This window comes from Panulirus ornatus, chromosome 71, assembly GCF_036320965.1.
Source record: "Panulirus ornatus isolate Po-2019 chromosome 71, ASM3632096v1, whole genome shotgun sequence".
Classification (NCBI taxonomy): domain Eukaryota; kingdom Metazoa; phylum Arthropoda; class Malacostraca; order Decapoda; family Palinuridae; genus Panulirus; species Panulirus ornatus.
In genome coordinates this window covers 7,195,825-7,267,913 of record NC_092294.1, presented here as the reverse complement: position 1 = coordinate 7,267,913, position 72,089 = coordinate 7,195,825, and the positions used below count along the sequence as shown (strand labels likewise).

General features: G+C 41.6%; 1 protein-coding gene across 2 annotated transcripts; it reads left to right on the top strand.

The window, feature by feature from the left end:
• The first annotated feature begins 62,333 nt into the window (after positions 1 to 62,333).
• Positions 62,334 to 69,517, top strand: LOC139747984 (ionotropic receptor 21a-like). Of its 2 annotated transcripts, XM_071660505.1 has the most exons (5): positions 62,334 to 63,759; positions 64,914 to 65,164; positions 66,448 to 66,643; positions 66,832 to 66,975; positions 67,592 to 69,517. In XM_071660505.1, the coding sequence occupies exons 1-5, from the start codon at positions 62,677 to 62,679 to the stop codon at positions 67,775 to 67,777; spliced, it is 1,860 nt and encodes a 619-aa protein (XP_071516606.1). In that variant the 5' UTR covers positions 62,334 to 62,676; the 3' UTR covers positions 67,778 to 69,517. The 2 variants fall into 2 exon arrangements, with proteins under 2 accessions (XP_071516606.1, XP_071516607.1); XM_071660506.1 differs by lacking the exon at positions 66,832 to 66,975.
• Positions 69,518 to 72,089: the final 2,572 nt, after the last annotated feature.

Below are 72,089 nucleotides of genomic sequence, written 5' to 3'. Positions count from 1 at the left end.
TGGGAGGCAAGTTGTTAGAAGCAGTGAAAAGTTTTTATCAAGGATGTAAGGCATGTGTACGTGTAGGAAGAGAGGAAAGTGATTGGTTCTCAGTGAATGTAGGTTTGCGGCAGGGGTGTGTGATGTCTCCATGGTTGTTTAATTTGTTTATGGATGGGGTTGTTAGGGAGGTGAATGCAAGAGTTTTGGAAAGAGGGGCAAGTATGAAGTCTGTTGGGGATGAGAGAGCTTGGGAAGTGAGTCAGTTGTTGTTCGCTGATGATACAGCGCTGGTGGCTGATTCATGTGAGAAACTGCAGAAGCTGGTGACTGAGTTTGGTAAAGTGTGTGAAAGAAGAAAGTTAAGAGTAAATGTGAATAAGAGCAAGGTTATTAGGTACAGTAGGGTTGAGGGTCAAGTCAATTGGGAGGTGAGTTTGAATGGAGAAAAACTGGAGGAAGTGAAGTGTTTTAGATATCTGGGAGTGGATCTGGCAGCGGATGGAACCATGGAAGCGGAAGTGGATCATAGGGTGGGGGAGGGGGCGAAAATTCTGGGAGCCTTGAAGAATGTGTGGAAGTCGAGAACATTATCTCGGAAAGCAAAAATGGGTATGTTTGAAGGAATAGTGGTTCCAACAATGTTGTATGATTGCGAGGCGTGGGCTATGGATAGAGTTGTGCGCAGGAGGATGGATGTGCTGGAAATGAGATGTTTGAGGACAATGTGTGGTGTGAGGTGGTTTGATCGAGTAAGTAACGTAAGGGTAAGAGAGATGTGTGGAAATAAAAAGAGCGTGGTTGAGAGAGCAGAAGAGGGTGTTTTGAAATGGTTTGGGCACATGGAGAGAATGAGTGAGGAAAGATTGACCAAGAGAATATATGTGTCGGAGGTGGAGGGAACGAGGAGAAGAGGGAGACCAAATTGGAGGTGGAAAGATGGAGTGAAAAAGATTTTGTGTGATCGGGGCCTGAACATGCTTTGTCGCTGTCTCCCGCGCTTGCGAGGTAGCGCAAGGAAACAGACGAAAGAAATGGCCCAACCCACCCCCATACACATGTATATACATACACGTCCACACACGCAAATATACATACCTATACATCTCAATGTGCACATATATATACACACACAGACACATACATATATACCCATGCACACAATTCACACTGTCCCATTGCCACCTCGCCACACATGGAATACCATTCCCCTCCCCCCTCATGTGTGCAGGGTAGCGCTAGGAAAAGACAACAAAGGCCCCATTCGTTCACACTCAGTCTCTAGCTGTCATGCAATAATGCCCGAAACCACAGCTCCCTTTCCACATCCAGGCCCCACACAACTTTCCATGGTTTAAGCCAAACGCTTCACATGCCCTGATTCAATCCACTGACAGCACGTCAACCCCGGTATACCACATTGATCCAATTCACTCTATTCCTCGCCCGCCTTTTTTTCCTCCTGCATGTTCAGGCCCCGATCACTCAAAATCTTTTTCACTCCATCTTTCCACCTCCAATTTGGTCTCCCACTTCTCCTCGTTCCCTCCACCTCCGACACATATATCCTCTTGGTCAATCTTTCCTCACTCATTCTCTCCATGTGACCAAACCATTTCAAAACACCCTCTTCTGCTCTGTCAGCCACACTCTTTTTATTTCCACACATCTCTCTTACCCTTACATTACTTACTCGATCAAACCACCTCACACCACACATTGTCCTCAAACATCTCATTTCCAGCACATCCACCATTCTGCGCACAACTCTATCCATAGCCCACGCCTCGCAACCATACAACATTGTTGGAACACTAGAACCACTATTCCTTCAAACATACCCATTTTTGCTTTCCGAGATAATGTTCTCGACTTCCACACATTCTTCAAGGCTCCCAGGATTTTCACCCCCTCCCCCACCCTATGATTCACTTCCGCTTCCATGGTTCCATCCGCTGCCAGATCCACTCCCAGATATCTAAAACACTTTACTTCCTCCAGTTTTTCTCCATTCAAACTTACCTCCCAATTGACTTGACCCTCAACCCTACTGTACCTAATAACCTTGCTCTTATTCACATTTACTCTTAACTTTCTTCTTTCACACACTTTACCAAACTCAGTCACCAGCTTCTGCAGTTTCTCACATGAATCAGCCACCAGCGCTGTATCATCAGCGAACAACAACTGACTCACTTCCCAAGCTCTCTCATCCACAACAGACTTCATACTTGCCCCTCTTTCCAAAACTCTTGCATTCACCTCCCTAACAACCCCATCCATAAACAAATTAAACAACCATGGAGACATCACACACCCCTGCCGCAATCCTATATTTATATATGTATATATATATATATATATATATATATATATATATATATATATATATATATATATATATATTTTTTATTTTTTATTATACTTTGTCGCTGTCTCCCGCGTTTGCGAGGTAGCGCAAGGAAACAGACGAAAGAAATGGCCCAACCCCCCCTATACACATGTATATACATACGTCCACACACGCAAAATATACATACCTACACAGCTTTCCATGGCTTACCCCAGACGCTTCACATGCCTTGATTCAATCCACTGACAGCACGTCAACCCCGGTATACCACCTCGCTCCAATTCACTCTATTCCTTGCCGTCCTTTCACCCTCCTGCATGTTCAGGCCCCGATCACACAAAATCTTTTTCACTCCATCTTTCCTCCTCCAATTTGGTCTCCCTCTTCTCCTTGTTCCCTCCACCTCCGACACATATATCCTCTTGGTCAATCTTTCCTCACTCATCCTCTCCATGTGCCCAAACCACTTCAAAACACCCTCTTCTGCTCTCTCAACCACGCTCTTTTTATTTCCACACATCTCTCTCACCCTTACGTTACTCACTCGATCAAACCACCTCACACCACACATTGTCCTCAAACATCTCATTTCCAGCACATCCATCCTCCTGCGCACAACTCTATCCATAGCCCACGCCTCGCAACCATACAACATTGTTGGAACCACTATTCCTTCAAACATACCCATTTTTGCTTTCCGAGATAATGTTCTCGACTTCCACACATTCTTCAAGGCCCCCAGAATTTTCGCCCCCTCCCCCACCCTATGATCCACTTCCGCTTCCATGGTTCCATCCGCTGCCAGATCCACTCCCAGATATCTAAAACACTTCACTTCCTCCAGTTTTTCTCCATTCAAACTCACCTCCCAATTGACTTGACCCTCAACCCTACTGTACCTAATAACCTTGCTCTTATTCACATTTACTCTTAACTTTCTTCTTCCACACACTTTACCAAACTCAGTCACCAGCTTCTGCAGTTTCTCACATGAATCAGCCACCATCGCTGTATCATCAGCGAACAACAACTGACTCACTTCCCAAGCTCTCTCATCCCCAACAGACTTCATACTTGCCCCTCTTTCCAAAACTCTTGCATTTACCTCCCTAACAACCCCATCCATATATATATATATATATATTATCCCTGGGGATAAGGGAGAAAGAATACATCCCATGTATTCCCTGCATGTCATAGAAGGCGACTAAAAGGGGATGGAGTGGGGGGCTGGAAATCCTCCCGTTTTTTTTTTTTTTTTCAATTTTCCGAAAGAAAGAACAGAGAAAGGGGCCAGGTGAGGATATTCCTTCAAAGGCCCAGTCCTCTGTTCTTAACGCCACCTCTCTAACACGGGAAATGGCGAATAGTTTGAAAGAAAAAGAAAGAAAAACAATATATATATATATATATATATATATATATATATATATATATATATATATATATATATATATATATATATATATATATATATATAATATATATATATATATATATATATATATATATATATATATATATATATATATATATATATATATATATATATATATATATATATATATTTGGGAGATGTTTGCATCAAAATATGGCAGTTTTGAATGTGCAGTGTTAACCGAAGTCCCATCTAAATTGAGTAATCAGGACCCAGGCAAGTGCTGCCTCATAGCTTCAGGTCACACAGGCAAATAATTTGAATAATTTAGAAATGGCCTATCTTTATTTGTCTTAAATATGCTTTGGGAAATTATAACCATACTCATATTGTTCTGTACATATAATGATTTTACCACAAAGCTCAATATTAGGGAAAATAGTCAGAGACAGCACAAGGAAACAGATAAATCACGTTTTTTTTACAAGGAATTTTAGCTTCATTCTTTGGTCAAGTTCCTCGGTAATTCTTTTATGTATCCACTGCAAATTTGGGTTCGAGTATCACATTCTGCATTCTCGTAAAGATCTTTTTTTGATATTAGCATTATTTGTTAAGATGTTCCTGAAACTCTTTTGTTTGTTCCTGTAATTGATTGAGTAACATTCCAGTTAATTGAATGAAATGTTGCTCATTGATGATTAATCTGACTGAACAGTATTTAATCTACTTTGTTTTGCACTGTTCTTGTAGTATTTTAATATGATTGTTAAACCATGCAACTATACATACATATTTTTTTTGCTGTGTAATTATCATATGCTTTGTTATGGCATTTCTTTGATTAATGATGTGACATTGAAAAAGAAAAATTTTCCTAAGCAAAGTTTTTTTTACTTAACTATAGATTGCAGTTTTTGCTAGATAGGGAGCTGATTCAATGAAATCTAAGGGAGTAATTTTTTTGTCATTAGGCTTCTTGGAAATCTTACTATAATTCATATGATTAAAGGCTACTTCTGTATTAATAATCCTTTAAGAAGATGTTGAGCAATGCTGTTGCCAAGTCGGTCAGCACCTTGTTTCTCACCATTGTCAGCATTATTTGATTATTGTGAGTAGATTTAAGAATTTGAAAGAAAAGGTCAAACTATCAGACCTATGCAGTTTTGATGTAACTGAAATCAGACAACATTTTGAGTCTAAATATGTTTGGTCAGTTTTAAACATCCTGGCACATGGCAGTACACTAGCAACTGGTGATACAGCTGGGATGTAAAGGTTGACATACTATAGTGGATCTGGTAATTCAGCTTGACATGCTACACTGGATGTGGTAATTCAGCTTGACATGCTACACTGGCATCTGGTGATACAGTTGAACATGCTATACTAGCATCTGGTGATACAACTTGATATGCTACACTGGCATCTGGTGGTAAAGCTGGACGTACTACTTTAACATCTGGTAATACAGCTTGACGCACTACACTGGCATCCGGTGATAAAGTTGAACATGTTACACTAGCATCTGGTGATATAGCTTGACATGCTACACTAGCATCTGGTGATACAGCTTGACATGCTACACTGGCATCTGGTGATACAGCTAGACATGCTACACTGGCATCTGGTGATAAAGTTGAACATGTTATACAAGCATTTGGTGGTACAGAGTGACATACTATACTAGGCATTGATGATACAGTTTAACATATACTGGCATGATACAACTAGTACATGCTACACTGGAATATGATGTTGCAACTAGATATGCTATGCTGGCAAATGATTGATTTAGCTTGATATGCTTCATTGGTATCTGGTGATGCAGTTTGACATGCTACAGTTGCAGCTAGTGCCAGAGGTAGACATGCTGCACTGGGACCTGGTGATAAAACTAGATTTACTGTACCTAGTGATACTGATGGACATATAGATTTGTTCTTTTAATTAGACAGTTTATAGTACTCCCACATTCCAGAGTCTGTCACAAAGTTATGTACACCACATTGAAATTGTTTATTGTGGCTGATGGAGGGTCTGGGAATGGTAGAGATAAAAAATTGACAGGATATAAAATTATGGGATAGATGTTTTTTTAGAACATTCAGATTGTATACTAAGGTCTGTGGAAGACCTAAGAATGGAGAAAATTACGTTGGAACTCTGAAAACTTGTCAAGTACAACTACGGAAAAGTTATGTATACTTTTACCCGAAAATTTCAGACTGGCTCAAGACTGGAAGTAACTCAAAATAGTATGGCAGCTGGTTCAGAATAGAAAAAATAGATACACCATTTTTTTTATAGGACATTTCCTCGGCCTTTCTTCAATTGGAAAAATGTTTATTTCCAATTCGTGAATATTTTCTTTGCTACATAATTTTTTCAGTTAAGATTTCCATCCGTCGAAGTGTATATTATTATTATTATTATTATTATTATTATTATTATTATTATTATTATTATTATCCTGCAGTTGTTGTGAGGAATAATACAGAAAAGGTTTATGCCTTTTTACGTTCTGCAGTTAATGATACAGTTCTCATGATGATGCCTCTATAAATGTAGGCTTAGTAGATGATTTTGATATTATAAAGGTTCTTTGTCTCATTCAGTCCTAATCTAGGACTTTGTTTCAGGTAGATTCATTAGTTCCAGATAAGTAGAATACTTTACATTTATGTTTAATGAAATGCATTTTCTTTGCGCAGTAGTTAGATTCTGTGACACGAACATCAAACTTTCCTCTTCAGGGCTTAATTGTTTTTGCAATTTTGGACAAAATATATAATATTCCAGATAGATTTACTGCTGTCAAAAGATCAGGCAGCCATTATTTTCAGTTAGGTGCTAAACTAATTTAGTATATTTACAAAATGCACCTTTGATGGATGAGTTCAACATATGCTGGAGTATATCTTTATATTCAGTAAGGATATTTTTGAAACTTGTGACTTGTCAAGCTGGGCATGTTATCTCAGGTTCCACAGTTTGTAGATTTTACTGGTCTGATGGAATTTCTATCCCAATAATTTTGCTGGTAACTTTCTTGGTAAGGGAACACTTGAATTGCATCATCATTGCATCAGGACAGGTACTCTAGCTTGTAATATAACAAAAAAATATGGAAGCATAGGGATACTCTTAAAGAGTGTGTATTTCTCAAGGATCATTTGCTTATTACTCCAGTTCATTTTGTAATTATTGTAATTACTATTGGATTAGATATGCAAGATTCAATACATGTTGCCTTAATCTAGAAAAAAAAATCATTTTTAGGTAGTCTGGATAAGATTATAAGGATTTTTATGGCAATTCTACTTCCATGTTTTAGAAGAATGGAAGACTGTCTTTCAGTTTTGATTACTAACTGAATTATGAATATTGAGTTGTTTAACATATTATAATCTTAGAAATAATTGAAAATATTATTGTGCCTCTTGCCATGTCTGTTCTTATTTCAGGAAAAAGTACCATACTCTGTCAAGATAGAGCGTTGTCTTATTCTTTGTTTAAGCTTCGTACTTTTTTTTTATTCACCGTTTCTTGAGAATTATTTGAAGGGTGTAGTTGAAATTTGATTCATTTTATATGTATAGTCTTACTTTATTCATAAGTGAATGCTTCGTAAACTTGAAGTTTATTTAAGCCCTCCCTAGCTGTAATTCTCGAATAAAGTTGTATCTTTTCCAGGGCTGGTTGATTGCAGCACTCATACTTTTGTTTTATACATCACATGTGGGGTATGTGGATGATTAGCATTATCAGTAACAGAGTATTACAGATTAATGACCTTAGTCCTGTTCTGTATGTAGATATTGATCAAGAAGAATATTGATTGCTAGCTAAGCTTGATAGTATTATGAAATAAATGACTCATTGTTTTATGAACTATTGTGGAGACCAAAATGAACGAATAGGACTGTAGTTTTTCTTCATTATCTTCAGTATTGCTAATCTATACATATGCTCTGCAGTTTTTTACTGCCTTCAGGTTACCTTTTGGAATGAAGGGCTTATGTAAGACCCCATGCTTGGTGTCCAGTTTTTAGGAATTAATCGTCATTGATAAAAAAATAATGCATCACCTCTTCAAATATTTGTTTTCATAAGCTTTATGTGCAAATACATGCAACACCTTCATAAGCATTATGCTAAAATCGGTTTGTGTCATATAAGGTATAAACTAAGATCATCTCATGTTTAAGTTCTCTGGGTTAGGTTTACATGACCATCATGCTTTCATTTACATTTCTGTGCACTTATGTCATTGAACCAAAATATTACAAATCCAATTTACAGAAGTGGTAATTTCAGTTGAGAGAGATGAAAGTTTACACTGTGGTGAGATATTTAGTGTCCACCTCCTTGTGTTGATAACTATTTTGCTCTTTGATTAGCCTGTGTCTTCAGAACCTTCATTGAATACAGAAAATTGGTTTTGATTAGAAATATATATTCCTGCACGCTGACAAAAGGTTCAAAACATGTATATATCTGCCTCCCATTCTTCATGGTAATTATTCACATCCTTCCTTTATGTTTCTTGAAATGAGTGATAGTTTGTTGGTTCTGGACTGTAATTTTTGTTGTTATTAGGACAGGAGACAGAGGGTATACTAATGACAAACCCTTTTCCCCTCTCATTTGTAGTTGGGTGGTCATTGTAAGATAGCTTGTTTTGTGATAGATATTGTATTAGGGTGGTTATGACTTCTATTTTTTCTCTTTTTTTTGGGGGGGGGGGATCCTGCTGACCAAATGGACAGGAAGGAAGAGCTTAATTCTTTCAGACCTTGTGTTAGTCTTCTCTAATCAAAACCAATTTTTTACGCAGCAAGTTAGACACATGTGGTGATGTGGATCTCCTTAATGCATAAGGAACTGAGGGGTCCTCTAGTTCTTTAACACGCTTTTATTTTCCAGACCCACATTATCTGCATGCAGGAATCCTTTTGAGTGTTAATATAAAATCACTTGCTGGCAAGGAATAAGGTTCTTGTATTACTTGTGTTGAAATTGTATTGCTTTTTGTATCCTGTATTTTTATCCAGTAATTATTCAGGAGATATAACGTCTGTCACTCAAATGAAAACTGGACTGATTCTTTTCCTTTTAAAGGTAAAAACTGTATCTTCTGTGATTCTGTTATGATTGTACAGATCACAATAAATTTAAGTACTTTCTAGATAGATAGTCATTATTACTTCCTGATTTTTAAACTTGTGATTGAAGATATCACAATAGGCAAAGTGAGGAAGGAGATGGAAGGATATTATGTATGGCTAAAATCTTTAATGGAAGATTGAAACAGTAGTTAAGAAAATCTTACAAGGATTAGAGGTCTTGCTAGGATTCATTTTTCCCTTTTATTGTCTAATGTGTTACGAGAACTGGGTGATTATTAATGGTATATGAATATCAGTTTAGTGATAGAAGTGCATACTTAAACAGGTGCATGTATCAACTGTATATCCTTGAAATACCATCTACGAACTGATATTGTGATTGATCCTAAGTAATGCTCATAACATTGAATTAAGGTCCAAAGCTGTGCTCAGGACATTGAATTAAGCTATCTGTTTTGTAGAAAATTGATGTTTTGTGTGCTGACAACAGGCACATTTTATTGGATCCATGTTTAGAGAAGCTTTCATGAAAGAAGAGAGACTGTGTGAATGAATTGTGTGCAGTCTCACACCAGACATTCCAACACATGCGAACAAATCTTCATAAGTTATACCTTCCAGCTTAGATTCATTCATACAAAACTTGCTTTGGTTGATTTTACAAGCAAAATTATATTTTGATGTTAGCAACAGCAAGAATTTAAATTGCTGTAAAAGTAGATATTATTAGCCAACCATGGTTTGCAGAACAGAAGCGAAAATTGTATGAATCTGAAAGAACTGACATATGAGATATTATCAAATGGATGTCTCAATAGACAGACCATCTATAAGATCATGGATGGAAAGATAAGGATTGTTTCAAAAATGCTAATTCTGATGTTATGTCTTGGTTATTGATATTTCTAATGTTATTATGGGTCTTTTAGAATGGAACTTTTATTGCTGATATGTTTCCATCTTTCTTGGATTATGTTGTATCTGCCTAAGCTGAAGGAGCACACTTAGAACTTCCATGTTGTGTTGATATAGACAGGATTTCATGAGATCCATAAAAGCTTAATATAGCGTGTTCTTTGGTCCTGCCAATAAAAAAAGGTGTAGGTAGTGATCTGACTGACTGTAAATGAAATTGCCTCATATGCAAAGCCTGCCAACAACTTGCAGAACTCTTAAGTTAACTTCATAGGCCTAGCAAGCAACACAAAGCTCAAGTCCATGTTTAGCCAACATCTGAGAGGTTTTTCTTGTATATAGTGAAAAGGGGCAAGCACCATATTGCTTCTGCATGGAGTGACATCAGGTGGTAGTTATGACTGTTCAGCTCTCTGTTGTCATTGGTAGGCAGCTACCAATCAGGGAGGTGTATTACTGGTACTACCTGCCTGAGTACTGGGAGAGTTAGTGATGGCTTTATATTGAACCAGCACTTCACTTCTTGTCAAGTTGCACTCCCCTGAACCAAGTAGCTGTCATTTCTTTCTGCTTCACTCAAATGTAGACTGCTGGCATTTTGTCCACAAACATATAATCTCTCCATGTCACTCTTGATAACGCTTAACTCACCCAGCTCATTCTTCATAGCTCTAGATTTTCCTGTGATAAGTGCTATGTGCTCGCCCTGCCTTTTGGGAAATGGAAGGAGCAAAAGATAGTAGTATGTAGGAACAAGTAGTAGGTAGTAGTAGTTTTGAACATTATGCAAGAACATTAGCTAGACACATTATGTAGAAGTAGTTGGTAAGAACACTAGGTTGAAGCCTCTGAAATCACTGCCCTTGAGTTGCCCTCTGCCAGTGGCTTACTAAGGTTGAGGCACTAAATGGTAAGAAGCAGCACTAGAGTTGACCAGTTATGGAGAGACTTGCTGTGGCCACCCATGAAGGGAATTTCCGAAGGGAATGTGCAGCAGATATATAGATGGATAGATAGGTCAGTGTTAGTTAATACCTTGTTGCCCAGGTTGTGTATTAATTGCTCAGAAATATGCAGACAGCATCATTTTTTTTCTCAGCAAACCAGCTTGCTATGGCTACATCACAACCAAGTTGTTATTACGGATTCAATTTAAGTCAATAATTTTTTCATGATTTTATGGGTGAAAAGAAAATTAATTAGCCTTCCAGCAAGTCAAAGAGTCATGACTAGTGTGCACGCGAGCCAAACTCTTACACATGGAACAGCAGCACTATCTATTGCACAAGCAGATAGATTAGCAGGCTAAGATTGATTGACTGTAGGATGAACTAAAAGGAATTTAGTCACTTTCTAGATTTTATACAAGGGATAAATAAAATGCTGGATAATGTAGTTATTAGATTTTGCATTTTTTCTAAATCTTTTAGGCATCTGTTGAAATTTGCCTGCCATGGAAGTTGGCTAAATGTGTAGGACTCATATTGTTAGGAGCTTGACTGTTAAGTGGTCCATCGGAAATATAAGCCTGTACTGTGTCTTTTATTTTGCTTTAAAGCAGTTTAGTGGGTAACTGTCTCATTTACTGTACCCAAACATGACTGAAGGTCTCTAGCCTCAAGCAGAGCACACTCACCTCTGCCTGAATGTAAGTAGATTCTTATTTAGGTACTTATTTGTTGTTTCTCACATGAGCAAGGTAGAGTCAGGAAGAGATGAAGTGGCCACACATCCACTCTTTATCTGTCATGCTTGATGCACCAAAAGCATAACTCGAGCTTTAAGCTTGTAAAACAGATCTACTAAGTACACAGTGAACAGATCTTTGAGAGTCTAGGGATACGACGAACCAGAGTTCATAACCTGTAATTAAGTAAGAAACTTATACAAAAGGTGAATTACTTGCACAAAGATGGGGGTGAATGGAATAAAATGACTAAAAACATGGTTAAAGCAGCCAGTATGGCAAAACAACTTAAAGTTGTATGATAAAGAATATTTAAGAGATGCGACTCAAGAGTAAAACTACCTCCCCATGTAGTACAAAGAGGAGATTACAACCAAAAGACGTTTCCATGCTTTTCCCCTAACTGCTTCATATACCCTGGCTCAGCCCATTGACTTTACCTTACCCCCTATATAATTTTTTATGTTAGCTTGGATGGCACGGGCAGCTGAGGCCCTAAACAAGGCCATCCCATTAATGCTATATAAATATAAGTAAATAAATAAATATATTTATTTGCTTTGTCGCTGTCTCCCGCGCTAGCGAGGTAGCGCAAGGAAACAGACCAACCCACCCACATACACATGTATATACATACACATCCACACACGCAAATATACATACCTGTACATCTCAACGTATTCATATATATACGCACACAGACATAGACTTATATACACATGTACATAATTCATACTGTCTGCCTTTATTCATTCCCATTGCCACCCTGCCACACATGAAATGACAACCCCCTCCCCCCTCATGTGCGCGAGGTAGCGCTAGGAAGACAACAAAGGCCCCATTCGTTCACACTCGGTCTCTAGCTGTCATGTAATAATGCACCAAAACCACAGCTCCCTTTCCACTTCCAGGCCCGACAGAACTTTCTGTGGTTTACCCCAGATGCTTCACATGCCCTGGATCAATCCATTGACAGCATGTCGACCCCAGTATACCGCATCGTTCCAATTCATTCCATTCCTTGCACACCTTTCACCCTCCTGCATGTTCAGGCCCCGATCACTCAAAATCTTTTTTACTCCATCTTTCCACCTCCAATTTGGTCTCCCACTTCTCCTCGTTCCCTCCACTTTTGACACACATATCCTATTTGTCAATCTTTCCTCACTCATTCTCCATGTGACCAAACCATTTCAAAACACCCTCCTCTGCTCTCAACCACACTCTTTTTATTACCACACATCTCTCTTACCCTATTATTACTTACTCGATCAAACCACCTCACACCACATATTGTCCTCAAACATCTCATTTCCAGCACATCCACCCTCCTCCGCATAACTCTATCCATAGCCCATGCCTCGCAGCCATACAACATTGTTGGAACCACTATTCCTTCAAACATACCCATTTTTGCTTTCCGAGATAATGTTCTCGACTTCCACGCATTCTTCAAGACTCCCAGAATTTTGGCGCCCTCTCCCACCCTTTGATTCACTTCCACTTCCATGGTTCCATCCGCTGCCAAATCCACTTCCAGATATCTAAAACACTTCACTTCCTCTAGTTTTTCTCCATTCAAACTTACCTCCCAATTGACTTGACCCTCAACCCTACTGTACCTAATAACCTTGCTCTTATTCACATTTACTTTCACCTTTCTTCTTTCACACACTTTACCAAACTCAGTCACCAGCTTTTGCAGTTTCTCACTTGAATCAGCCACCAGCACTGTATCATCAGCAAACAATAACTGACTTCCTTCCTAAGCTCTCCCATCCACAACAGACTGCATACTTGCCCCTCTTTCCAAAACCCTTGCATTCACCTCCCTAACAACCCCATCCATAAACAAATTTAAACAACCATGGAGACATCACACACCCCTGCCGCAAACCTACATTCACTGAGAACCAATCACTTTCCTCTCTTCCTACACATACACATGCCTTACTGCTTCTCACTGCTTCTAACAACTTGCCTCCCACACCATATATTCTTAGTACCTTCCACAGAGCATCTCTATCAACTCTTATCATATGCCTTCTCCAGATCCATAAATGCTACGTACAAACCCATTTACTTTTCTAAGTATTTCTCACGTGCATTCTTCAAAGCAAACACCTGATCCACACATTCTCTACCACTTCTGAAACCACACTGCTCTTCCCCAATCTGATGCTCTGTAAATGCCTTTACCCTCTCTATCAGTACCCTCCCATATAATTTCCCAGGAATACTCAACAAACTTATACCTCTGTAATTTGAGCACTCACCTTTGTCCCCTTTGCCTTTGTACAATGGCACTATGCAAGCTTTCCGCCAATCCTCAGGCGCCTCACCATGAATCATACATACATTAAATAACCTTACCAACCAGTCAACAATACAGTCACCCCCTTTTTAAATATATTCCACTGCAATGCCATCTACACCCGCTGCCTTGCCGGTTTTCACCTTCCACAAACCTTTTATTACCTCTTCTTTGTTTACCAAATCATCCTCCCTAACCCTCTCACTTTGCACACCACTTCGTCCCAAACACCATATATCATCAAACGCATTCAATAAACCTTCAAAATATTCACTCCATCTTTTCACATCACCACTACTTGTTATCACCTCCCCATTTGCCCCCTTCACTGAAGTTCCCATTTGTTCCCTTGTCTTGCGCACTTTATTTAGCTCCTTCCAAAACATCTTTTTATTCTCCCGAAAATTTAATGATACTCTCTTCCCAACTCTCATTTTCCCTCTTTTTCACCTCTTGCACCTTTCTCTTGACCTCCTGCCTCTTTCTTTCATACATCTCCCACTCATTTGCATTATTTCCCTGCAAAAATTGTCCAAATGCCTCTCTCTTCTCTTTCACTAATAATCTTACTTCTTCATCCCACCACTCACTACCCTTTCTAATCTGCCCACCTCCCACGCTTCTCATGCCACAAGCATCTTTTGCGCAAGCCATCACTGCTTCCCTAAATACATCCCATTCCTCCCCCACTCCCCTTACCTCCTTTGTTCTCGCCTTTTTCCATTCTGTACTCAGTCTCTCCTGGTACTTCCTCACACAAGTCTCCTTCCCAATTTCACTTACTTTCACCACTCTCTTCACCCGAACATTCTCTCTTCTTTTCTGAAAACCTCTACAAATCTTCACCTTCGCCTCCACAAGATAATGATCAGACATCCCTCCAGTTGCACCTCTCAGCACATTAACATCCAAAAGTCTCTCTTTTGTGTGCCTATCAATTAACACATAATGCAATAACGCTCTCTGGCCATCTCTCCTACTTACATACGTATACTTATGTATATCTCTCTTTTTAAACCAGGTATTCCCAATCACCAGTCTTTTTTCAGCACAGATCTACAAGCTCTTCACCATTTCCATTTACAACACTGAACACCCCATGTATACCAGTTATTCCCACAACTGCCACATTACTCACCTTTGCATTCAAATCACCCATCACTATAACCCGGTCTTGTGCATCAAAACCTCTAACACACTCATTCAGCTGCTCCCAAAACACTTGCCTCTCATGATCTTTCTTCTCATGCCCAGGTGCATATGCACCAATAATCACCCATCTCTCTCCATCAACTTTCAGTTTTACCCATATCAATCGAGAATTTACTTTCTTACACTCTATCACATACTCCTACCACTCCTGTTTCAGGAGTAGTGCTACTCCTTCCCTTGCTCTTGTCCTCTCACTAACCCCTGACTTTATTCCCAAGACATTCCCAAACCACTCTTCCCCTTTACCCTTGAGCTTCGTTTCACTCAGAGCCAAAACATCCAGGTTCCTTTCCTCAAACATACTACCTATCTCTCCTTTTTTCTCATCTTGGTTACATCCACACACATTTAGACGCCCCAGTCTGAGCCTTTGAGGAGGATGAGCACTCCCTGCGTGACTCCTTCTGTTTCCCCTTTTAGAAAGTTGAAATACAAGTTGATATATATATATATATATATATATATATATATATATATATATATATATATATATATATATATATATATATATATTTTTTTTTTTTTTTTTAAACTATTCGCTATTTCCCACGTTAGTGAGGTAGCGGTAAGAACAGAGGACTGGGCCTTTTTTGGAATATCCTCACCTGGCCCCCTCTGTTCCTTCTTTTGAAAAAAAAAAAAAAAAAACGAGAGGGGAGGATTTCCAGCCCCCCGCTCCCTCCCCTTTTAGTCGCCTTCTACGACACGCAGGGAATATGTGGGAAGTATTCTTAATCCCCTATCCCCAGGGATAATATATATATATATATATATATATATATATATATATATATATATATATATATATATATATATATATATATATAATTTTTTTTTATTATACATTATCGCTGCCTCCCGCGTTAGCGAAGTAGCGCAAGAAAACAGATGAAAGAATGGCCCAACCCACCCACATACACATGTATATACATTCACATCCACACACGCACATATGCATACCTATACATTTTAAATCATACATGTATATTTAGATACACAGACATGTGTATGTACGTGTACATAATTCATACTTGCTGCCTTTCTTCATTCCCGTTACCACCCCGCCACTCATGAAATGACAACCTCATCCCCCACATGCATGCGAGGTAACGCTAGGAAAAGACAACAAAGGCCAAATCCGTTCACATTCAGTCTCTAGCTGTCATGTATAATGCACCGAAACCACAGCTCCCTTTCCACATCCAGGCCCCACAAAACTTTCCATGGTTTACCCCAGACGCTTCACATTCCCTGGTTCAATCCACTGACAGCATATCGACCCCTGTATACCACATCGTTCCAATTCACTCTATTCCTCGCACGCCTTTCACCCTCCATGTTAAGGGCCCGATCGCTCAAAATCTTTTTCACTCCATCCTTCCACCTCCAATTTGGTCTCCCACTTCTCGTTCTCTCCACCTCTGACACATATATCCTCTCCATGTGACCAAGCCATTTCAAAACACCCTCTTCTGCTTTCTCAACCACACTCTTTTTATTACCACACATCTCTCTTACCTTTTCATTCCTTACGTGTCCTCAAACGTCTCATTTCCAACACATCCACCCTCCCCCGCACAACTCTGTCTATAGCCCACGCCTCGCAACCATATGACATTGTTGGAACCGCTATTCCTTCAAACATACCCATTTTTGCTTCCCGAGATAATGTTCTCGTCTTCCACACATTTTTCAACGCTCCCAGAACTTTCACCACCTCCCCCACCCTGTGACTCACTTCCGCTTCCATGGTTCCATCTGCTGCTGAATCCGCTTCCAGATATCTAAAACACTTCACTTCCTCCAGTTTTTCTCCATTCAAATTTACCTCCCAATTGACTTGTCCCTCATCCCTACTGTACCTAATCACCTTGTTCTTATTCACATTTACTCTCAGCTTCCCCCTTTAACACACTTTATCAAACTTTTACCAACTTCTGCAGTTTCTAACCCAAATCAGCCACCAGCGCTGTATCATCAGCGAACATCAACTGACTCACTTCCCAAGCCTTCTTATCCACAACAGACATTAGCCCCTCTGTCCAAAACTCTTGCATTCACCTCCCTGACAACCCCATCCGTAAACAAATTAAACAACCATGTAGACATCACACACCCCTGCCGCAAACCGACATTGACTGAGAACCAATCACTTTCGTCTCTTCTTACTCGTACACATGCCTTACATCTTCGATAAAAAACTTTTCACTGCTTCTAGCAACTTACCTCCCACACCATATATTCTTAATACCTTCCACAGAGCATCTCTAGCAACTCTATCATATGCCTTCTCCAGATCCATAAATGCTACATACAAATCCATTTGTTTTTCTGAGTATTTCTCACATCCATTCTTCAAAGCAAACACCTGATCCACACATCCTCTACCACTTCTGAAACCACACTGTTCTTCCCCAATCTGATGCTCTGTACATTCTCTCACCCTCTCAATCAATACCCTCCCATATAATTTCCCATAAATACTCAACAAAGTAATTTCAATACTCACCTTTATCCCCTTTGCCTTTGTACAATGGCACTATACATGTATTCCGTCAATCCTCAGGCACCTCACCATGAGTCATACATACATCAAATAACCTTACCAACCAGTCAACAACACAGTCACCCCCTTTTTTAATAAATTTCACTGCAATACCATCCAAATCCGCTGCCTTGCTGGCTTTCATCTTCCGCAAAGCTTTCACTACCTCTTCTCTTTTACCGAATCATTCTTCCTAACCCTCTCGCTTCGCACACCACCTAGACCAAAACACCCTATATCTGCCACTCTATCATCTAACACATTCAACAAACCTTCAAAATACTTTCTTCATCTCCTTCTCACATCACCACTACTTATTATTACCTCCTCATTCGCCCCCTTCACCGATGTACCCATTTGTTCTCTTGTCTTACGCACTTTATTTACCTCCTTCCAAAACATCTTTTTATTCTCCCTAAAGTCTAATGATAGTCTCTTACCCCAACTCTCATTTGCCCTCTTTTTCACCTCTTGCTCCTTTCTCTTGACCTCCTTCCTCTTTCTTTTGTACATCTCCCAGTCATTTGCACTTTTTCCCTGTAAAACTCATCCAAATGCCTCTCTCTTCACGTTCACTAATAATCTTACTTCTTCATCCCACCAATCACTACCCTTTCTAATCTGCCCACCTCCCACGCTTTTCATGCCACAAGCATCTTTTGCGCAAGCCATCATTTCTTCCCAAGATACATCCCATTCCTCCCCCACTCCCCTTAAGTCCTTTGCTCTCAAGGGTTTCTGTTATGAATGACTGATTCTTACGGCAAGAGCGACTAATATATTGCGCAATCCTACCCATCCCTGTGGGCTATGGAGAAACAGAGGAGACACAGAATGCACAAAAGGTCCAGGGACTGTGTGTGTGGCCTCAAATGACTGAAAAATATCATAGGTTACCTTTTTCCATTCTGCACTCAGTCTCTCCTGGTATTTCCTCAAACAAGTCTTCTTCCCAAGCGCACTTAATCTCACCACTCTCTTCACCCCAACATTCTCTCTTCTTTTCTCAAAACCTCTAGAAATCTTCACCTTCGCCTCCACAAGATAATAATCAGACATCCCTCCAGTTACACCTCTCAGTACATTAACATCCAAAAGTCTCTCTTTCGCGCGCCTATCAAATAAAACGTAATCCAATAACGCTCTCTAGCCATCTCTCCTACTTACATACGTATATCTATGTCTATCTCTCTTTTTAAACCAGATATTCACAATCACCAGTCCTTTTTCAGCATACAAATCTACAAGTTCTTCACCATTTCCATTTACGACACTGAATACCTCATGTACACCAATTATTCCCTCAACTGTCATATTACTTACCTTTGCATTCAAATCACCCATCACTATAACCCGGTCTCGTGCATCAAAACTACTACCACACTCACTTAGCTGCTCCCAAAACACTTGCCTCTCATGATCTTTCTTCTCATGCCCAGGTGCATAGGCACCAATAATCACCCATCTCTCTCCATTCATTTTCCGTTTTGCCCATATCAATCTAGAGTTTACTTTGTAACACTTTATCACATATTCCCACCACTCCTGTTTTAGGAGCAGTGCTACTCCTTACCTTGCTGTTGTCCTCTCACCAACCCCTGACTTTACTCCCAAAACATTCCCCAACCACTCTTCCCCTTTACCCTTGAGCTTCATTTCACTCAGACCCAAAACATCCAGGTTCCTTTCCTCAAACATACTACCTATCTCTCTTTTTTTTTTCTCATCTTGGTTACATCCTCACACATGTAGACACCCCAATCTGAGCCTTCGAGGATAAGCACTCCCCGCGTGATTCCTTCTTTTGTTTAGCCTTTAAGAAAGTTGAAATACAAGGAGGGGAGGGTTTCTAGATCCCCGCTCCCGTCCCCTTTAGTCGCCTTCTACGACAGGTGAGGAAATGCTGGGAAAGTATTCTTTCTCCCCTATCCCCAGGGATATATATATATATATATATATATATATATATATATATATATATATATATATATATGTATATTTTTTTTTTTTTTTTTTTTTTTTTAAACTATTCGCCATTTCCCGCATTAGCGAGGTAGCGCTAAGAACAGAGGACTGGGCCTTTTTTGGAATATCCTCACTTGGCCCCCCTCTGTTCCTTCTTTTGGAAAATTTAAAAAAAAAAAAACGAGAGGGGAGGAATTCCAGCCCCCCGCTCCCTCCCCTTTTAGTCGCCTTCTACGACACGCAGGGAATACGTGGGAAGTATTCTTAAACCCCTATCCCTGGGATAGGGTTATATATATATATATATATATATATATATATATATATATATATATATATATATATATATATATACATATATATATATGTTTTATTTTTATTTATGTACTTTGTTGCTGTCTCCCGCGTTAGCGAGATAGCGCAAGAAAACAGAGGAAAGAATGACCCAGACCACCCTCATACACATTATACATAAACGCCTACACACGCACATATGCATACCTATACATTTTAACGTATACATACATATACACAAACATAAACATATATACAAATGTTCATATTCATACCTGCTGCCTTCATCCATTCTCGTTGCCACTCTCCCCCCCCCCCCCCCCCACACACACACACACACACACACACACACACATGAAATGGCACCCCCTCCCCCGGCATGTGCGCGATGTAGCGCAAGGAAAAGACAACAAAGGCCACGTTCGTTCACACTCAGTCTCTAGCTGTCATGTGCAATACACCGAAACACAGCTCCCCTTCCACATCCAGGCCTCACAAAACTTTACATAGTTTATCCTAGACGCTTCACATGCCCATTTTCAATCCACTGACAGCACATCGACCCCGTTATACCACATCATTCCAATTCACTCTCTTCCTTGCACGCCTGTATGTTCAGGCCCCGATTGCTCAAAATCTTTTTCACTGCATCCTTTCACCTTATATTTGGTCTACCACTTCTCTACGTTCCCTCCACCTCTGACGCATATATCCTCTTTGTCAATCTTTCCTCACTCATTCTCTCCATGTGACCAAACCATTTCAATACACCCTCTTCTGCTATCTCAACCACACTCTTTTTATTTCCACACATCTCTGCTACCCTTTCATTGCTTACTCGATCAAACCACTTCGCACCACATGTTGTCCTCAAACATATCATTCCCAATACATTCACCTTCCTCCGCACAACTGTATTTATAGCCCACGCCTTGTAACCATATAACATTGTTGGAACCACTATTCCTTCAAACATACCCATTTTTCCTCTCCGAGATGACGTTTCGCTTTTCACACATTCCTCAATGCTCCCAGAACCTTCGCCCCCTCCCCCACCCTGTGACTCACTTCCACTTCCATAGTTGCATCCGCTGCTGAATCCACTCCCAGATATCTAAAGTACTTCACTTCCTTCAGTTTTTCTCCATTCAATCTTACCTCCCAATTGACTTGTCCCTCAACCCTGCTAAACCTAATAACCTTGCTCTTATTCACATTTACTCTCACCTTTCTTCTTTCACACACTTTACCAAACTCAGTCACCAGCTTCTGCAGTTTCTCACCCGAATCAGCCACCAGCACTGTATCATCAGCGAACAACAACTGACTCACTTCCCAAGCCCTCTCATACACAACAGACTGCATAATTGCCCCTCTCTCCAAAACTCTTACATTCACTTCCCTAACAACCCCAACCATAAACAAATTAAACAGTCATGGAGACATCACGCACCCCTGCCGTAAACCGACATTCACTGGGAACCAATCACTTTCCTCTCTTCCTATTCGTACACATGTCTTACATCTTCGATAAAAACTTTTCACTGCTTCTAGCAACTTACCTCCCACACCATATACTCTTAATACCTTCCATAGAGCATTTTTATGAACTCTATCATATGCCTTCTCCAGATTCATAAATGCTACATGCAAATCTATTTGTTTTTCTAAGTATTTCTCGCATACATTCTTCAAAGCAAACACCTGATCCACACATCCTCTACCACTTCTGAAACCACACTGCTCTTCTCCAATTTGATGCTTTGTACATGCCTTCATCCTCTTAATGAATACCCTCCCATATAATTTCCCAGAAATACTGAACAAACGTATACCTCTGTGATTTGAACACACCTTTATCCCCTTTGCCTTAGTACAATGGCACTAGGCATGCATTCTGCCAATCCTCAGGCACTTCACCATGAACCATACATACATTGAATATCCTCACCAACCAGTCAACACAACACAATAGCATCCCAACCCGCCGCCTTGCCGGCTTTCATCTTCCGCAAAGCTTTCACTACCTCTTCTCTGTCTACCAAACCATTCTCCCCAGTCCTCCCATTTTGCACACCATCGCGACCAAATCACCCTATATCTGCCACTCTATCATCAAACACATTCACGAACCTTCAAAATACTCACTCCATCTTATTTCTCTACTACTTGTTATTACCTTCCCATTAACCCCCTTCATCGATGTTCCCATTTGTTCTCTTGACTTACGCACTTTATTTACCTCCTTCCAAAACATCTTTTTATTCTCCCTAATATTTAACGATACACTCTCCCCCAAACTCTCAATTGCCCTTTTTTTCACCTCTTGCACCTTTCTCTTGACCTCCTGCCTTTCTTTTATACATCTCCCAGTCATTTGCACCATTTCCTTGCAAAAATCGTCCAAACACCTCTCTCTTTTCTTTCACTAACTATTTTACCTCTTCATCCCACCACTCACTACCCTTTCTAATATGCCCACCTCCCACCTTTCTCATGGCACAGGTATATTTTGCTCTCCCCTTTTTACGTTCTGCATTCAATCTCTCTTGGTACTTCCATACACAAGTCTCCTTCCAAGCTCACTGTGCACTATGTTCGTATTCATATACCTTCGCGTTGTACAATTAGGTTCGGTAAAATGCTATCTGCTGGCTATGTGCGCCTGTTGGGAAATGACCGGGGTAGACCCCGTTGCTCACCAACGTGAGACGAAGCGTATTCCAGTACTTAGTATTCGAATAGTTATTTCCTATTAGCCAGGCCCATAGCCTAGCGGTTAGCATTCCCGCCTCTTGCACAGGGGTCCCGGATTCGATCCTGGCTGTTGGAGGTTTGTATGTTCTATGAAGGTGCGCGTTTCTATGCACTATGTTCTTATTCATATACCTTCGCGTTGTACAGTTAGGTTCGGTAAAATGGTATCTGCTGGCTATGTGCGCCTGTTGGGAAATGACCGGTGTAGACCGTTGCTCACCAACGTGAGACAAAGGGTATTCGAGTACTTAGTATTAGAATAGTTGTTTCCTATAAGCTAGGCCCATAGCCAGCGGTTAGCATTCCCGCCTCTTGCACAGGGGTCCCGGGTTTGATCCTGGCTGCTGGAGGTTTGTATGTTCTATGAAGGTGCGCGTTTCTATGCACTATGTTCGTATATATATATTTTTTTTTTTTTCAAACTATTCGCCATTTCCCGCATTAGCGAGGTAGCGTTAAGAACAGAGGACTGGGCCTTTTTCGGAATATCCTCACCTGGCCCCCTCTGTTCCTTCTTTTGGAAAATTAAAAAAAAACGAGAGGGGAGGATTTCCAGCCCCCCGCTCCCTCCCCTTTTAGTCGCCTTCTACGACACGCAGGGAATACATGGGAAGTATTCTTAATCCCCTATCCCCAGGGATATATATATATATATATATATATATATATATATATATATATGCATATATATATATATATATATATATATATATATATATATATATATATATATATATATATATAATTTATTTTATTTATTTTGCTTTGTCGCTGTCTCCCGCGTTTCCGAGGTAGCGCAAGGAAACAGACGAAAGAAATGGCCCAACCTACCCCCATACACATGTATATACACACACGTCCACACACGCAAATATACATACCTATGCATCTCAATGTACACATATATATACACACACAGACACATACATATATACCCATGCACACAGTTCACACTGTCTGCCTTTATTCATTCCCATCACCACCTCACCACACATGGAATACCATCCCCCTTCCCCCTCATGTGTGCGGGGTAGCGCTAGGAAAAGACAACAAAGGCCTCATTCGTTCACACTCAGTCTCTAGCTGTCATGCAATAATGCCCGAAACCACAGCTCCCTTTCCACATCCAGGCCCACACAGCTTTCCATGGTTTACCCCAGACGCTTCACATGCCCTGATTCAATCCACTGACAGCACGTCAACCCCGGTATACCACATCGATCCAATTCACTCTATTCCTTGCACGCCTTTCACCCTCCTGCATGTTCAGGCCCCGATCACCCAAAACCTTTTTCACTCCATCTTTCCACCTCCAATTTGGTCTCCCACTTCTCCTCGTTCCCTCCACCTCCGACACATATACCCTCTTGGTCAATCTTTCCTCACTCATTCTCTCCATGTGCCCAAACCATTTCAAAACACCCTCTTCTGCTCTGTCAACCACGCTCTTTTTATTTCCACACATCTCTCTTACCCTTACATTACTTACTCGATCAAACCACCTCACACCACACATTGTCCTCAAACATCTCATTTCCAGCACATCCACCCTCCTGCGCACAACTCTATCCATAGCCCACGCCTCGCAACCATACAACATTGTTGTAACCACTATTCCTTCAAACATACCCATTTTTGCTTTCCGAGATAATGTTCTCGACTTCCACACATTCTTCAAGACTCCCAAGATTTTCGCCCCCTCCCCCACCCTATGATTCACTTCCGCTTCCATGGAACATCCGCTGCCAGATCCACTCACAGATATCTAAAACGCTTTACTTCCTCCAGTTTTTCTCCATTCAAACTTACCTCCCAATTGACTTGACCCTCAACCCTACTGTACCTAATAACCTTGCTCTTATTCACATTTACTCTTAACTTTCTTCTTTCACACACTTTACCAAACTCAGTCACCAGCTTTTGCAGTTTCTCACATGAATCAGCCACCAGCGCTGTATCATCAGCGAACAACAACTGACTCACTTCCCAAGCTCTCTCATCCACAACAGACTTCATTCTTGCCCCTCTTTCCAAAACTCTTGCATTCACCTCCCTAACAACCCCATCCATAAACAAATTAAACAACCATGGAGACATCACACACCCCTGCCGCAAACCTACATTCACTGAGAACCAATCACTTTCCTCTCTTCCTACACGTACACATGCCTTACATCCTCGATAAAAACTTTTCACTGCTTCTAACAACTTGCCACCCACACCATATATTCTTAATACCTTCCACAGAGCATCTCTATCAACTCTATCATATGCCTCTCCAGATCCATAAATGCTACATACAAATCCATTTGCTTTTCTAAGTATTTCTCACATGCATTCTTCAAAGCAAACACCTGATCCACACATCCTCTACCACTTCTGAAACCACACTGCTCTTCCCCAATCTGATGCTCTGTACATGCCTTCACCCTCTCAATCAATACCCTCCCATATAATTTGCCAGGAATACTCAACAAACTTATACCTCTCTAATTTGAACAATCACTCTTATCCCCTTTGCCTTTGTACAATGGCACTATGCACGCATTCCGCCAATCCTCAGGCACCTCACCATGAGTCATACATACATTAAATAACCTTACCAACCAGTCAACAATACAGTCACCCCCTTTTTTAATAAATTCCACTGCAATACCATCTAAACCTGCTGCCTTGCCGGCTTTCATCATCCGCAAAGCTTTTACTACCTCTTCTCTGTTTACCAAATCATTTTCCCCAACCCTCTCACTTTGCACACCACCTCGACCAAGACACCTTATATCTGCCACTCTATCATCAAACACATTCAACAAACCTTCAAAATACTCACTCCATCTCCTTCTCACATCACCACTACTTGTTATCACCTTCCCATTAGCGCCCTTCACTGAAGTTCCCATTTGCTCCCTTGTTTTACGCACTTTATTTACCTCCTTCCAGAACATCTTTTTATTCTCCCTAAAATTTAATGATACTCTCTCACCCCAACTCTCATTTGCCCTCTTTTTCACCTCTTGCACCTTTCTCTTGACCTCCTGTCTCTTTCTTTTATACATCTCCCACTCAATTGCATTTTTTCCCTGCAAAAATCGTCCAAATGCCTCTCTCTTCTCTTTCACTAATACTCTTACTTCTTCATCCCACCACTCACTACCCTTTCTAATCAACCCACCTCCCACGCTTCTCATGCCACAAGCATCTTTTGCGCAATCCATCACTGATTCCCTAAATACATCCCATTCCTCCCCCACTCCCCTTACTTCCATTGTTGTCACCTTTTTCCATTCTGTACTCAGTCTCTCCTGGTACTTTCTCACACAAGTCTCCTTACCAAGCTCACTTACTCTCACCACCCTCTTCACCCCAACATTCTCTCTTCTTTTCTGAAAACCCATACAAATCTTCACCTTAGCCTCCACAAGATAATGATCAGACATCCCTCCAGTTGCACCTCTCAGCACATTTACATCCAAAAGTCTCTCTTTCGCGCGCCTGTCCATTAACACGTAATCCAATAACGCTCTCTGGCCATCTCTCCTACTTACATACGTATACTTATGTATATTTCGCTTTTTAAACCAGGTATTCCCAATCACCAGTCCTTTTTCAGCACATAAATCCACAAGCTCTTCACCATTTCCATTTACAACACTGAACACCACATGTATACCAATTATTCCCTCAACTGCCACATTACTCACCTTTGCATTCAAATCATCCATCACTATAACCCGATCTCGTGCATCAAAACCACTAACACACTCATTCACAGCTGCTCCGAAAACGCTTGCCTCTCATGATCTTTCTTCTCATGCCCAGGTGCATATGCACCAATAATCACCCATCTCTCTCCATCAACTTTCAGTTTTACCCATATTAATCGAGAATTTACTTTCTTACATTGTATCACATACTCCCACAACTCCTGTTTCAGGAGTACTGGTTGCTCTTGTCCTCTCACTAACCCCTGACTTTACTCCCAAGACATTCCCAAACCTTTACCCTTGAGCTTCGTTTCACTCAGAGCCAAAACATCCAGGTTCCTTTCCTCTTACATACTACCTATCTCTCCTTTTTTCACATCTTGGTTACATCCACACACATTTAGACACCCCAACCTGAGTCTACGAGGAGGATGAGCACTCCACGCGTGACTCCTTCTGTTTCCCATTTTTTGGAAAGTTCAAAATACAAGGAGGGGAGGAATTCTGGCCCCCCCGCTCCCGTCCCATCTATAGGAAACAGACGAAAGAAATGGCCCAACCCCCCCCCTCCATACGTATATACATACGTCCACACACGCAAATATACATACCTACACAGCTTTCCATGGTTTACCCCAGATGCTTCACATGCCCTGCTTCAATCCACTGACAGCACGTCAACCCCGGTATACCACATCGCTCCAATTCACTCTATTCCTTGCCCTCCTTTCACCCTCCTGCATGTTCAGGCCCCGATCACACAAAATCTTTTTCACTCCATCTTTCCACCTCCAATTTGGTCTCCCTCTTCTCCTTGTTCCCTCCACCTCCGACACATATATCCTCTTGGTCAATCTTTCCTCACTCATCCTCTCCATGTGCCCAAACCACTTCAAAACACCCTCTTCTGCTCTCTCAACCACGCTCTTTTTATTTCCACACATCTCTCTTACCCTTACGTTACTCACTCGATCAAACCACCTCACACCACACACTGTCCTCAAACATCTCATTTCCAGCACATCCATCCTCCTGCGCACAACTCTATCCATAGCCCACGCCTCGCAACCATACAACATTGTTGGAACCACCATTCCTTCAAACATACCCATTTTTGCTTTCCGAGATAATGTTCTCGACTTCCAAACATTCTTCAAGGCCCCCAGGATTTTCGCCCCCTCCCCCACCCTATGATCCACGTCCGCTTCCATGGTTCCATCCGCTGCCAGATCCACTCCCAGATATCTAAAACACTTCACTTCCTCCAGTTTTTCTCCATTCAAACTCACCTCCCAATTGACTTGACCTTCAACCCTACTGTACCTAATAACCTTGCTCTTATTCACATTTACTCTTAAATTTCTTCTTCCACACACTTTTCCAAACTCAGTCACCAGCTTCTGCAGTTTCTCACATGAATCAGCCACCAGCGCTGTATCATCAGCGAACAACAACTGACTCACTTCCCAAGCTCTCTCATCCCCAACAGACTTCATACTTGCCCCTCTTTCCAAAACTCTTGCATTTACCTCCCTAACAACCCCATCCATAAACAAATTAAACAACCATGGAGACATCACACACCCCTGCCGCAAACCTACATTCACTGAGAACCAATCACTTTCCTCTCTTCCTACACGTACACATGCCTTACATCCTCGATAAAAACTTTTCACTGCTTCTAACAACTTTCCTCCCACACCATATATTTTTATATGTATTTTATATATATTTTATATATATTCTTTTTTTTTTTTTTTTTTTTCTTTTTGCCACTGTCTCCCGCGCCTGCGAGGTAGCGCAAGGAAACAGACGAAAGAAATGGCCCAACCCACCCCCATACACATGTATATACATACGTCCACACACGCAAATATACATACCTACACTGCTTTCCATGGTTTACCCAAGACGCTTCACATGCCCTGATTCAATCCACTGACAGCACGTCAACCCCGGTATACCACATCGCTCCAATTCACTCTATTCCTTGCCCTCCTTTCACCCTCCTGCATGTTCAGGCCCCGATCACACAAAATCTTTTTCACTCCATCTTTCCACCTCCAATTTGGTCTCCCTCTTCTCCTCGTTCCCTCCACCTCCGACACATATATCCTCTTGGTCAATCTTTCCTCACTCATTCTCTCCATGTGCCTAAACCATTTCAAAACACCCTCTTCTGCTCTCTCAACCACGCTCTTTTTATTTCCACACATCTCTCTTACCCTTACGTTACTTACTCGATCAAACCACCTCACACCACACATTGTCCTCAAACATCTCATTTCCGGCACATCCATCCTCCTGCGCACCACTCTATCCATAGCCCACGCCTCGCAACCATACAACATTGTTGGAACCACTATTCCTTCAAACATACCCATTTTTGCTTTCCGAGATAATGTTCTCGACTTCCACACATTCTTCAAGGCTCCCAGAATTTTCGCCCCCTCCCCCATCCTATGATCCACTTCCGCTTCCATGGTTCCATCCGCTGCCATATCCACTCCCAGATATCTAAAACACTTCACTTCCTCCAGTTTTTCTCCATTCAAACTAACCTCCCAATTGACTTGACCCTCAACCCTACTGTACCTAATAACCTTGCTCTTATTCACATTTACTCTTAACTTTCTTCTTTCACACACTGTACCAAACTCAGTCACCAGCTTCTGCAGTTTCTCACATGAATCAGCCACCAGCGCTGTATCATCAGCGAACAACAACTGACTCACTTCCCAAGCTCTCTCAACCCCAACAGACTTCATACTTGCCCCTCTTTCCAAAACTCTTGCATTCACCTCCCTAACAACCCCATCCATAAACAAATTAAACAACCATGGAGACATCACACACCCCTGCCGCAAACCTACATTCACTGAGAACCAATCACTTTCCTCTCTTCCTACACGTACACATGCCTTACATCCTCGATAAAAACTTTTCACTGCTTCTAACAACTTGCCTCCCACACCATATATTCTTAATACCTTCCACAGAGCATCTCTATCAACTCTATCATATGCCTTCTCCAGATCCATAAATGCTACATACAAATCCATTTGCTTTTCTAAGTATTTCTCACATACATTCTTCAAAGCAAACACCTGATCCACACATCCTCTACCACTTCTGAAACCACACTGCTCTTCCCCAATCTGATGCTCTGTATCTGCCTTCACCCTCTCAATCAATACCCTCCCATATAATTTACCAGGAATACTCAACAAACTTATACCTCTGTAATTTGAGCACTCACTCTTATCCCCTTTGCCTTTGTACAATGGCACTATGCACGCATTCCGCCAATCCTCAGGCACCTCACCATGAGTCATACATACATTAAATAACCTTACCAACCTGTCAACAATACAGTCACCCCCTTTTTTAATAAATTCCACTGCAATACCATCGAAACCTGCTGCCTTGCCGGCTTTCATCTTCCGCAAAGCTTTTACTACCTCTTCTCTGTTTACCAAATCATTTTCCCTAACCCTCTCACTTTGCACACCACCTCGAACAAAACACCCTATATCTGCCACTCTATCATCAAACACACTCAACAAACCTTCAAAATACTCACTCCATCTCCTTCTCACATCACCACTACTTGTTATCACCTCCCCATTTGCGCCTTCACTGAATTTCCCATTTGCTCCCTAGTCTTACGCACTTTATTTACCTCCTTCCAGAACATCTTTTTATTCTCCCTAAAATTTAATGATACTCTCTCACCCCAACTCTCATTTGCCCTTTTTTTCACCTCTTGCACCTTTCTCTTGACCTCCTGTCTCTTTCTTTTATACATCTCCCACTTGCATTTTTTCCCTGCAAAAATCGTCCAAATGCCTCTCTCTTCTCTTTCACTAATACTCTTACTTCTTCATCCCACCACTCACTACCCTTTCTAATCAACCCATCTCCCACTCTTCTCATGGCACAAGCATCTTTTGCGCAATCCATCACTGATTCCCTAAATACATCCCATTCCTCCCCCACTCCCCTTACTTCCATTGTTCTCACCTTTTTCCATTCTGTACTCAGTCTCTCCTGGTACTTCCTCACACAAGTCTCCTTCCCAAGCTCACTTACTCTCACCACCCTCTTCACCCCAACATTCACTCTTCTTTTCTGAAAACCCATACAAATCTTCACCTTAGCCTCCACAAGATAATGATCAGATATATATATATATATATATATATATATATATATATATATATATATATATATATATATATATATATATATATATATATATATATATATATATATATATATATATATATATATATATATATATATATATATCTGGGTTGACTATGGATTAACTGCCGCAAACAAGACTCGAACCTATGCGATCTGTCCTGGGTGGCCCGTGAATGTGTCATGGTCAGGAACGCTAACCGCTACACAATGGGATCCATACAGTCCATACAATTTGATCTATCCCTTGCATGTTCAGGCCAAGAACACTGCGTATCTTTCGATCCATCCTTTCACATCTTCTGTGGTTCCCCCTTTTCTTGTTCCCTCACCTTCCAACACACGTACCCTCCGAGTCAAAATTTCCTTGGTCGTCATCGTATGTCCAGATCATTTCAGCACACCCTCATCTCCCCTTTCACATGTACTTCTCTTAGTGTCACAACTCTCTTGCCCATCATTTTGTGTTTGGTTAACCCTTCTCACGGCAAATATTTACCTAAAGCATTTAATTTTGAATGCATTCAGTCTCTTCTGTTTTTTTTTTTTCTATCATCGAGTCCAAACGTTGCATCAATACAATACAGTCAGGACTGCCATATCAACAAATATCCCCATCTTTGTACTCATTGACGGTGAGATATATTTCCACACATTCCTCACTGCATCCCAAGACATTATCCCCTCACCCACCCTATGGGTCACCTCAACTCGTTTGTTTGTTGCTGTGTACACTCCTAGATGTCTCAAACACTCACTTCATTCAAGTTCTCTTCATTCAAACTCACACTATAACTAACCTTTCTCAAGTATCAAATCTAATATTGTTACTTTTATTCACATTTCCTCTCGACTTGTTTCACACAATTTTCCATTCTCAGAAACCTGCTTCTGCAGTTTCTCACGAATCTGCCCTGCCACCAGTGTCGTCCCATCAGCAAATAGTATCTGACTTGCCTCCTATGCCTTTTATCCCTAAGAGACTGCAAACTTGACCCTTTCTCTAAGACTCAAGACGCTAGGTCGTGGGAAGGTTGTAAGGGCTGTGTGGTAAATAAGGGCCTGAGCTGGATGCAAGACCGTGGGAAGGAGGTAGGGGCTGGGAGGTAAATAATGGCATGAGCAAGATGCAAGGTCGTGGGAAGGAGGTAAGGGTTCAGACTGGAGGTAATGACCAATGGATGAACTACGCGACCTAAGACTAAGGTCCTGTTGCCTTCAATTCTCTGATCAACTGATTGTCAATTGTTTCAAGTATCAGTTAAACCTAATAAGGATTAATCCTGGCATCAGTTAAACCCTGACTTCAATTACTAATTATGTTAATTGATTGTAACATCAATTTTCCCTGACGTTAGTAAGTTCCTAAACTCTTATGAATCCCTATTACACTTAATCCTGACATCATTTAATCATTGCATCATTCAATCCCTCGATCAGTTTATCCTGACCCAAATCAATTCTGAGATTGATTAAACCTAACAATACTCTATACATTTATTCATCCTAACATCAACTAACATATATATATCTATATCTTTCTTTTCTTTCTTTCATACTATTCGCCATTTCCCGCGTCAGCGAGGTAGCGTTAAGAACAGAGGACTGGGCCTCTGAGGAAACATCCTCATCCAGCCCCCTTCTCTGTTCCTTCCTTTGGGAAAAAAAAAAAAAGAGAGAGAGGGGAGGATTTCCAGCCCCCCGCTCCCTTCCCTTTTAGTCGCCTTCTACGACACGCAGGGAATACGTGGGAAGTATTCTTTCTCCCCATCCCAGGGAATAAATCCCTATCCCCAGGGAATCTATATCTATCTATCTATCTATCTATCTATCTATCTATCTATCTATCTATCTATCTATCTATATATATATATATATATATATATATATATATATATATATATATATATATATATATATATATATATCAATTACTCCTAGGGATAAGGGAGAAAGAATTCTTCCCACGCATTCCCCGTGTGTCGTAAAAGGCGACTAAAGGGGACGGGAGCGGGGGCTAGAAACCCTCCCCTCCTTGTATTTTAACTTCCTAAAAGGAGAAACAGAAAGAGTCACGCGGGGAGTGCTCATCCTCCTCGAAGGCTCAGATTGGGGTGTCTAAATGTGTGTGGATGTAACCAAGATGAGAAAAAAGGAGTGATAGTATACTGTATGTGAGGAAAGGAACCAGGATGTTTTGGCTCTTAGTGAAACGAAGCTCAAAGGTAGTGATTGAGATGGTGAAGGCATGTACAGAGCATCAGACTGGGGAAGAGCAGTGTGGTTTCAAAAGTGGTATAGGATGTGTGGATCAGGTGTTTGCTTTGAAGAATGTGTGTGTAAATACTTAGAAAAACAAATGGATTTGTATGTAGCATTTATGGATCTGGAGAAGGCACATGATAGAGTTGATAGAGATGCTCTGTGGAAGGTATTAAGAGCATATGGTGTGGGAGGCAAGTTGCCAGAAGCAGTGAAAAGTTTTTATCGAGGATGTAAGGCATGTGTACGAGTAGGAAGAGAGGAAAGTGATTGGTTCTCAGTGAATGTCGGTTTGCGGCAGGGGTGCGTGATGTCTCCATGGTTGTTTAATTTGTTTATGGTTGGGGTTGTTAGGGAGGTGAATGCAAGAGTTTTGGAAAGAGGAGCAAGTATGCAGTCTGTTGTGGATGAGAGGGCTTGGGAAGTGAGACAGTTTTGGTTCGCTAATGTTACAGCGCTAGTGGCTAATTCATGTGAGAAATTGCAGAAGCTGGTGACTGAGTTTGGTAAAGTGTGTGAAAGAAGAAAGCTGAGAGTAAATGTGAATAAGAGCAAGGTTATTAGGTACAGTAGGGTTGAGGGACAAGTCAATTGGTAGGTAAGTTTGAATGGAGAAAAACTGGAGGAAGTGAAGTGTTTTAGATATCTGGGTGTGGATTTGGCACGCGGAAGTGGGGGAGGGGGGCAAAAGTTCTGGGAGCGTTGAAGAATGTGTGGAAGGCGAGAACATTATCTCAGAAAGCAAAAATGGGTATGTTTGAAGGAATAGTAATTCCAACAATGTTATATGGATGAGAGGCATGGGCTATAGATAGGGTTGTACGGAGGAGGGTGAATGTGTTGGAAATGAAATGTTTGAGGACAATATTTGGTGCGAGGTGGTTTGATCGAGTATGTAATGAAAGGGTAAGAGAGATGTGTGGTAATGAAAAGAGTGTGGTTGAGAGAGCAGAAGAGGGTGTATTGAAATAGTTTGGTCACATGGAGAAAATGAGTGAGGAAAGATTGACAAAGAGGATATATGTGTCAAAGGTGGAGGGAACGAGAAGTGGGAGACCAAATTGGAGGTGGAAGGATGGAGTGAAAAAGATTTTGAGCGATTGGGGCCTGAACATGCAGGAGGGAGAAAGGCGTGCAAGGAATAGAGTGAATTGGAACGGTATGATATACCGGGTTCGACGTGCTGTCAAGGGATGGAACCAGGCCATGTGAAGCGTCTAGGGTAAACCATGGAGAGTTTTTTGGGGGCTGGATGTGGAAAGGGAGCTGTGGTTTCGGTGCATTATACATGACAGGTAGAGACTGAGTGTGAACAAATATGGCCTTTGTTGTCTTTTCCTAGCGCTACCTCGCGCGCGTGCTGGGGGGGGGGGGGGGGTGTCATTTCATATGTGGCGGGGTGACGACGAGAATGAATGAAGGCAGCAAGCATGAATTATGTACATGTGTATATATGTATATGTCTGTGTATGTATATATATGTATACGTTGAAATATATATGTATGTATATGTGCGTGTGTGGACGTGAATGTATGTGCATATGTATGTGGGTGGGTTGGGCCATTCTTTCATCTGTTTCCTTGCGAAACCTCGCTAACGCGGGAGACAGCGACAAAGTATAATTTATAGAATATATATATATATATATATATATATATATATATATATATATATATATATATATATATATATATATATATTCACTGAGAACCAATCACTTTCCTCTCTTCCTACACGTACACATGCCTTACATCCTCGATAAAAACTTTTCACTGTTTCTAACAACTTTCCTCCCACACCATATATTCTTAATACCTTCCACAGAGCATCTCTATCAACTCTATCATATGCCTTCTCCAGATCCATAAATGCTACATACAAATCCATTTGCTTTTCTAAGTATTTCTCACATACATTCTTCAAAGCAAACACCTGATCCACACATCCTCTACCACTTCTGAAACCACACTGCTCTTCCCCGATCTGATGCTCTGTACATGCCTTCACCCTCTCAATCAATACCCTCCCATATAATTTACCAGGAATACCAGTGAATGTAGGTTTGCGGCAGGGGTGTGTGATGTCTCCATGGTTGTTTAATTTGTTTATGGATGGGGTTGTTAGGGAGGTAAATGCAAGAGTTTTGGAAAGAGGGGCAAGTATGAAGTCTGTTGGGGATGAGAGAGCTTGGGAAGTGAGTCAGTTGTTGTTCGCTGATGATACAGCGATGGTGGCTGATTCATGTGAGAAACTGCAGAAGCTGGTGACTGAGTTTGGTAAAGTGTGTGGAAGAAGAAAGTTAAGAGTAAATGTGAATAAGAGCAAGGTTATTAGGTACAGTAGGGTTGAGGGTCAAGTCAATTGGGAGGTGAGTTTGAATGGAGAAAAACTGGAGGAAGTGAAGTGTTTTAGATATCTGGGAGTGGATCTGGCAGCGGATGGAACCATGGAAGCGGAAGTGGATCATAGGGTGGGGGAGGGGGCGAAAATTCTGGGGGCCTTGAAGAATGTGTGAAAGTCGAGAACATTATCTCGGAAAGCAAAAATGGCTATGTTTGAAGGAATAGTGGATCCAACAATGTTGTATGGTTGCGAGGCGTGGGCTGTGGATAGAGTTGTGCGCAGGAGGATGGATGTGCTGGAAATGAGATGTTTGAGGACAATGTGTGGTGTGAGGTGGTTTGATCGAGTGAGTAACGTAAGGGTAAGAGAGATGTGTGGAAATAAAAAGAGCGTAGTTGAGAGAGCAGAAGAGGGTTTTGAAGTGGTTTGGGCACATGGAGAGAATGAGTGAGGAAAGATTGACCAAGAGGATATATGTGTCGGAGGTGGAGGGAACGAGGAGAAGAGGGAGACCAAATTGGAGGTGGAAAGATGGAGTGAAAAAGATTTTGTGTGATCGGGGCCTGAACATGCAAGAGGGTGAAAGGAGGGCAAGGAATAGAGTGGATTGGAGCGATGTGGTATACCGGGGTTGACGTGCTGTCAGTGGATTGAATCAAGGCATGTGAAGCGTCTGGGGTAAACCATGGAAAGCTGTGTAGGTATGTATATTTGCGTGTGTGGACGTATGTATATACATGTGTATGGGGGGGGGGTTGGGCCATTTCTTTCGTCTGTTTCCTTGCGCTACCTCGCAAACGCGGGAGACAGCGACAAAGTATAATAAAAAAAATAATAATAATAAATATATATATATATATATATATATATATATATATATATATATATATATATATATATATATATATATATATTTAAAAAGCGAGATATACATAAGTATACGTATGTAAGTAGGAGAGATGGCCAGAGAGCGTTATTGGATTACGTGTTAATTGACAGGCGCGCGAAAGAGAGACTTTTGGATGTTAATGTGCTCAGAGGTGCAACTGGAGGGATGTCTGATCATTATCTTGTGGAGGCTAAGGTGAAGATTTATATGGGTTTTCAGAAAAGAAGAGTGAATGTTGGGGTGAAGAGGGTGGTGAGAGTAAATGAGCCTGGGAAGGGGACTTGTGTGAGGAAGTACCAGGAAAGACTGAGTACAGAATGGAAAAAGGTGAGAACAATGGAAGTAAGGGGAGTGGGGGAGGAATGGGGTGTATTTAGGGAATCAGTGATGGATTGCGCAAAAGATGCTTGTGGCATGAGAAGCGTGGAAGGTGGGTTGATTAGAAAGGGTAGTGAGTGGTGGGATGAAGAAGTAAGATTATTAGTGAAAGAGAAGAGAGAGGCATTTGGACGATTTTTGCAGGGAAAAAATGCAATTGAGTGGGAGATGTATAAAAGAAAGAGACAGGAGGTCAAGAGAAAGGTGCAAGAGGTGAAAAAGAGGGCAAATGAGAGTTGGGGTGAGAGAGTATCATTAAATTTTAGGGAGAATAAAAAGATGTTCTGGAAGGAGGTAAATAAAGTGCGTAAGACAAGGGAGCAAATTGGAACTTCAGTGAAGGGCGCAAATGGGGAGGTGATAACAAGTAGTGGTGATGTGAGAAGGAGATGTAGTGAGTATTTTGAAGGTTTGTTGAATGTGTTTGATGATAGAGTGGCAGTAGTTGTAATTGCTCTATCAAGGATGCAATATGTCATAATGATTGCCTTTTGTCTTACGTCTTGGTTTACGTCTTGGTTTTCGATAAAGAGATATACTAGTAAAACAGTATTTAAAAGTTGACTTATGTCAAAATGGTACCACGTAATTTGAAAGGTGGACGACTTCTGAGTCCGCATTGTTACGGTGGCTGTGACTTGGGCTGACTCAGGTTTAGTATTATTCAATATTCACCTTTCTATCCATTAAAAAGAATAATTTTCTGTCGTATAATTGTTAATAACTTACTCGATTGGCATAAACACATGGCTCATTAGGAAGTATGTAGTCCAAAACGAACGTTACATAAAGGGTATGCAAGTACATTTATCGGATTGAGACATCGCTTTGTGAGAGTGAAGCCCCACTTCTATTTCGAGATGGCTGACGAGCAGGTTCATTCGGAGTTCGGAACCGAAGGTGATCCGTGACTAGTGACTACGTTGTTGGCTAGTTCTGCCTTCATTTGCTGGGTTGTGGTGGTGCATGACGGTCGTGCGATGAAGGTTCCAGTCGCGCAGTACACATCCGCAGTCGCGCTCAGTCGCGCACTAGCTACCGACGTGTACAGAGCTGCTGTCGTCTTTCAGAGATAGGCTGTAGCTATTCCCCCTGCGTTGTTGCTACCCTAACTTTGTTTTGAAGGTAATTTTTCTAAAGCTATTGTTCATCAATATCTTTATAAGGTTGTTTTGTACAAAATTGATATTTTATTGACGGGTGTCCGCAAAACTTCGCCAAGCCTTGTGCAACCGGCTCAGCCCCCAAAATATTTCTGCATAGAACAATTGCCTGATCTTTTTTTTTTGGGGGGGGTAGCTAGTTTTTTTTTTCCACTGCCTGGGGTAGTTTGCCACCCCAGACTTTGGGGTTAGGCCCCTAGGATGGACCAAGGTAAGTCTTCCACTGCCCCCTAGGGGGTAGTGGGGACGGACCTTCGATCAAAAGTAAAAATGCTGATTATGTTTTGGCCCATGCGACCGGAGCAGCGACCCTCGCTTCCCTCAATCCCTTCCTAATCAGGAAGGTCATTGATGGATGGTCTGGGCCTGTTGAAATGGCAAGGAAACTGGCTAGTGGTGATTTATTGGTAAAAGTGAAATCAACGAATCAGGTGGCGGAACTACTTAAGTTGACCAAATTCCATACTTATGGTGTTGTGGTCTCTATACCCGCTTCCATGAATTCATGCAGGGGAATTATCTGCTGCACTGATGTCATGGATATGTCAGAGGACGACATTGTGAAGGAACTGGCAAACGAGGACGTTATCGCTGCCAGATTCATCACTAAATTTATCAATGGCGAACGACGTAGAACTCCCCTGATAACCCTAACTTTCAGAAAATCTCGTTTACCTGAAAATATCTCTATTGGTTACATGCGTTGTCAAGTTCGTCCGTATATTCCAAATCCCCTACGTTGCTATAGATGCCTGAAATTTGGTCACCCTTCAAAGTCTTGCACTCTTTCTGCAAGATGCGGGAAGTGTGCTGAGGAAGGTCATACTGCGGAAGATTGTATGAGTATGTGTGTCGTTTAACTGTAATGGCAACCACCCAAGCTCGGATCGGGCCTGTCCCCGGTTACAGTTTGAGAAAGAAGTGTGCACAGCTAAGACTCAGAACAACATTTTATATAGCGAGGCTAGGAGGAAGGTTAAGGAGTCTCATGAGACTCCTAAACCTAATGAATCCTACGCGTCGGCTCTGAAATATAAGCCGGTTATGCGTACGATCTCGACGCAAACTCCTTGTGACACGCCAACCGCCAGTGCCAAGAACCCAGCTCCACCTAATCCTATACCAATTTCTCCATCCAAAGGCCACAAAAAATCCTATGCCAACACCACATCCTCGTCCAACCATAAAGATAAGAAAGAGAACAAGACTAATGTATCCCCAAACTTAACTAAACTAGAAAAAACTACGTCGCACGTCATCGTACCAGTACCTCCACCAAAGAGGTCTGTGATTCACAGGTCCTCTTCGTTGGAGGACATAGAATTGATGGAAGGCAGAACATCCACTTCCAGGGACCGATCATGTTCTCCTGGGGACTCGCCCAAGTCCCGACATAAACGGGCTAAGAAAACTGGTCGGTGAAATAACTCTTAAACTAACACGTTCAACGTCATCCAGTGGAACTGTAGAGGCCTTAGGCATAAGCAAGCACAATTACAACTGTTGCTTGCACTGTATAGGCCAGCCGTGATATGTCTACAGGAGACCCTTCTAAACGACACAGTCGAAGATGTTCCGCTTTAGATAGCTATCACTCGTATAGAAGAGACAAGAATCGTGGGACAGCTATCTATGTACACCAAAATTTACCTCACACAGGAGTGACTTTAAATTCTACTCTAGATGCTGTCGCATGTAGAGTGAAATTTAATAACACATACCTGGCCATTTGCTCAATATATTGCTCCGGTTCCAATGCACTTGATAATGATGAGTTAAACTTGCTTGTTAACCAGTTGCCCCACCGTAAAGTAGTTTTAGGAGACTTCAATGCTCATCATTATCAGTGGAGAAGCATCCGGGGAGAACAAATGGTTGATTTTATGATAAACGCCAACCTCGCTCTTCTAAACGATGGTAGTGGAACTCGTATAGATGATCGAACTGGCAATATCTCGGCAATTGATTTATCCTTGTCATCGCCGGATATACTTAACGACATCACTTGGGGTATTTATGACGACTCCCTAGGAAGTGACCATTTCCCGATCTGTCTTTCTTATTCATGCGACATTATTACCAACCCGTCTCCGCCTAAATTTAACAATAAGAAAGCAGACTGGGTGTCATTTACAAGGCAAGCCGTCCTTGATATATCCGGTGGTGACATTGATGCAAAAGTCCTCAAGGTTACCTCCACCATACTGAGGGCTCCTGAGAACTCTATACCTAAGTTTTCTACAATTTCCACAAAGTATAGAGTTCCTTGGTGGACACCAGATTGCCGAAATGCATTGCGTGAGCGCAATAGGAGATACAGGATTTTCGACAACGAGACTTCAGATAATAACTTTGTTGCATACAAACGTGTGAGGGCTCAGGCAAGAAGAACTATCAAAGAAGCCACACGAGACTCCTGGCGCGGCTTTATCTCTACCGTGAACAAGGACACACCAGTAAGTCAGGTCTAGTCCACAATGAATAAGAGAAAGAGAAAATACAAGCCACCACTTCCTCCGCAAATCCTCCACCAAGATCGAATAATCGACGACCCGTTGAACATTGCCAACACACTCGCCAGGAGATTCTCAGAAACAAGCAGCTCGGCCAATTACGACCCGCGCTTCCTACACCACAAGCGACAGGCCGAGCTGCAGTTACCAGACTTTGCCGCAGAAGATACTTTTGATTACAACCAAACAATCACCATGAAAGAATTGCTTCTTGCCCTGAAATCCAGCGGGATCACTTACGGGATGATCCAGCACCTTAGTCAGGCTAACCTAAGTTGTTAGCATTGTACAATGAGATTTGGACGTGTCGAACGTTTCCAAACTCATGGCACTTTGCGCACATCATCCCCATCCCAAAAGACTCCGGACGCCTTACGAATACAAATTCGTTTCGATCTGTTGCGCTCACGAGCTGCATTTGTAAGTTCATGGAGAGAATGGTTAACAGAAGGCTACTTTTTTTTTTGTTAGAATCGAAGGGTTTATCAAATAATCAACAGTGTGCTTTCCTCCGTAACAGAGGCACATTGGATCATTTAATACACCTAGAACATTCTATCCTAGAGTCAATGAGTAAAGTGCGTTTTTTGGTTGCCGTATTTTTAGATTAAGAAAAAGCCTTTGACATGACATGACGAAACGGAATTTTAAGCAAATTTTATGCTTTTGGTTTAAGAGGTTATTTACCCATATTTATAAAAAACGTTTTAAACGATAGAACTTTTGCTGTGAAACTTACAGCACTCGATGTCACTTCGGACACATTTGTCCAAGAGAATGGGGTGCCGCAAGGCAGCGTTCTTAGCCCAACATTATTCAATATTATGATTAATGATATTCTGTCCCCAGCTTCCGTCTCGCGAGATCTTAAATACTTGCTTTATGCTGATGATTGTGCGCTATGGCACTCTTCGCCTGGTGCACACCTTTCGGCTGAGCGGGTTCAAGCTGCGTTTGAGTCCGTTCATCGTTGGGCGCTACAGTGGGGATTTAAGTTTTCACCTAAGAAAAGTATTGCTGTTATCTTCAACCGAAAAATTATCCCGAATTTGCTTTTAACGTTAGACAACAACCCGATCCTATTTCGAAATAATTAAATTCTTAGGGTTAAATTTTGATAAAAAACTAAATTGGAAAAGTCATGTCGACTACCTGGTAACAAATTGCAGTAAAAGACTAAATGTTCTTAAATGCCTTTAGGGTTCCTTCAGGGGAGACGACAGAAGATCTTTATTAATGATTTATAAGCCCCTAATTAGATCTAAATTAGACTATCGCTCTCAGGTGTATACTTCGGCGAGCGAGTATACCCTGAGGAGGTTGGATTACAGAATAAATGTTTGCGAGTGTGCCTTGGAGCCCTAACCTGTACCAGAGTTCTACGATTGGAAGTTGAGGCCCATATACCTCCTCTCCGCCTAAGACGTGAGATCCTGTCGTGGCAAAGCGGTACTTTGATGGCCAGAAGGAACAATATAACTGCCTGTCGCCTCATTCTGGAATATTCAGAGCTCGTCAACAGAGGCGTCAGGCCCCTGGCCGTCAGAATACACTTCCTCAGTAAGAACTCCGGTACTAAAGTGAATGAAGTGGACTCGCAGGTTAAGAATTCCTTACCCCCCTGGGAGGGTTCCAAAATCAACATTAAGACGAGCTGGCTACCAACCAAAAAAGCACACACATCGGAGGGCGAGGTACATTAGCGTTTTCGTCGGGTCATCATTGATCACTTATTGTATGTTCACTTCTACACTGATGGCTCCAAGACGGATGAATGTGTGGGTGCAAGTGTATGGTCGATGGAGTGTGCACTCAGATACCGCTTGCCGAACCATACATCTGTATTTTGCGCTGAATTGTTTGCCATTCATCGAGCCATAGACTTACAGGGTAATATTATTAATAAACTAAATTCAGGTGAAAAAGATATCTTGATCTGGGTGCCTGGCTGGTCATTGCAATATATCCGGCAATGAGCAGGCAGACAGCTTGGCTAAGTCGACCTCAGAACTCGAGGAGGTCGTTCCGATCCCTCGGGAGCTGGGGTCCTGCCTTTCCTTGGGGAAGAGATCAATCCATCTTCTGTGGTAGAGTCAGTGGACCAACCTGACCACCAACAAAAAATACAAGCAAGAAGTGTCGGACTGGCCGACCTCGTACCGCAAGAACAGAAGAGAAGAGGTCGTGCTGGCCCCCCTCAGAATGAACTGTACGTACACCACCCACCTGCAGCCATAGACAACCAAAAGCTTTCCACCAGTATGCCAACAATGTAAACATACATCAACAATAGAACATCTACTGCTAAAATGCAGATGTGAACAATATAGAAGAAAATTCTTAGATTACTACATCAACCAAAACATTTCCTTTAGCATCATTAATGTACTCGGGAATAACCCGAGTACTATTGACAAATTGATGATCTTCCTCAGAGAAAGAGAATTAATCAAGATGATGTAAGGTGGTTCGCGGATTCTCCTCTGTGGCGGAGTCGGCTTGGTGTGCGGCTTCTCCTACTTGGGCTGGCCGCATGGTGGGTGAACATGTCCATTCATTAGACGGTCGGCCTCGGAGGGAGGTGGTCATCGTCCGGGTCGGCTGCGCCATGGTGTTGAGTCGGCGGACCTCTGATTAACTATCTATTCTGTGTGCATGTCATGGTCGAAGCCTGTCTCTAACCTGTCCTATCTTCTCGCATTCTTGGGTAAAATGCAACCGTGGTTACTGTGCCGACTGGGTGGTATTTGCCGCCACGTCGGCCCAATACCCACAAATCTTTTATTTCCACTACTTATATTTATTATTATTTATCTTTATCATTATTACATCAAAGTTACACATATGTTTTTTTTTCCTTTGTAGGTATTTAGGAATAATGACATCAGTCATACATTAGATACGGTTGCAGGCCTAATGACCTTTCTTATTGGTCGATGGCCTTAAAACCCAACAAACAACAATATGAAGGTTCCAGCAAGACAAGCGATGGAGCCGTCACTCAAGGAAATACAGACAGAGGTAAGACGCTGTTCAGTGAGTCACTCAGGTGACTGACTTGTTTGTTGGGTTTTACAGTCATCGACCTATGAGGAAGGTCATTAGGCCTCTAACCCTATTTAATGTATGACTGAAGTCATCATCCCTAAATACCTATTCTAAAGAAGAATGAAAAAATGACAAATATAATTCTTTTATTATAATGATATAAATAGTAATTACAAATAAATAATGGCAAGAAAAATTTTGTGGGTAATGAGCCAACGTGGCAGTAAACACCGCCCAGTCTGCACAGCAGCCATAGTTGCAGTATACCCAAGAGTGCGAAGAGATAGGATAGACTAGAAATAGTCCTCCACCGTGGGCGTCATGGACATAGATGATAATCTATTCGGAAGTCCGCCGGCTCAACCTCATGGCGCAGCTTCCCTGGAGGATAACCACCTTCCCTCAAGGCCGACCGTCTAATGTGTGGACATGTCCACCCACCATGCGACCAGCCCAAGTAGGAGCCAACCCCGACACAGAGAACAACCCACGAACCACCTTACATCCTCTGGATTAATTGTTTCTCTGAGGAAGACCATCATTTGTCAATAGCACTCGATTTGTCCCCGAGTACATTGATGTTAAAAGAAATGTTTTTCTTGTTGTTGGAGGAATAAATGTTCTATTGTGGAGAGTTCTCGAACTGTTGGCATACTGGTGGAAAATTTTGGTTTATGTATGGCTGCAGATGGGTGGTAGAAGTACAATTCATTCTGAGGAAGGCCAGCACGACCTCCTCTCCTCTATTCTTGCAGTATGAGGTCGGCCAGTCGGCCATTGCTTGCTTGTATTTTCTATTGATTGTTAGGCTAGTCCACTGACTCTGCCACAGGAGACAGATTGATCTCTTCCCCAAGGAAAGGCAGGACCCCAGCTCCCGAGGGATCGGAACGATCTCCTCGAGTTCTGAGGTCGATTTAGCCAAGCTGGCTGCCTGCTCTTTGCCGTCTATGTTGTAATGACCCGCCAGGCACCTAGATCATGACGATATCTTTCTCACATGAATTAAGTTTATTAATAATATTGCTCTGTAATTCACAGGACTCCGTATATTCAAAGCCTATTGCTTTAAGAGCAGAAAGAGAATCAGAAAAAATTGTTTTATTGTGATTTAAATTATATAGTCTATGGCTCGATCAGTGGCAAAGAATTCAGTGCAAAATACGGATGTATGGTTCGGCAGGCGGTAGCTGAGGGCACAGTCCATTGACCACACACCTGCATCCACATATTCATCCGTCTTGGAGCCATCAGTGTAGAGGTGAACGTGAGTGACCGATGATGACCTGACGAAAACGCTGGTGTATTTAGCTCTCCGATGTGTGCGCTTTTTTTGGGCTGGAAGCCAGTTCGTCTTCGTTAATTTCTGAATCCTCCCAAGGAGTTAAGGAATTCTTGACCAACGATTCTACTTAATTCACTTTAATACCGGAGTTCTCACTGAGGAGGTGTATTCTGACGGCCAGGGGCCTGACGCCTCTGTTGACGAGCTGTGAACATTCCAGAATGAGAAGACAGGAAGTTGTATTGTTCCTCCCGGCCATCAGAATACCACTTCGCCACGACAGGATCTCATGTCTCAGGTTTTTTATCAAAATTTAAGCCTAGGAATCTTAATGCATATCGAAATGGGATCGGGTTGTTGTCTAACGTTAAAAGCAAATTCGGGATATTATTTTTCGGGTGAAGACAAGTGCGATACTTTTGCTGGGTGAGAACTTAAATCCCCACTGTAGCGCCCAACGATGAACGGACTCAAGCGCAGCTTGAACCCGCTGAGCTGCAAATTGTGCACTAGGCGGAGAGTGCCATAGCGCACAATCATCAGCATAAAGTAAGTATCTAAGATCTCGCTGTACGGAAGCTGGAGACAGAACATCATTAATCATAATATTGAATAATGTTGGGCTAAGAACGCTATCTTGCGGCACCCCATTCTCTTGGGCAAATGCGCCCGAAGTGATATTGAGTGCTGTAGTTTCACAGTAAAAGTTCTATCGTTTGAAGCAATTCTGTTGAATATGGGTAGATATCCTCTTAAACCAAAAGCATAAAGTTTGCTTATAATTCCGTTTCGCCACGTCGTGTCGAAGGCTTTTTCTGAATTTAAAAATACAGCAACCAAAAACGCACTTTACTATATGACTCTAAGATAGAACGTTCAAGGTGCATTGAATGATCCAATGTGTCTCTGTTACGACGGAAAGCACACTGATGATCATTTGAATCCTACGCGTCGCCTCTTGAATGTAAGCCGGTTATACGAGCAATCTCGACGCAGACTATTTGTGACACGCCGACCGTCACATCCAAACACCCACCTCCATCTAACCCTACACCTACACCTAATCCTCCAACCATAGTCCATGACAAATCTTATGCCAATACCACATCAGCTCTCCGTCCTAAATAAAACAAAACTAATATATCTTTAAACCTGACTAAACTTGAAAAACCTACGTCGAACGTCATTGTTCCGGTACCTCCAACAAGGAGGTCTGTGGTTCACAGGTCCTCTTCGTTGGAGGACATAGAATTGATGGATACCAGACAATCCACACCCAAAAACCGTTCATGTTCCCCTGGGGACTCGCCCAAGTCCCGACATAAACGGGCAAAGAAAGCTGGTCGATTAGATAACTCTAAACCAGCACGTTCAATATCATTCAGTGAAATGAAGATGCCATAAGTATAAGCAAGCACAACTACAACTGTTGCTTGAACTGTATAGGCCAGCCATGATCTGTTTACAAGAGACCTTTCTAAACGGCTCAGTCGAAGACTGTTCCGTTGTAGATAACTATCATTCGTATAGAAGAGACGAGAATCGCGGGATAGCTAGCTATGTATACCAATGTTTACCTCACACATGAGTCTTTAATTCTACTCTAGACGCTGTCTCATGTAGAGTAAAATTCAATAACACATACCTGGCCATATGTTCTATATATAGCTCCGGTTCCAGCGCACTTGATAATGGTGAGTTAAATCTTCTTGTTAATTGATTACCTCAATATAAAGTAATTTCAGGAGACTTTAATGGTCCTTATCATCAGTGAAGAAGCGTCCGGGCAGACGCCAAGGGGAATAAATGGTTACTTTTATGATCAATGCCAACCTCACTCTTCAGAATGATGGTAGTGGAACTCGTGTAGATGACCGGACTGGCAATATCTAGGCAATTGATTTATCCTTGTCATCGCCAGATATACTTAATAGATTATTGCAAGAAAAACATGTTTTAACATCATCAATGTACTCTGGGACAACTCGAGTACTATTGACAAGTTGATGGTCTTCCACAGAGAAACAATTAATTCAGATGTAAAGTGGTTCGTGGGTTGTTCTCTGTGGCAGGGTTGGCTTCGGTGTGAGGCTCCTCCTACTTGGGCTGGTCGCATGGTGGGTAGACATGTCCACACTTTAGACGGGTCTTGGGTAAAATGCAACCTTGGATACTGTACCGAGTGGGTGGTATTTGCCGCCACGTCGGCCCAATACCCACAAATCTTATATTTATTATTATTTATATTCATTTTCATTACATCAAAATTAACAAGTATTTAGGAATGATGACATCAGTCATACACTAAAGAGGGTTGCAGGCCTAATGACCTTCCTCATAGGTCGATGGCCGTAAAACCCAACAAACAACAACAATTAAACAGTCGGCCTTGACGGGAGGTGGTTATCCTCCGGGGCAGTAAACTGCAACTATGGCTACTGTGCAGACTGGGCGGTGTTGCCGCCACGTTGGTTCATTACTCAAAATTTATCTTTATCATATCAGAATTAAAATTTTTCTATTTTTCTACTTATCTTTTTATTAGAATAGGTATTTAGGGATGACTTTAATCACAGATAGGGTTGCAGGCCTAATAACCTTCCACGTAGGTCTATGGCCGTAAAAGCCAACAAACAACAAACGTAGTCCGCCAGCTTCGTGGTCTCCGCTTGGAGTTGATTGCTCCATAAACAGAGGTCTTATTTATATCCAGGTTAATGAGTCATGGGAGACCATTGGCTATAACCAGTGGTGAATGACTGGTCAACTATAGGTGGACATGGAGGTGGTGCGGACAACTCGGGTAGTTCCCACAGCAAGAAAATGTAGAATGAAGTCTTTCGTCAGAAACTTTGGTTTATATTACTTTTCGATCAGGCGACAGCTTTTAATTGTTCACAGTCTATTGGAACGTCTGACCCGCCATATAGATTATTACAGTTATGTGGTTGTTTGCCTCAATTACTAGTTTAGCCCAACATGGGAATGATGACTACCTACGTTTTGTATTTGCAGTATACAAACAAAAAAGAGACCAGCTTTTGAAGCTCCTTGTGCTGGTAAATGATGACAAAGCAGTTGCGTCTTGTTTACCCTAAAGTTTCACAGAACAAGAATAGTAAGGATAACATTGCTAATGAGAGGTTTTTGTCCTCCCAGTTGCCACCAATTTTAAGCATGTATTTGAAGACGGATAATAATAAATCAACCTATTATGTACACTGTTAGGTGTTATATACAAAATGTAATTTAACTTAATGTTAATAGAAAAATGTGCCTCAACGTCTTCATATTGAAATGGAAATTAGGACCCTCCATTTACAGAATTCCAGTCAAACAACGGGATGGATATGATGACATTCCGTCCACCGTAGAGGACCAAGTCACCCTCAGTCGCCTGCTGACGTCGCAAGGGGGAGGGAGGAAGCCGTCAAAAGAACACTCAAGTGTCTTGCGTCAAGGAGGGTGGTACCTCTTTCACGTGTAAATTTGATAGGGGGTAAACCTTCGTCGAGTCAAGGAGAGTGGTACTTCTTTCACGTGTACTTTGACATGGGGTAAACCTTCGTCGAGTCAAGGGGGTGGTACCTCCTCCGCGTGTGTTTGAGGGGGTAAACTTTCGTCGAGTCGAGGCGTGAACCACCGACATAAGTAAGTGATTGACATGACCGTATGTGGCAGACTGGGACCCTCCCTCCCACTTGTGTCAGGATAGGGAGCGTTTGGTTCCTCAGGGAGCGCTATGCTCTCACGGTATTAGCCGGGAGGCCATAGTTTTGTGTCAGGGAGTGAGTTGCCGTAGCAGCCCAGGGAGAGAGAGAGAGAGAGAGAGAGAGAGAGAGAGAGAGAGAGAGAGAGAGAGGGGGGGGAGTAAACCCGATGCGAAGCAGTGAGTAAGACACTGTTGTGTGTCAGGGAATGAATCACTGGGATGTGTCAAGCGTCTTCGTCTGTCTTGGAGTGATCTGCCGCCGTGTATCAGGAAGGGACGTGCCAATGCGCCAGGATATGAGGTGCAGACGCATGTCAGCTGGTGAGACAGTCGTTTGAAAGTGATCGGCTTTGATGTTAGGGGACGAGTCGGGCGTTGTTGTTTGTCAGGGTTGAGGGATGAGAACCTCTCGTCGTGTGGCAGAGAACAACAAGCTGCCGTAGTAAACTATCGTACACTGAGGCATAAGCCCACGATATGTGGTCGAAACGAAGCCACTGACGTCTGTCAGGGAGTGAGTAGCGTTTCTTCGCCGTCAGACAGGAAGCTGCCCTTGTATGCAAGGGAGTTAGAGTGAGGTGCCCGACGTGTGCTAGAGAGAAAGCCAGAGAATCTGTCAGTGTAAGCAGCCTTTCTTTGCTACGGTGAGCAGCGGTTTTGCGTTGTGAGGCAGGAAGCCAGCCTTATGTATCAGGGAGTTAGTCATGTATTGTGTTATGGTGTGAACTACCCAGGTATGTTACAGACGAAGCCACCGACATTGTTTTTGCCTCTGAAGTGTGTGTGTCAAGCAAGAAGCCATCGTGACGGAGTTAGGCAATGTAATGTATTTTGGAGTGAGCTACCGACGTGTATCAGATACAAAGCCACCGATGTCTGTCAGAGAGAGAGCAGCGTTTTTGGTGTGTCAGGTAGGAAGCCATACCGCTGTGTGTCAGAAAGAGATAATCGAATTTGGTTTACCATGAAGTGACCTACCGACACACGTGTGTTAGAGACGAAGCTCATCGATGACTGTTAGAGAGTGAGCAGAGTTTTCTTGAGTTCGTCGAAGTAATGTGTGGTGAGGTAAGCTGCCGACGTGTATCAGAGACTGAGCCACCTTCGTAGTGTGTAGAGCAGGAAGCCGCGATGTGTGTATAAACGAATTGGTCGAAGTAGATTGTCGAGGAATGAACCAACGACGCCAAACTAAAGCGTCCCTTTAGGACATTTGTTCTAGCTAATGCCAGACAATTACAGTCAACTTGCATGGCCTATGGGTCGTCAAAGTAAAGCTTCACATTCAGACCTTGGTTCAGGCTAACGCTAGACGGTTTTATACAGGTTTTGTGGGACACATATGTGGGTCGTCAAAGTAAAGTTACACTGAAAATTTTCCTCTGGCTAACACTTGTGCGGGCTACATGGGTCATCAAAGTAAAGCTTCACTTTGGGACTTTATTCTGGCCGAAGTCACACGATTTTAGTCAGCTTTTGAGGGCTCTACAGGTAATCAAAGTTAAGCTTCCCTCTACGAAGTTTATTCTGGCAGACGCTAGACGATTGTATGCAGCTTCTGCGGGCTATAAAAGGTCGTCAAAGTCAAGCTTAACGTAGTGAATTATATTCTTGCCGACGCCAGATGACTTTACTCAACTTTTGCGGGCTCCACTGGTGGATCATCAGTATAAAGCTTCACTTTCAGGAAATTTATTCCATCTGATGCCAGATGAATTTATTCAGTTTTTCTTAGTTCCAATGTTTATCAAGGTAAAGCTTCATCTTGGGAATATTATTCTGGCCGACGACAGATAATTTTTGCGTGTTTTCGGGGCTCCACTGATCATCAAAGTAGAGCTTCAGTTAAGGAAACTAATTTTGGCCGACGCCATGGGTCATCAGAACAAAGCTTCACTCTCTGAATTTTACTTTAGCGAACGCTTTTGAGAGGCCCATGTGTCGTCAAACTAAAGCATCTCTTTGGGACTTTTTTCCTGGCTAATGCCGGACGATTTTAATCAGATTTTACAGTGTCCATGGGTCGTCAAACCTAAAGCTTCTCTTTACGATTTTTGTCTTCTTGCTCAGGCCAGACCATTTTAATCGGGTTTTGAGGGGCGCACGGGTCGCCAGACTTTAAGCTTCACTCAGGGACTTTTTTCTGCACACACGGAACTATTCTGTTTGGGTTTTACGGGGCCCAGGGGCCGCCAGACTTAATGCTTCAACCTGGAATTTCTATTCTGGCTAACGTCAGACGATTATAATCGGGTTTTGCTGGGTCCACGGGTCGTTAAACTTAAAGCTTCACTTTGGGACTTTTTAATTCTGCATAAGAGAACTACGTCATATGAAACTCATATACTTTTTTACATAAATCAATGTTCCTTGCCTACATTTATTGAAGTCAATTACTTTTTGCATTATAATTTCCTTACCCAAAGCTTCAAGCCGTTATCCGTAATTGTTCGTAAGGAGAGAAGGACTATGTGACTTTATTAATATAAAAACATGTTTAATGAATAATTTGACATCACAGAAGTACCAAGTTAAACTAAAGAGTTACCAAAACCTTTGTGGATGTTATAAAGTTATAGAATGGACTCCGTCTTGCCGGATTACCACTGGTCTCGTATAAGTAGCTATCAAATATTCTTTGTTCCAATGATCAATGAATCATCACCCATTAGCACTTTCAAACGTTTATAATCCTTATAATTGAATAAGGCTCTAGCATGATGCTTTATCTATCTAGTCATACATTCTGCCACACACGATACATGAGGCACACATTCTGCCACACACGATACGTAAGGCACACATTCCACCACACACGATACATGAGGCACACATTCTGCCACACACGATACAAGAAGGCACACATTCCACCACACACGATACATGAGGTCACATTCTGCCACACACGATACATGAGGCACACATTCCACCACACACGATACATGAGGCACACATTCTGCCACACATGATACATGAGGCACAAATTCTGCCACACACGATACATAAGGCACACATTCCACCACACACGATACATGAGGTACACATTCTGCCACACACGATACTTAAGGCACACATTCTACCACACACGATACTTGAGGTACACATTCTGCTACACATGATACACATGCAGAAACAATGATCGCAATCGGAAATTCTTCCAAATCAAGAGAAGTTGACAAATATGAATGAACTAAAATTGGCATGGTATCACATATTCACAGCTACCGGGTCGGCCTATTCTAGATTGTCACCCCAGGGTCAATGGTCAATACACATACGTTAAGAGAAAATAACAGTACTTACCGACCTTTTTGTCTTTGGGGAATCGATGATATGCACATATTGTGGGTGTGTGTATGTGTGTGTCTGGATTTCCTGCACACAACAGAGCAGTGAGAACGTCCGACCATGTTTTCTTGCTTTCAGATTCAGGTGCACATGAGAAACAGCAGCTTCGTCTCGCACCATTTTTTGACAACTATACAACCCTAGTCTCTTTATACTGAACAGTTCATCGCTATATAGCCTGATTGAAACATATGTGTATTTACATGATGCTGTTTCACGAGTTACAACGCTATTTTTCAGGTATACAGTCTCGGTAAAATGGATCAAACTTTTGCTTCGTGTATGCTCAGTGTAGCTTTTTTTTCTTTTTTACCTCTTGCGCAATGTAGGCTTTACCTCTTGCGCATGCTCAGTGTAAGTTTTACCTCTTGCGCATGCGCGGCCTGAAGTGGCGCATGCGCACATCACTGTTGACTTTGATTTGCTTAGAATTAGTGGCGCGAAATAGCTCAGTGAGTGTGAAGGTGGCTCCTTCAGCGTTCATGATTTAACGGTAAATATCCTTAAAGATCGGTATCGGGAATATCTCTTCTCGTAATGGTCAATATACTTGAAGATCGGTGTCGGGAATATCTCCATTCGTAATGGTGAAGTTCAGGTGTCGATGAATAAATCACAGAATTCCTTATGACAAAGTTGTAAAGAAACATTTACTTCTATGGACGATGGCTTCCTCTCCATACCCTGCCATACCAGGGTCTGTGGCAACAGTCAGTCAGCGACCGTATTTTCCCTGCAATAGTCTCTCTTATATCATGCTCAGCTAGGTACGGGCTTTTGCATGACCGGCAAGGTATCACCCAAGAATTTTGAATATTGCTGAAGAGATATTAGTTGTATGATTATCTTACTGTGTCACTTGACAGCTCCTAGCAAGCTATGACTACATGGCTGGTGACTCACTGTTAGAAATATATATGTACATATATGATAGAAAGGGTAGTGAGTGGTGGGGTGAAGAAGTAAGATTATTAGTGAGAGAAGAGAGAGGCATTTGCACAATTTTTGCAGGGAAATAGTGCAAATGACTGGGAGATGTATAAAAGAAAGAGGCAAGAGGTCAAGAAAAAGGTGCAAGAGGTGAAAAAGAGGGCAAATGAGAGCTGAGGTGAGAGAATATCATAAAACTTTAGGGAGAATAAAAAGATTTTTTTGAAGGAGGTAAATAAAGTGCGTAAGACAAGAGAACAAATGGGAACATCGGTGAGGGGGGCAAATGGGTAGGTAATAGCAAATGGTGGTGGTGAAGTAAGAGGGAGATGGAGTGAGTATTTTGAGGGTTTGGTGAGTGTATTTCATGATAGTGGCAGATATAGGGTGTTTTGGTCGAGGTGGTGTGCGAAGTGAGAGGGTCAGAGAGAATGATTTGGTAAACAGAGAAGAGGTAGTGAAAGCTTTGTGGAAGATGAAAGGCGGCAAGGCGGCGGGTTTGGATGGTATTGCTCTGAAATTTATCAAAAAAGAAGGCAACTGAGTTGTTGATTGGTTGATGAGGAAATTCAATGTATGTGTGGTTCATGGTGAAGTGCCTGGGGATTGGCGGAATGCATGCATAGTGCCATTGCACAAAGGCAAAGGGGATAAAGGTGTGCTCAAATTACGGAGGTATAAGTTTGTTGAGTATTCCTGGGAAATTATGTAGGAGGGTATTGACTGAGAGGGTGAAGGCATGTACAAAGCATCAGATTGGGGAAGAGCAGTGTGGTTTCAGAAGTCTCCTGGTAGAGGATGTGTGGATCAGATGTTTGCTTTGAAGAATTTATGTGAGAAATATTAAGGCCTGTCTATACGAGCGGGCCTGATCGGCGGGCTTGCCCGTTAACGGGCATATTTGACGGGCAAACGATCAAATTGCCCGAAAGCCCGCCGAGCGAAATCACTGAGCTGGTGCCCGGTAGCTGGAGTTTCTACCCTGCCAGACGCAAGATAATGTCGTGAACCCACAGCGGGCCTTCATCCCACATCCCACGGCATAGTAGCACAGTGAACATTTAACGATGGCAGCCCAGGATAACTCTAGTGAGCCACCAACAATTTTTTGGTCTAAAGCACTTACTAGTACTTTGATTGACCTTTATCGTAAGAATCCGTGTTTATGGAATGTGAAGCTGAAATGCTATAAGAGCACAAAATCTTTTTCTTGACAATGCTAGGCACCATGGTTCTCGTACCGCACTCCACCCGCTACTGGCAACATCGTCGGGCAGGCCCGGCTGTTCATCACATCGGTCGTGTGGACAATATTCACGGGCAGGCCCGCCAGAATTTGCCCGTTAACGGGCAAACCCGCCGATCAGGCCCGCTCGTGTAGACAGGCCTTTAGAAAAACAGATGGATTTGTACGTGGCAGAGTTGATAGGGATGCTCTGTGGAAGGTTTTAAGAGTATATGGTGTGGGAGGTAAGTTGCTAGAAGCAGTGAAAAGTTTTTATCGAGGATATAAGAAATGTGTACAAGTAGGAAGAGAGAAAAGTGATTGGTTCCCAGTGAATGTCGGTTTGTGGCAGAGGTGCGTGATGTCTCCATGGTTGTTTAATTTGTTAATGGATAGGGTTGTTAAGGAGGTGAATGCAAGAGTTTTGAAAAGAGGGGCAAGTATGCAGTCTGTTGTGGATGAGAGGGCTTGGGAAGTGAGTTAGTTGTTGTTTGCTGATGATAGCGATGGTGGCTGATTCAGGTAAGAAACTGCAGAAGCTGGTGACTGAGTTTGGTAAAGTGTGTGAAAAAAGAAAGCTGAGAGTAAATGTGAATAAGAGCAAGGTTATTAGGTTCAGCAGAGTTGAAGGACAAGTAAATGGGGAGGTAAATTTGAATGGAGAAAAACTGGAGGAAGTGAAGCGTTTTAGATATCTGGAAGTGGACTTGGTAGCGGATGGCACCATGGAAGCGGAAGTGAGTCGCAGCATGGGGGAGTGGGCGTTGAAGAATGTGTAGAAGGCGAGAACATTATCTCAGAGCAAAAATGGTAATGTTTGAAAGAATAATGGTTCCAACAATGTTATATGGTTGAGGCAAGGGCTATAGATAAGGTTGTGCGGAGGAGGGTGGATGTATTGGAAATAAGATGTTTGAGGACAATAAGTGGTGTGAGGTGGTTTGATCGAGTAAATGATTAAAGGAAAAGAGAGATGTGTGGTAATAAAATGAGTGTGGCTGAGAGAGCAGATGAGGGTGTATTGAAAAGGTTTGGTCACGTGGAGAGAATGATTGAGGAAAGATTGACAAAGAAGATATATGAGGCAGAGGTGGAAGGAACGAGGAGAAGTGGGAGACCAAATTGGAGGTGCAAGGATGGAGTGAAAAGGATTTTGAGCGATCGGCGCCTGAACATACAAGAGGGTGAAAGGCGTGCAAGGAATATAGTGAATTGGAACGATGTGGTATACTGGGGTCGACGTGCTGTCAGTGTATTGAACCAGGACGTGTGAAGCGTTTAGGGTAAACCATAGAAAGTTCTGTGGGGCCTGGATATGGAAAGGGAGCTGTGGTTTCGGTGCATCACACATGACAGCTAGAGACTGAGTGTGAACGAATGTGGCCTTTGTTGTCTTTTCCTAGTGCTACCTCACGCGCAAGCGGGAGGAAGGGGGTGTCATTCCATGTGTGGCGGGGTTGCGGATAGAATGAATGAAGTCAGTATGTATGAGTATGTACATCTGTATATATGTATATGTCTGTGTATGCACATGTATATATACGCAGAGATGTATAGGTATGTATATGTGTGTGTGTGGGCGTTTATATATATACATGTGTATGTGGGTGGGTTGGGCCATTCTTTCGTCTGTTTCCTTGCGCTTCCTCGCTAACGCGATAGACGGCGACAAAGTATAATGATAATAATGATAACGGCTTTGAGATAAAAAGCTTTTCATAAACACTAAAAATTTCTATGAATATATGATGACAGATTTATAGGATAATCATTTGTAGCCGTTGTTCAGACTAAGTGCTGGCCAACAACACATCATGACCAACAGCACCATACATATCACGACTGTATTGAGCTCAGAAGATTGACAAGAGACGCGCCATGACAATATCGTTGGATTACCCCTAAAGGTGAGTTGTGGCAAATGAACGTTACATTCTTCCGTGTAATAAATTGCTTCGCTGGAACATCTGTAGCAAATTCAATTGTGTTATATATATATATATATATATATATATATATATATATATATATATATATATATATATATATATATATATATATATTATTATTATTATTATTTATTTTGCTTTGTCGTTGTCTCCCACGTTTGCGAGGTAGCGCTAGGAAACAGACGAAAGAAATGGCCCAACCCACCCCCATACACATGTATATACATACACGTCCACACACGCAAATATACATACCTATACATCTCAATGTACACACACATATACATATATACACATGTACATAATTCACACTGTCTGCCTTTATTTATTCCCATCGCCACCTCGCCACACATGGAATAACATCCCCCTCTCCCCTCATGTGTGCGAGGTAGCGCTAGGAAAATGTAATAATGTAATAATGCCCGAAACCACAGCTCCCTTTCCACATCCAGGCCCCACAGAACTTTCCATAGTTTACCCCAGACGCTTCACATGCCCTGATTCAATCCATTGACAGCACGTCGACCCCGGTATGCCACATCGATCCAATTCACTCTATTCCTTGCCCGCCTTTCACTCTCCTGCATGTTCAGGCCCCGATCACTCAAAATCTTTTTCACTCCATCTTTCCACCTCCAATTTGGTCTCCCACTTCTCGTTCCCTCCACCTCCGACACATATATCCTCTTGGTCAATCTTTCCTCACTCATTCTCTCCATATGCCCAAACCATTTCAAAACACCCTCTCCTGCTCTCTCAACCACGCTCTTTTTATTTCCACACATCTCTCTTTACCTTACATTACTTACTCGATCAAACCACCTCACACTACATAGTGTCCTCAAACATCTCATTTCCAGCACATCCACCCTCCTGAGCACAACTCTATTCCTGGGGATAGGGGAGAAAGAATACTTCCCACGCATTCCTCACGTGTCGTAGAAGGCGACTAGAGGGGACGGGAGCGGGGAGCCAGAAATCCTCCCCTCCTTGTATTTTAACTTTCTTGGGGAGTGCCAATCCTCCTCGAAGGCTCAGATTGGGGTGTCTAAATGTGTGTGGATGTAACCAAGATGTGAAAAAAGGAGAGATGGGTAGTATGTTTGAGGAAAGGAACCTGGATGTTTTGGCTCTGAGTGAAACGAAGCTCAAGGTAAAGGGGAAGAGTGGTTTGGGAATGTCTTGGGAATAAAGTCAAGGGTTTTAGTGAGAGGACAAGAGCAAGGGAAGGAGTAGCACTACTCCTGAATCAGGAGTTGTGGGAGTATGTGATAGAATGTAAGAACGTAAATTCTAGATTAATATGGGTAAAACTGAAAGTTGATGGAGAGAGATTGGTGCATATGCACCTGGGCATGAGAATGAAGATCATGAGAGGCAAATGTTTTGGGAGCAGCTGAATGAGTGTGTTAGTGGTTTTGATGCACAAGACCGGGTTATAGTGATGGGTGATTTGAATGCAAAGGTGAGTAATGTGGCAGTTGAGGGAATAGATGGTATACATGGGGTGTTCAGTGATGTAAATGGAAATGGTGAAGAGCTTGTAGATTTATGTGCTGAAAAAGGACTGGTGATTGGGAATACATGGTTTTTAAAAAGCGAGATATACATAAGTATACGTAAGTAGGAGAGGTGGCCAGAGAGCGTTATTGGATTACTTGTTAATTGACAGGCGCGCGTAAGAGAGACTTTTGGATGTTAATGTGCTGAGAGGTGCAACTGGAGGGATGTGTGATCATTATCTTGTGGAGGCGAAGGTGAAGATTTGTATGGGTTTTCAGAAAAGAAGAGAGAATGTTGGGGTGAAGAGGGTGGTGAGAGTAAGTGAGCTTGGTAATGAGACTTGTGTGAGGAAGTACCATGAGAGACTGAGTACAGAGTGGAAAAAAGTGAGAACAAAGGAGGTAAGGGGAGTGGGGAGGAATGGGATGTATTTAGGGAAGCAGTGATGGCTTGCGCAAAAGATGCTTGTGGCATGAGAAGCTTGGGAGGTGGGTTGATTAGAAAGGGTAGTGAGTGGTGGGATGAAGAAGTAAGATTATTAGTGAGAGAGAAGAGAGAGGCATTTGGACGATTTTTACAGGGAAAAATGCAAATGAGTGGGAGACGTATAAAAGAAAGAGGCAGGAGGTCAAGAGAAAGGTGCAAGAGATGAAAAAGAGGGCAAATGAGAGTTGGAATGAGAGAGTATCATTAAATTTTAGGGAGAATGAAAAGATGTTTTGGAAGGAGGTAAATAAAGTGCGTAAGACAAGGGAGCAAATGGGAACTTCAGTGAAGGGGGCTAATGGGGAGGTGATAACAAGTAGTGGTGATGTGAGAAGGAGATGGAGTGAGTATTTTGAAGGTTTGTTGAATGTGTTTGATGATAAAGTGGCAAATATAGGGTGTTTTGGTCGAGGTGGTGTGCAAAGTGAGAGGGTTAGGGAAAATGATTTGGTAAACAGAGAAGAGGTAGTAAAAGCTTTGCGGAAGATGAATGCCAGCAAGGCAGCAGGTTTGGATGGTACTGCAGTGGAATTTATTAAAAAAGGGGGTGACTGTATTGTTGACTGGTTGGTAAGGTTATTTAATATATGTATGACTCATGGTGAGGTGCCTGAGGATTGGCGGAATGCATGCATAGTGCCATTGTACAAAGGCAAAGGAGATAAGAGTGAGTGCTCAAATTACAGAGGTATAAGTTTGTTGAGTATTCCTGGTAAATTATATGGGAGGGTATTGATTGAGAGAGAGGGTGAAGGCATGTACAGAGCACCATATTGGGGAAGAGCAGTGTGGTTTCAGAAGTGGTAGAGGATGTGTGGATCAGGTGTTTGCTTTGAAGAATGTATGTGAGAAATACTTAGAAAAGCAAATGGATTTGTGTGTAGCATTTATGGATCTGGAGAAGGCATATGATAGAGTTGATAGAGATGCTCTGTGGTTTTGGTGCATTATTACATGACAGCTAGAGGATAAGTGTGAAAGAATGTGACCTTTGTTGTCTTTTCCTAGCGCTACCTCGCGCACATGAGGGGAGAGAGGGTTGCTTTTTCATGTGTGGCGGGCTGGCGATAGTATGAATAATGTACATGTGTCTATGTGTGCGTATGTACGTTGAGATGTATAAGTATGTATATTTGCGTGTGTGGACGTGTAGGTATATACATGTGTATGTGGGTAGGTTGGGCCATTCTTTCGTCTGTTTCCTTGCGCTACCTCCTTAACGCGGGAGACAGCGACGAAGCAAAATAGAAAATGATAAATTATATATATATATATATATATATATATATATATATATATATATATATAAATATATATATATATATATATATATATATATATATATATATATATATATATATATATATATATATATATATATATATATATATATATATATATATATATATATCCCTGGGGATAGGGGATTAAGAATACTTCCCACGTATTCCCTGCGTGTCGTAGAAGGCGAGGGAGCGGGGGGCTGGAAATCCTCCCCTCTCGTTTTTTTTTTTTTTTTTTTTCTAATTTTCCAAAAGAAGGAACAGAGAATTGGGCCAGGTGAGGGTATTCCCTCAAGGGCCCAGTCCTCTGTTCTTAATGCTACCTCGCTAACGCGGGAAATGGCGAATAGTTTAAAAGAAAGAAAAAGAAAATATATATATATATATATATATATATATATATATATATATATATATATATATATATATATATATAGTATATATATATAGTATATATATATATATATATATATATATATATATATATATATATATATATATATATATATATATATATATATATATATATATATATATATATATATATATATATATATATATATATATATATTTTTTTTTTTTATTATACTTTGTCGCTGTCTCCCGCGTTTGCGAGGTATATATGTATATATATATATATATATATATATATATATATATATATATATATATATATATATATATATATATATATCCATAGCCCACGCCTCGCAACCATACAACATTGTTGGAACCATTATTCCTTCAAACATACCCATTTTTGCTTTACGAGATAATGTTCTCGACTTCCACACATTCTTCAAGGCTCCCAGGATTTTCGCCCCCTCCCCCACCCTATGATTCACTTCCGCTTCCATGGTTCCATCCGCTGCCAGATCCACTCCCAGATATCTAAAACACTATACTTCCTCCAGTTTTTCTCCATTCAAACTTACCTCCCAATTGATTTGACCATCAACCCTACTGTACCTACTAACCTTGCTCTTATTCACATTTACTCTTAACTTTCTTCTTTCACACACTTTACCAAACTCAGTCACCAGCTTCAGCAGTTTCTCACATGAATCAGCCACCAGCGCTGTATCATCAGCGAACAACAACTGACTCACTTCTCAAGGCCTCTCATCCACAACAGACTGCATACTTGCCCCTCTTTCCAAAACTCTTGCATTCACCTCCCTAACAACTCCATCCATAAACAAATTAAACAACTATGGAAACATCACACACCCCTGCCGCAAACCTACATTCACTGAGAACCAATCACTTTCCTCTCTTCCTGCACGTACACATGCCTTACATCCTCGATAAAAACTTTTCACTGCTTCTAACAAATTGCCTCCCACACCATATATTCTTAATACCTTCCACAGAGCATCTCTATCAACTCTATCATATGCCTTCTCCAGATCCATAAATGCTATATACAAATCCATTTGCTTTTCTTCAAAGCAAACACCTGATCCACACATCCTTTACCACCTCTGAAGCCACACTACTCTTCTCCAATCTGATGCTCTGTACATGCCTTCACCATCTCAATCAATAACCTCCCATATAAATTCCCAGGAATACTCAACAAACTTATACCTCTGTAATTTGAACACTCACTTTTATCTCCTTTGCCTTTGTACAATGGTACGATGCAGGCATTCCGCCAATCCTCAGGCACCTCACCATGAGTCATACATACATCATACATACATCAAAAAACCTTACCAACCAGTCAATAATACAGTCACCCCCTTTTTTTGATAAATTCCACTGCAATACCATCCAAACCCGCAGAGCTTTTACTACCTCTTCTCTGTTTACCAAATCATTCTCCCTATCCCTCTCACTTTGCACACCACCTCGATCAAAACACCCTATATCTGTCACTCTATCATCAAACACATTCAACATATTTTCAAAATACTCACTCCATCTCCTTCTCACATCACCACTACTTGTTATCACCTTCCCATTAGCCCCCTTCACTGAAGTTCCAATTTGTTCCCTTGTCTTACGCACTTTATTTACCTCCTTCCAAAACATCTTGTTTTTTTTTTCTTTCTATTCGCCATTTCCCGCGTTAGCGAGGTAGCGTTAAGAACAGAGGACTGGGCCTTTTTTGGAATATCCTCACCTGGCCCCACTCTGTTCCTTCTTTTGGAAAATTAAAAAAAAACGAGAGGGGAGAATTTCCAGCCCCCCGCTCCCTCCCCTTTTAGTCGCCTTCTACGACACGCAGGGAATACGTGGGAAGTATTCTTAATCCCCTTTCCCCAGGGATAGGAGTACGGTTAGGATTTTATCAAGCAAACATCTTATTATTCTCCCTAAAATTTAATGATACTCTGTCATCCCAACTCTCATTTGCCCTCTTTTTCACCTCTTGCACCTTTCTCTGGACCTCCTGCCTCTTTCTTTTATACATCTCCCAATCATTTGGATCTAAGTTAAAGTACCCTAGATCTTTCATTGATAAATCCCTTAAGTTAGCAAAGAAATCATTTTATAGAGTTGAGCCCAAACCTCCCATTGACACCAAGAATCTTTTAGTTCTCCCTTGTAATAATGATTTCACTTTGCTTCCCATGTTGCTTAAATCCTGTATTGTAAATGTTGCCTTGAGCAACAATAATACTATAAAGAATATCTTAATCAGGAATTCACCAGAAAAGTGCCTTGTGGAAACTGTGATAAATTTTATGTTGGTCAGACTGGTATGGATCTTTCTGTTAGACTTAAGCAACATAAATATAGTATAAGAACGGGACAAGAATCAAATGCCTTGTTTAATCATGTTACAAACTATGATCATTGTATTGACTGGAGTAACGCCATCTCAGTTATTAACTCTAACTCTATTACCAAAAGAAATATCATTGAATCTTCTATTATTGAATACACAAAGAATTATAATCTTAATATTAGTGATGGTCTATACAAATTAGATAACTTTATTGCTGATAAGATTTGTAAAATGATAAGTTTATGAACGCTCTTTGTATGTTTACCAAATGGCGTCCTAGCCTCGTCTCTTCGATGTATATCAACTGACTGTTATATTTCTTGTGTCTCCCCTGATGATGTGATTATTACACGAAAGTGCACTTGGGAACTTTCCGTGTTTCATTTTCTCCGTGGACTCATAGGAATATATATATATATATATATATATATATATATATATATATATATATATATATATATATATATATATATATATATATGTATATATATATATATATATATATATATATATATATATATATATATATATATATATATATATGATATATTTATATTCATTTCATTATACTTTGTCGTTGTCTCTCGTGTTTGCGAGGTAGCGCAAGGAAACAGACAATAAAATGGCCCAACCCACCCACATACACATGTATATACATACACGTCCACACACGCACATATACATATATACATACCTATACATTTCAACGCTTATATATATATATATATATATATATATATATATATATATATATATATATATATATATATATATATATATATACGTATACACAGACATATGCATATATACACATGTACATAATTCATACTTGCTGCCTTTATTCATTCCTGTCGCCACCCCGCCACACACGAAATGACATCCCCCTCCCCCCGCACGCGCGTGTGGTAGGGGTAGGAAAAGACGACAAAGGCTACATTCGTTCACACTCAGTCTCTAGCTGTCATATATATATATATATATATATATATATATATATATATATATATATATATATATATATATATATATATATATATGTAATGTGGGCGATAAAACTAGTGGATGATCAATACAGGAAGTGGTGAAGGGGTTTCAGAAGTCAGTTGGGCTACAGCTGTCACCGAGGCCGGTAGGCAGCATTTCTTCGTGCACCTCATTACTTCGTTGTACCTGAAGTATGGAAAGGAAGCTTTTGTTTTTGAAAGTACTTTCAGTTTGTCTTATACATAATAAAGTGTTTACTCTTGGAATACGAAGTTCGTACGACTGGAAGATTTCGGTTGTGTCAGAAGTGTTGTCAGGGCCGTTGCGAGGCGGGACGATGGTAGTTTATCTGGACGATGCCATCCCAAGAGACGTCCAGCAAACAATTATGTCCCTGAACGTGGTGCAGGAAACGCCTCACGTGACTCTAAGTCTTGGTGTCAGCGAGACGTGGTGGCCAGACCAGCAAGCACCGGCCTTCATCCATGGTGGCTCCTTCTCCTCCTCCGTGCTCCATCTTGTGCTCTTTGTCATAAACCCAACCAAGTTCCTACACTCGCTCTGGCTGAACTGGAAGCCTCGGAACCTCCTGCTTTTCAATCTGGCGTCGTCGAGCTCCGACGCCACTATCCTCAACCATGACGTGTTTAAAAGCGTCCAGAAGCTGGTATTAATCACGGAACTACCTGATAAGATGCGTGGAAGGCCTCATACAATGGGTTTATATACCCTCCAGCCCTTCTCATCAAGCACCCCCATGTTCCTTGGTGAGTGGAATAAACAGCAATATAGTACGTGGGACAGTGTATTCACAGACCGATATCCGACATTTGACGGCTACAGGTTTGAACTAGCCACTTGGTATAATGATCCTCCCTTTATATACCAGATAAACCCAGCCTCTGATAGCTCCGGAGCGGGAGTTGCACTGGAGATGTTGAAAACCTTGTCATCAAGGATGAATTTTACGTACACCACAACACTAAAGTCTCCTGATCTGAAGTGGGGAGGAGTAGAAAACGGCACCTGGGATGGCGTCTTAGGTGTTATTCACAGAAAGGAAAAGAACTTCAGTGTCAATAATTTTTTTCAAACCCCAGACCGCCTGAGAGACTTCGATGTATCCGCCACTTACTGGAATGATGGTTTTCGTATGTTCCTACTGAATCCGAAGCCGCTGCCGCACTGGGTTAACATCTACCGACCCTTCCAACCTCAGGTGTGGGCCGTCTTTGCTGCCACTTCTCTCGTCGCCATGGGAGTCATGATGTTCATGGTGAGTGATCTTGTTATAATTGGACGTATTCAGTAAACACACAAGTACAAATTCAGAAGAAAACATAAGGACAAACATTCTCTCTCTCTCTCTTCTCTCTCTCTCTCTCTCTCTCTCTCTCTCTCTCTCTCTCTCTCTCTCTCTCTCTCTCTCTCTCTTCTCTCTCCTGGGTATCGAAAGAGTTAATGACCAAATATAAAGTACATTTACGTGGTTAGGTTAGGTGTCTGGCCTACACAGAAAATATGTTCTGTGGATCCAGGTCTTACTGGCTGGAATCCACGCTAACAACTCAATAAAGCAGCGGCTGAAGTAACACCTGTAGACCAGAGTGAGGACAGCCACATCACAGCGGACAGAAAAGCATCGTTGGAGAGAGGTGATAGTGGGAGAGCTTTTATGTATTGATTTTGAGCTGTCATTCTTAAAGCTTAATGATGAAATCCAATAGCTATCATGTTTGTTACTGTCGATATCTCTGATAAAGATACTACAGATATCCTTACGTATGCGAGAGAAAAATGCTTCCGGAGACCTTATACGTTTGGCAGCGGAACAGCATGATTTAAAGGATGTGTAGCTCATCTAAGCAATCTTTCACCAAGTTGAGTTATGTATCATTTTATATATAATTCTAGCGAACTGTGATAACGATATATAGTTATTCTTTTTTCATTACAATATTTGAGAATATTCTAAACTCACAGGGTGTATCATGCAAACTGAGACTACTGAAGCGAAAAGATTAATAATAGGAAGTATATAATATTTGGAGTGTGATATAGGTTGAACTTGCATGTTCACAATGTAACAAGGTTATTGTTTTCAAGGAATTCAATTTATCATGTTTCTTTCGTATTACGACAAAACGAAAACAAATCACTGACTTCTGTTGACTGTGATATCACTAAATCTGGAATCAAAATTTATCACATTGGTTGCAGTACATTACGGGTTTAGATAAAGAAACTAATCACATTGAAATCAAGCATTTCATCTGGTTGATAATAATGGCTTTAGTAATCCCTAACCCTTTATCACTTATTTAACTGTTCATGAAAATTCATCGGCAAATCATTTTCAAGATGTTTCTGAAGAAATTCAAGAACACTTTTGAAATGTGACCCTTCAGATGAACCTACCTACTTGTGCAGGAGCGGGTCCAGAGAGAGCGATTCCTGGGCGGTGTGGTGGCCATCTGGCTGTATCTGCAGCGTGGAATGTTTGGCCAGAGTGTGCCAGCTCTCCCTCGGGCGCTGTGGCAGAGGATGTTTCTGGCCGTCTGGTACCTCTACTGCCTCCTTGTCAGCGTCTACTACACCAGCAACCTCATTGCCATCTTCACCAGCCCTGCCAACCCACAACGCATCCATACCCTCCAGCAGCTGGCTGATAGTGGCTACAGGTAGAGTCTCCACCATCCACACCTCCACCAGCTGGCTAATAGTGGCTACAGGTACAGTGTCCACCATCCACACCCTCCAGCAGCTGGTTGATAATGACTACAGGTAATGTCCACCATCCACACCCTCCACCAGCTGGCTTATAGTGGCTACAGGTACAGTGTCCACCATCCACATCCTCCAGCAGCTGGCTGATAGTAACTACAGGTACAGTGTCCACTATCCACACCCTCCGGCTGTGTGCTGGTAGTGAGTTTAAGTTAGAAGGCCTTGTACTTGGCATGAAAAGCTTAGAAAGAGTTAGTCATTGGTTTGAGTTCATCATTTAATGGAGGATGCTCTCCATGGTGAAATGTAAACATCACTTTAAAGACCTATTGTATTTTCATTCAATATCTAATTTGCTCTGAGATTAAAAGTTCTCCCAGAATGTATCTGCCCTCCCTGGCCTGGTTTATAATGATCTACAACTGGCCAAGAAAGATTAGAACTTGACTTCCCTGCCAGCCTGATGCAATTGTAAACTGTATCAGGGTGGCAGTAAAGATAGGTTTTAATCTCGGTTGGCCAGTTGCAGATTATTAGAAACTTCAGGCCTGGGGGGACCGATACTTTTTTGGGAGAGTATACCTCACCAGGGCTTCTATGATCCTAGCAGCATGTATTACCTTATCAGCTGCACTCGAACTTTTAATGTCACTAACATATACACCACATATGTGTATTGCTGTAGAGAAGGTTGAGGTATCCTAGATTGCACAGTTACTTTTGGAATGCAGCAGTTTGCCCGGCAGAACTGCCAAGGTTTACTAGAATTTACTAGAATTTACAATTTATCTTACTGATAAGCTGTTACACGGATACCTGGTACCTTGTATTGTGGGACATAAGGAACCTTTTAAATACCAATCATATTGTATACGAAATTTGTCTCAGAAGTTGTACCTCTGTATATGAAATTGATAGACTTGAATAATTGAAGTTAGAAATAATGTGCATTTCTTTTTGAGCATGAATTATAATAATGATATTGATAGCAATAATAATGATGATAATGATAATAGTAATAATGATACTAATGATGATAATGGTAATATCCACTATGTAATGCCTTATTAGTTCAGTGGATAAAATGCTTGAAAGATGAATCTAAACATTGTAGAACGAAATATGGTTGATAAAAAAGTCAGATATACATATAATTCATTTATTTAGCTCTATAAGAGAAATAGTTCTAGTAGGCTATATAGAAGGATGTTACATTATCTTTTATTTGTAACCAAAGACTGGTGATGGTTGACGACGGTGCTAGCCTACCATCCGTACTGAGGCAGTCAAAGGACGACGTCTACATGAGATTGTACAACAAACTGGACTTGCTCCCGCAGGAGGACGACACCGTAGCAGCCATGCTGGCAGGCACCCACGCTTTGGTCCACACTACAGCTTATGTGATCACTCGTTTAAGAGGTCACTACGAGGTAAGGCAGCAAGATACACACTCTCTCTCTCTCTCTCTCTCTCTCTCTCTCTCTGAATGCTCTTGTTCATTGAATTAAAATATAATTCACTGTCGTCTTAAAGCGCCAACAGATTAACCTATTAGTTCTGAGTTGGTGGTGAAGATATACTCGGAAATCTTTGAGAAAGAGTCGGGGAACACTTTCAGGTGTTCAACTGGTACATGGTGAAGGAGCAGTTTCAACAAAGCTACATATCGTGGTGCTTCCCTAAGCACACACCCTGGAAGTACAAGTTTGACCGAAACATCCGGCAGATGGTGGAGGTTGGCCTCGTCCAACACTGGTTCAAGGTGAGGCACTTATTGTGAGGCACTTACCGTGAGGCACCCAAGATGAGGCATTTATTGTGAGGCACCCAGAGAGAGAGGCAGTTATCATGAGGCCCTTATTGTGAGGCACCCAGGGTGAGGCATTATTGTGAGGCACTTACTGTGAGGCACCCAAGATGAGACATTTATTGTAAGGCACCCAGGCTGAGGTACTTATTATGAGGCCCTTATCGTGAGGCACCCAGGGAGAGGCACTTTATAATAAGGCCCTTGTTGTGAGGCACCCAGGGAGAGGCACTTATTGTGAGGCACTTATTATAAGGCACTAAGGGAGAGGCACTTATGATGAGGCACCCAGGGTGAGGCCCATATTTTGAAGCACTTATTGTGAGGCACCCAGGATGAACTTCATTTCGAAACAAGTGGTATTTAAAAGGCCTCTGATAAATTCGTTTAGTGTAAATTCACGTTCATTTCGACAATATTTTACGTTATATAAAGAAAATCATTGTCAACAAAGGTGATTACTTGAAACCTTACGTTTACACAAATCCTAATAAAAAATAAGGTAACACAAAAGGGAGTAGCCTATGCAAAATCCACTCTTTCCATTTGAGCTTAAAGGTATTGTTTACAGGCGGAAATGGAGTCGCTGAAGGAGAAGGACTGGAAGCGGCAGCAGCAGGAGTCGGCGGGGCAGTGGACCATGTTCCTCACCCTCCAGCACCTCCAGGGTATCTTCTACATCCTCATCCTCGCCTGGGCCGCCAGCGTCGCCGCGTTCCTGCTGGAGCTGCTCAAGCACCGTTGCTCTCACCACTAAGAGCTAGGCACTGCTGGAGCTGCTCAGACACCGCTGCTCTCACCGTAAGAGCTAGGCACTGCTGGAGCTGCTCAGGCACCGCTGCTGTCACCGCTAAGAGCCAGGCACTGCTGGAGCTGCTCAGGCGCCGCTGCTCTCGCCGCTAAGAGCCAGGCACTGCTGGAGCTGCTCAGGCACCACTGCTTTAGCCGCTAAGAGCTAGGCACTGCTGGAGCTGCTACGGCACCACTGCTCTCGCCGCTAAGAGCCAGGTATTGCTGGAGCTGCTACGGCAAAGTTGTGTTGATGCTAAGAGCCAGACATTGGTAGTGTTGCTCAGGCATCACTGTTCTCACCGTAAGAAGGCAGGCCCTACTGCACCAGCACCAGTGCTGATAGGATCCTCACACTATCAATGAAGCTGTTTAGGTCATGTTCCTTTCATCGCCGTGTCCATCACTGGTGGAGTTGCTCAGGTTCCAGTGCTCTTGCCCCTGCCACCAGCGAGAGGGAGGGCTTAGGTAGTAGAGTAATGGCCCCTCCCATAAGCCTTGCAAATTGAAGGCATACTACTTTGACTATACTTTATTATGTGACTCTGCCACCAGTGAGAGGGAGGGAGGTGGTAGTATATTGGCTCCTTCCAGTATCCCAGTTAACTCAAGGATTATCCCGTTAAGACATTGGCACTTCTCTGATATTTAAGGCACTATTACACTTATAACATGCACTGCTCACTGCTTACACACCACTGCTTTTATGTTTCGCGTTCATTGTTCCTCTACGGATCAAAGGGAAATATAGAACTCTGGCGGTTGGTCACATATCCTGGACTTAGGAATAATCAATTATCAATTGGCACAAAACACTCAGATGTCAGTCCACACGTGTGTTACAACGTACTGGTCCTTTTTAAGTCAGGATTTAAATATTGTTACATTCCTACACGAGTTACAACTTTCAGTATAATTAGCAATTGCAGACTATAACTTTAAGAAAAATTATTTATATGTGGATCGCAGTCAAATCTCAGAATTAGGCTTACAGTAGTTATGCATGATTATTCTAGTGTTCTATAGTTCAATGTTTAAGCAACTATGTATATGCTTTTGAGAAGAATTTAATAGAATCATTATGACCACGAAAATTTAACTAAGGTTGCTTTGTAGGATATCATAATGGCAGGCACAGAAAGGCACTGGAGTACCACTGTGATATTAAGAAGCAGCTCTGAGCAGACCAAGCCACAGAGATAAGGAACTTGGCTAGTACACTAACATAGGTTTGCTGGTAGTAGTGAAGCATCCTCTACACAGGTGAGGACGGGCTGGTCAGTACACAGGCACGAATGGATTAATCATCACACAGACAGTGAATCCCTTGACCACTCCGACCACTCTAAGTGAAGGCCACATTGCTCAAGTGACTTTAGTTTAATGTAAAGCACATCATTCTCCTGTTGGGAAAAATATCGATTCTAGTGTCAAATTTCATCTTCGACGTATTACATATAAATATATATATATAAATATCGGCATTTATTTCCAGGTAAATAAACAGGTAAATTAGTAATTTAGGATGTACTCATCTCTACAAGAGAATCTGATTTCTGTTGATTATCCAAGGGCCTAATATCCTGGGTGGCTCTGAAAATGAGATGATCCGACCTTCCTTAAAATTATCATTCTTTTATGATTTCATGATTATGTCAAACATACAAGGTATTTGGAAATGTTCAAAGCTTGTGTAGTTACATCTGGAAATAAATGCACTGTATATTAGACATAGTTTCTTTGTATCCTTCAAGGAACCCAAGGAAGGTGAGTGGAGGTGGAGGAAGAATAATTTGGCTTCAGGGTCCTACAATCCTTAATACGCCACTGATGAAGCTGTTGCAAACGAAGGATTGTACACTTATGACCTGTACCACAGTGTATGACATTGCTTGCATGAATAAGAGAAATTCGTTGTGAATGTTGCAGCTACGAATAGGAAGGTGAGTTGTTAGTGGAGGATAAGGTGTATTGAAGAAATATAAGCACAACCCCGCCACAATTGGTGTATTTTACACCATCGTGACTGTAGAACTGGACCGGGAAAAGACTTTGTATTAAGCCGTCAATATCATTGTCGGTGTACTGACTGACGTGACCATTGTTGAGGGAAGTGATACCACTGAAATGCGTATATCCAGAGGACCTGGAGGACTTCTTCCCTGATGAATTTCTTCATTATGTTCGGTACACAAAGGGCAAGTCACATGTGATGACAAGATCCATTAAATGCACTTCTGCGTGAACTAGATATGCTTTTGCCCAACAGATGAATTGCTGTGAAAATTTGTGACTATTATGGCGTCAAATGCTGTAGGGGTCGAGGTATTAGAATATTTAGAAACGGATCCACATGAGCGTTACTGAATGTTAACCCAGCATGCTATCGACTCCGTGATCAGCTTTTTCAAGATTTGTGTATACAGTGCTATAATTTCATGCTTGTCTTTAAGTGTGAGTAATCGATGCTTTTAAAATAGTGCCTGGGGCCCCAAGGTTACTTAATTCTCACAGGGATTTCACACGTGAACGGAGGTATGAGGTGTCATGTGTTAAGTTGAATTCTGGCATTATTTTGTATCACTGGCATATCCGTCCAATCAAGGAAGAATCCATCTGGGAAATATTACTCTCCCAGACTAGTGTGGTGCCAGTCTATCACGAAAGTGATATATAGTACTGTACATCAGCGAACAGGTAGCGTCACAATAATTACCTGTTCTGCGTCTGACATCTGCTCTGATGACACTTTGTTTTGATAGGTTCGGCAAAGAAAAATGGTTACACCGAAATTTGAAGTATTCCAAAAGGTGGTGCTAATGGTCACAATAACACCATAAAAGATCGTATACATAACACAATGATCAAAATCAAAGCGCTTGATTATCAGGTTAAGATCGCTTTCCCATTAAGCACATTTCATCCCATGTGTCACCTACGAGAAAGTCTAGTTTACCCTAACCGTTCTCTACACGTTACGAGCTTACCCATAAGATGGCGTTATAAGGTGGCAATATTTGACGTCTTCATAAAATCATTGTTAATCTAGGGTAGTTACTCTTCTTCAATACATTCTCCTTGGTTCAAGTATGTGACGTCAGATGTTTATGTCAGTTAACCTGGAGCACTGGTGGAATAAAGACGTAGCCAGTGTGTGTCTGTGTTTGTACAATGGTTTTAAATCCGTTTTTTATACGTTTTTTATAACTGTTGACATACCAGTGGATATAAAAACAATTGCTAAAGCGTCTCCATCTAGTGTACAGACATTCAGTGTAAATATTCAGTTGTCAATGCCATGAAGATCACACACCAGCGTTCGTTACAAGAGGCAGCCAAATGGATGCTATACATTTGGATAGAGAAGTCATACTGAGGATGTTGCATGGCCTGGACGAGGTAAGCAAGTTTGACGCCAGCGGTGAATCACTGAACGAAACCAGGACGCAAGTGGGTGGAGTTGTTCCCGTATGATTTATCGTCAAATCCTTAATTCGCTTTACTTCTGGCATCTATAAACTTTTACATATGAACGTTAAGAATATACAATGATAACGTGATTACAAGTCGAGATATTTACTTTTTCATATATGTTTATTCAAAAGAAACTAGATGAGCTTTTCCAGATCATTTTGGTGAAGAAATAGATAATTCCATCTCAGATAGATCGTATATTATCAAAAAAAGATGCAAACATGTTTGTTAGTAGCGGGAAGCATATGGAGACCCCGATACCCTAAGCCTATGGATTCCAGCCGAAGTTTTCACGTCAACTTTTACACGTATTTATATTTTTGCGACGTCTCCTGAGGTTGATACTTTCCTGCTCCAATATAGGTCTATCATTTGACAAGTACAGAACTGTACGAAGATTTGATGATTTTAAAAGTTACTCCAAGTAATGTAATGTATTACTTACTTAGGAAGGAACTTTAGATTAGACCTTCAATTTCCCTCTGGTTTTAGATGCCACCAATGGCCTTTGGCGCCAAATACGGAGCTTTAAATCAAATATTCAATTTGCCTGTTTGGTTATGGTTGCCGACACGCCACTCTTATTGGCCTTTGGTGACGCAAGAGGGGCTTCAGATTAAACCTTCAGTTTGCCACTTTAGTTCTGGATACCGCCACGCCACTCTAATGGCCTTTGGCGCCGCCGATGGGGATTTGAATTAGATCTTCAATTTTCCTCTCTGGTTCTGGATGCTGCCACGCAACTCTAATGGCATTTGGCACAGCCAAAGGGTCTTCAAATTAAACCCTCAATTTCCCTCTTTAGT

Coding starts and splice junctions, on each gene's coding strand:
- LOC139747984 (XM_071660505.1), top strand. CDS start 62,677: ATGGAAAGGAAGCTTTTGTTTTTGAAAGTACTTTCAGTTTGTCTTATA. Junction 65,165..66,447: donor CTGGCTGATAGTGGCTACAG/GTAGAGTCTCCA, acceptor TTGTAACCAAAG/ACTGGTGATGGTTGACGACG. Junction 66,644..66,831: donor GTTTAAGAGGTCACTACGAG/GTAAGGCAGCAA, acceptor GAACACTTTCAG/GTGTTCAACTGGTACATGGT.